A 72,089-nucleotide genomic window follows, 5' to 3' on the forward strand; every position below is an offset into this window, starting at 1 on the left:
GAAATTTTGATTCAAAGGATGGCTGACATAAGCATTACGTCAGCGGGAGTACGGGATAGATGACGTGGCGGTAACATCAACAGAAGGTGACGTCAGCAGGGGGCGGTGGTAAGCGGTTTTGCCCGCACTGCTTTTGGTGTTGGGTAGTTTCGGGCGAGGAGGGAGCGATCAACACGGGAGCATGACATGTGTCCATGGTAAAGGAGTAATACCACCGTTTCCCCAGGATTTAAACGGCGGCAAATGGGGGGGTCGCGAAATGATTTTGGAACGTCAGATGGTGGAGCAAAGATCAGATAGTGGGCGCTACACGGAGTTGGCGGAGGGTTTAATGTACTGGACTGGCATAATAAATAATGGTTTTCAACAATATCGAGGTAGATTTTCATTGGTTCGGAGTTAGGTTATTAATCAACGTGGGGTTAATTAATCCCATTTGCGCGGCGGAGGCTATTAACAGGTTTCAAATAAACATTTAATCCCTTTTAAACAGCGATATGGTCGTAATCAACCGGGGTGGGAAAATATTAATACATCGGGGTTTTGTATATATTAATATAATACGGGAAAGGGGAATGGATTATATGGGATTTAAATAATAAAAGTTAATTTGTTAATATGAAAGAAATGAATCGAGCGCTAAGTTATAGTGTTGAAAACTTAGGCTTAAAGGGCAAAAAGAGCTTATATAAGAAATATAGCTAATCCTTAAGTAAAACAGATTCTTACTTAGGCAAACGTTATGGAAATTAGTAAGTGATTGGGGAAACATTATGAAGGGGAGTTAGTCATGCCTCGCTTGAGCTGCTCCAAGAGTAATGTCTGCCATAGTATTTGTGATGGGAGTGTAAGTTAACACATTTCTTAAGAGACAAAAACCTATCACAAGTCTCATTCTGCAACAGCAATCTACCTGCCCAGCCTACTTTGCCTAGCATTTTTTCTTCTTTCTTGGGTGCAGTTGGACTACCAAACCCTTATCAACTTTTCTTTTCTTTGCATGGTAAGCCTACCTAAATCTGCATTTATTGCTTCCAAGGGCTCAAATTAAACTGTTGAGCTCCTTTACTTCTCTACCTATCTACTTATCTGCCAAGATTAAACAATTTGGTCAGATTTTATTCTCTATCTCTAAAACAGGAAATTCAAACATGAACTGGCCAAGATTAAGCTGTTTGGCCATTCATCAATTGTGGCAAAAGTTCAACAAGCTGCACACATTGTTTATTATAAAAAGTGAAATAGTAGTGGAATTTTGGACTTGCACACTTTCCTGGTCTTTGTTTGTTTGGGGTTCATTTTTTCTCATTTTTTCTTTGACCATTTTATTCTTTTTACCCTTTGATTTTTCCTTTAGGGCATACTCTCTTTACATTTTTTGACATTTTTTTATTTTTGGATAATATGGAAAAACTTTGCAACAAGGAAAGGGATGAACATATTACAGAGCTCAACCAGTCAATCATGAAATATGACACCTATTACTATAAGAGTATAACACTGGCTCCACTTGGGGATGGCTTTCCCTAGTGGAAAGTCAAGAACAACAGGTCAGACGGCCTTATGAATACCTTTTGTTGTGCTCCGAAATCTTCCTTTGCTGAATGTTTTACTTGTATATATGACAGCACACTTGTGAAGCTTAGGGCCTTCTCTCCGGGCTTCAACTGCAGCAAGTTACTATCCAATCCACACTGTGACATTATCAAGGATATAGTATGTACATTTTAGCTTCAAAATTCATCAAAAAACTGGATCACAGTAATGTTTCAGCATTCGACCATTCACTGGTCCTTCTTCTATTTCTGTACCATCCATGCTCTTCAGAAAGTAAGTATTGTTCCCTTGCAATGCCTGGATGATAAATGGTCCTTTCCACAGGAATTCAAACTTCACATGTTTTCCTTTGTCTTCTCTCATGGAATCTCACTTCAATACTTTGTTTCCAATGTAGAAATCTTCTGCTTTGGTTCTTTTATCAAATATCTTCTTGAGTTTTTCCTGTAACACTTGGGATCTTTGATGCACTTCTTCTCTGGTCTGATTTATTCTCCTTTGGATGGCATTGGGTTCCACCTGAGCTCCTTGCAGTAGTTTCATTATAGGAACTCCCAAAGATGAAGGGAACACAGCCTCCATGCCATAAACTAGCTCATAAGGGCTAGTTCAAATATATCTCTTTGTACTAAGTCTGTCTGCCCACAGTGCATTTGTAAGCTTCTTATGCCAGTTTTTCTTGTTTTCTTCCAATAGTTTCTTAATAATATTGATCAGACTTTTATTGGAAGACTCAGCTAGACCATTACCTTGAGGGTAATAGGCTATGGAATGGCCTAAAGTGATGTGGTATTTGTTGCAAAAATTTATCAGTTTCTTAGACTTGAAGGCAGCAACATTATCGGTTATGATCTTTTCAGGACAACCAAATCTAGACAATATGTTGGTTTTTAAGAACCCTATGATCACTGTATCATTGGCTTGTCTAAAAGGAATGGCTTCTATCCATTTGGTGAAATAGTCTGTGGAAGTAAGAATCCATTTATGTTGGCCAGAAGAGGCAGGATGGATTTCTCCAATGAAGTCCAAACCCCATTGTTGAAAGGGCCTTTCAGTGGAAATTAGTCTCAAGGGTAAGGGTAACAGTTTCCTTTTGCCTTCAAAAATTTGGCATTTATGGCAAGCAGTGACAAACTTCTTTGCATCAGCGAACAAGGTTGGCCAGTAGAATCCAGCCCTTAGGATTTTGTCTACAGTTGATTTCCAGTCAACGTGTCCACCGCAGTCCCCTGCATGAAATTCTTTGAGAATGTTGTCAGCTTCTTCTTTTATTAAAAAATTCAGTAGAATACCTTCATGATTTTTCCAAAAAAGAGCACCAACTAAAATACAAAATTTTGAAGCTTTCATTTTTAAAAACTTTTTCTTTGTTTTGGATAACCCTGTAGGAGCCTGCAGGTTTAATAATACATGAATTATATCAGCATACCAAGGTGATTCTAAGAAGGCCTCGTTGATTTGTGGAGTCGCCATCCCCTGTTCATTATCCAGTTCATTGATGTCCAGGGCCTGAAAATTTGCTTCAGTGATGAGTTTAGCCAATCCCTGTCCTTTTATAAGCTTTGTAGGTTTTATCTCAATATCATATTCCAATATATTAGCTATCCATTTACCTCGTTTGCCTTCAATTCCATCCTGAGTTAGGATGTCTTTGACAACATCATTTGGTACATAAGCTACTACGTGGGAGTACAATATATAGACTCTGAAGTCTTGAATAGCTTTCACAAGTGCATAAGCCTATTTTTCTATGATTTTGTATTTCATAGGTGCATCTCTAAGTGCTTTACTAAAAAAGGCTATGGGTTTTTCACATCCTTGATCATCTTTTTGCAGTAAAACAGTTATTATGGTGTGTTCTGATGCAAATGAGAAAATTATGAAGTCTCTGTCGAACTTTGGACTTGTGAGGACTGGTGTTCTAGTTAAAGCCATTTTAATTTCTTCAAATACTTGCTTGACTTCTACTATCCATTTAATATTTGAATCCTTTTTTAACATGTTGTTCAGCAATCTAATTAATTCCGTGAAGTTAGGTATAAATCTTCTCAAAACGTTGATCTTCCCTAGGAAAGCTTGAAGTTCTTTGACGTTTCTGGGGTGTGGTATTTGCAGAATAGTTTGTATTCTAGTAGGATCAATTCTGATACCATATTTAGAGATGATGTGGCCTAACAGTTTGCCTTCTTCTAGACCAAACAAAGACTTTTTAGGATTTAATGAAATACCATACTGTCTGTATTTTAAAAACACTTGTCTCAAATGATCTAAATGTTGCTGGTCTAATTTGGAAAACACAGTGAGGTCATCTAGATATACAACCAGAACATCATAAATTTCTTTTGCAAAAACTATGTCCATTGCTCATTGAAAGGTTGCCCCTGCATTCTTAAGTCCGAATGGCATTTTAACATATTTGAATGTACCCCATGGTGTTGTAAATGCAGTCTTTTCTTTGTCATCAGGATGAACCAGAATCTGATTAAAACCTGAAAACCCATCCAAAAGTGAAATCCTAGAAGCACCAACTACCCTCTGTAAAATATGATCCATCTTAGGTAAAGGGTAATTGTCTTTCAAAGAAACCTTGTTTACATTCCTTAAGTCAACACATAATCTGATCTCTCCTGTTTTCTTCCTGCTAGGCACTAAATTAGACACCCACTCTGAAAATCGGATTGGAGCAATTATCCCTGCATCATGCATTCATTTGATTTCTTTTTCAATTAAAGGAAGCAGTACAGGGTTGACTCTTCTGAGCTTTAGTTTGAATGGTTTTTGATTTTCCTTGAGGGGTATTGTATGTTGAATTACAGAGGTATCATAAGATTTTAGGTCTTCATAGCTCCAGGCAAAAACATCCTGGAATTCTTTGATCAGTTCAACATATTTAAGCTTTTGATCAAGGGGAAAAGTTTTGGAAAATTTTATCATTTTCGGATTATGTTCAGTTCCTATGTTGTAGTCTTCAATGTCTGCTTTTGGAGGTTCCATCTGAGGTTTCTTTGGAATATCGTTGAAATCAAAGAGATCTTCCAAAGGAGTTAATTCTTTGGGCAAATGATTGTCTTTTAAATTGATATTTTCAGATTGTTCTTCAGTAATCTCATCAACATCTATTTGTTTTAGATCCTGTATTTCCTCTTTGGTGAATTTCGTTGGATGAAGCATTTGAGAAGCGTTTTCTGCTGAAATGTCTGTTTCTATCTGATTTGCTGGATCAAAATCCCCCACCGTATCTCCATCTGCGTTAGTGCTGGAAAATTCCTCTTCTAGGGTCAAAAAATTGTTGATCTGATTATCACTGTCAAACACTTGCCAGTTCTTTACGTTATCAGGTATGACTGGCCTGTGTCTAATTTCTGCTGTGAATTGATGATTCGTTTCAAATGGAAATTTACAGGTGCTGACAAACATTGCTAGGCTATGAGCCTGCAAGTTATGTTTTTTTGGGATTTTGGCAAGCTGAGTTTCAAAAAATGTATTGAGGATCGCTACGGCTTTCCCTCTGTACTCTCTCAATCTGGGATCATTTGTCAAGAACTTCCCTTTTATTTGTTGAATTATTAAATCAGAATCTCCTAGGACTGACACTTTAGTTGCTCCCAATTTCTTGACCAGTTTAAGACCTAGCAATAGAGCTTCATATTCAGCCATGTTATTAGTGCATTTAAAGTTTAACCTGTATGCATGGCCTTCAGCATGATTGTTTTCAAGATTGTACACCCAGACTCCTGCTCCTGCTCCTAATTTGTTCACAGAACCATCAAATTCTAAGTACCAAAGGATTTCATGTTTGTAATTAGTATCTGGATTTTCAGGGGCCTGTTCAATAGGGAGATCTGGTTTTTCAGTTTCTTCGAGTTTATCTGTTGTTTCATGATTTTCAGCAATTTCTTGGATTCGAACACTAGACTTTTAATTTGCAATTTTTTCTGTTTCATCAGCTAAAACTTTCATTTCACGTCGGGGATCATTTTCAGCATTGTAAAGGATAAAAGAATCCATATCTGAATGTACTGAGTAGATAGGGAAATTTTGAGGTTTCTCTTGACTACTTGCTACATACTTCATTAAGGTTTCTCTGTATAGTCTCTTGGGTTGACCAAACACTGAAATAGTAGTGTAAGACATGTCCAACTGTAGAGATCCTTGAAGCTTTGCACCCCAAGATCTAGACAGTAACATGCCATACTTTGGTGGAATATCAGCTACTACTATGTCCATTAGGATGGTTTTAGCAGGATATTGGACTAGTAACACACATAAGTCTTTGATTAAACCTAGACATTTGACTTGACTTGAATCAAAAGTGAAAAGGTCTTTATATGGCCTGGTGATGTCAATGTCAAGTCTCTCCATTACAGATTTAGGCATTAAGTTATGGGAGGCACCTGAATCAAACATGGCATTATGAAGTACTTTATCATGTATGTTTAAACCCACATAGAAATGAGGAATTTCTCCCTCTATTGTTTTTCCATTTACTCCAGGGCCAAATATCAATTCAGGCTGGTCATCAAAAACATTTATTGAATCTTCACTCACAAAAATTTTGAGTGATCTGCTAATTTGGCTTCTATAGACATCATGTTTAGCTAATTCTGATAATGGAACAGCTATCTTTAGTTTGCCTACTTCTGTCTTGAGATTGAAAGGATTTTCGGTCTAAGTTTTTGTATTTCGGACAGCTAGATTTTCTTCGTTCTTCTCCTCTTCAGGAGTGGAATTATGGGCTGAAATTCTTTCAAAATCATGTTCTAGAGGCTCTCCTACTTTTCCCGTAGAAGGAATAGAAGTGGAAGGTTGTCTATTAGGTGGTTGATTATCTGATACCTCTTCAACAATTGGATTATTAGGGTTAGGATCTGCTATAGAAAGAATATTTACAGGGAGGTTACTGACCTTACCTTTGTTAGGCTGTTTGGTATCTTTCTGTTTACTGCTTTCAGGGATATCTATCTTTCTGCTCCTCAGATTGTATTGTTTGTGGACTTCATAAATGGCTATATCATATCCTTCCCTAAAGTCAAATGATTCACCTGACTGAGTTTGGAATTGTTTAACAATGTGAGCTTCTTGATCCTCTTGGGTCAAGAAAACTTGTTGTTCATTGTTGAGTCGTATCAAATTAATTTGAGTTTCTTCTGTTGGTTCATCAGAAGTTGAGGCTTCAGCATAATTTTCTTGAAATGGGGGCCTAATATTTTGGTCAGGCCCTGTCTTTCCAGTGTTCGGATTTTGGTTTTTCCTGAAATTTGGATTTCTCCCAGCATTGCTTGGTTGACCATCCCAAGGGGATTTTCTCTCGATTGTTTCTACTCTATCTCCCAGCCTATCCATTCCTTTAAAAATTGCATCTAATTTTTGTTCAAAAGCAAAAGGCTCTTCTTTGAAAGGTGTCCTCCTTTCAGCTCTGGCTCTAGACCGTTTAGATATCAGGTTGGCCTCAACACTGACAGCTATACTCTGCATCTCTTCTAAGTTTTGAGGAGCTCTTTCCCTGATTTGGTATGCCATATCAGAATCAAATGCATCAGGGAATTTGATCAAGGCCAAATCTGGAGGAGGTCTAAGATTCTGAGGAATAGCATTACAGACATTATTAAATCTGGTACAATAGTCTTGGATAGTTTCTTGTGTGCCTCTTCTTAGGTTTTCATACTCTGATAAAATGTGGAGGGGATCTTTCTTCTTTTCCCATCTGTTCAAAAAGGTATGATAAAGAGCTTGTGGGTCATTGATACTGTTAGTAGGGAGGGCTCTAAACTAGGTTCTAACATCTCCAGTTAAACTTTGAACAAATACTTTCATTCTAACGTCATCAGCATCAATCTCATAACTTTCAAAATTGTCGGTCATTTTCTCGGTATGTTGTTGAGCTGTGTAAGTGCCAGTACCTTCAAAATAAGTGATTTTACTTTGATAGTCTTGAGGCATAGCCCCTAGATTGGCAGGTAAGTTTAGGGGAGAATATCGGTTAGCCATGGTTACAGAAATAGGTACAACAACTGGAAGAGTAGGGATAGCAATGGGAATGTGTGTTGTAGATGGAGGAGTGAAAAGAGTGTTTTGAAGTGCTGATGGTGAACTTGGAGAAGCTGCAGTAATCACAGAAAGGTTTGGTGTTCTTTCAGAGGTAAGCTCAGATTGAATGGAGTTCTGCAAGTGTCTGTCAAGGTGTGAAGTAATAACTTCAATCTGCAAATTTTCAATGAATATTGGATTTTGAACTATGTGGGTTAACCCAGATTTTGACAAGGTTTCAAAAAAAAAGTTTTCAACATAATTATCAACAGGCTCGTCCTCAGGGTAGACCCACTTCACAGGACAGGATTTTGATCTGTATAAAGGCCGAGAACTAGCAGAATATTCTTGGCTCCCTTGGCTTCTAAGAATCTTAAGAATCAGATTAGGATTTTTAAATACAGGTGGTGGGTTTGGGTCAGGATTTGATCTGGTGTAAGGAATCCATTCCAAAGCCAGGCTTCTAAGTGTGTTTTTGGTTTTTTCTTGAAATAGTTTATCAATACAACTTTAACAGTTTCTTCTAGGAATTTTGGATGTGGGAATTTTGAACTTTCCTAAAGATTTATTTGAGAAGAGGAACTAATCAAGTATTTGAACTCAAATGTCCAATACATAAATTAGACCAGAGATAGACTGAAGTAGCATTTATTTACTTCTGCAATTTCAAAGCAAAAGCAGTTTCAAAGGCTCCCTGGCTAACTTCAGGCTCCATCTGTAGCTTATGAAATAAAAAATAGTAATAAACAATTATTTCAGGTCCCCAGTGGAGTCACCAATGATGTTATCACTCAGGTTGTTCCTAAAAGTTGTAAGAAAGGGAATACGGCCGAGGTAACCACAGACCAATCTTTTAGATACAGAATCTAGTCAATCTGTATCCAGAGAGGGCTCTCTCTTTATGATTTAGCTTTGTTTTTTAATGGTGTTAGGCTAGCTATGAAGTTCAAGGGTTTTGTTTTGAGTTTGGGTGGTGAGATTCAATAGAACATTGAGGTAAAACTGAACAGTTCAGTCCATTGGGCATGATAGAGTCAAAAGAAGATGGCTTTTTGGATTTAGTGTCTTACAGAGAATGGTATCACAGAGCAAGGTAGTCAAACATGGAACAATTAAAGGCTAGAATTAAATGGAATGAACTCAAATGGATGAAGGGAAATTAAGAATCCTTCAACATATTGAAAAGAGGGAAAGTGAATGATTACTGATAAGGAACAGTTAAGAATTCCTTAGCAAATAAACAATATGAGAGAATCAGGAAACAGGAGCAATTAAGAGTTCACTGTTTATACCAATTCTGAAGAAAACACAAAGAATAATAAAAACTGAAAACATAGTGGAGTCAAGCAAATTCTGAAATATTCTTTCTTTTTATCATTCAGATCATGAAACATAGATGACATAATAACTGAGAAAACTATAAAACACAAGATATAAGGGTACTTATTGATCCATAGTTTGATTCAAGAATTCTGTGACAAGTCTTTTGCATCAATTCTTCATCCAGTAGGCCAGAAAACAGTTGGTTCCAACAGCTTTTTATTCCAAAAGTTCAATGTTTACAGCAAAGTCTCAGAAATCTACACAACACCCAACCTCTTTAAAACTCTAATGAAGGGGGTATTTATACAACAAAATATGTACAACAGATATCTCATAAAAGCTATGAGATAGTATATGAGTTTAACCTAAAATAATTTACAAGCAACATAGAAGCGGCTCAAGAAAGATAACTGATGTTGTGCTGGAGGCAGGCCTTTAGGGTTCGGCTTGCAGCTGTCTTCTGTAGTAACTCTGCACCGACTACCTGTCTTAACTGTTACATTTAATTCTGATTTGCTTTCTTTAATTCTTCTCTGACACTCTTCAATGCTCATCTGATACACTTTAATGCTTGAACTGATACTCTTTGACTTGTTTTGACGCTCTTTAATACTGAGATGACCCCTGTTCACCGCTTTTCCTTTGGCCTTTTATGTTTCTGAAGGTAGGCTGGCTAGGGTAACAAAATATCCCTATATATCTCTGTTTCTTTCTTCTGCGAGTTTGGAAGTCCCTTGGTTTGCTTTCAACTATGTTTGAGGAGGAAGAAGCTGTAAGATGTCGGGTTGGCAGAGTCTGCAAGCTCGTTGATGGAGCCTTTTTCTGGTCCGGAGGCAGTCGAGAATGAACTATGAACATCGGTCGATTTTGTACCTGGAGCGCGCATGGCGCTGTATGCAAAAACATAACAAAATGACACTTTTTCCCTTTTATTGGACAAAATGGAATTTTGGTGGGAAATTTTGATTCAAAGGACAGCTGACGTAAGCATTATGTCAGCGGTAGTAAGGGATAGATGAAGTGGTGGTAACATCAGCAGAAGGTGACGTCAGTAGATGACGTCAGTAGGGGGGGCGGTGGTAAGCGGTTTTTGCCCGCACTGCTTTTGGTGCTGGGTAGTTTCGGGCGAGGAGGGAGCGATCAACGCGGGAGCACGACGCGTGTCCATGGTATGGGAGTAATACCACCATTTCCATGGGATTTAAACGGCGGCAGATGGGGGGGGTCGCAAAATGATTTTGGAACATTAGATGGTGGAGCAGAGATCGGACGGTGGGCGCTACACGGAGATGGTGGAGGGTCTAATGTATGAGACTGGCATAATAAATAATGGTTTTCAACAGTATCGGGGCAGATTTTCATTAGTTCGGAGTTAGGTTATTAATCAACGTGGGGTTAATTAATCCCATTTGTTTGGCAGAGGCTATTAACAGGTTTTAAATAAACCTTTAATCCCTTTTAAACAACAATATGGTCGTAATCGACTGGGGCGGGAAAATATTAATACATCGGGGTTTTTTATATATTAATATAATACGGGAAAAGGGAATGGATTATATGGGATTTAAATAATAAAGATTAATTTGTTAATATGAAAGAAATGAATCGAGCACTAAGTTATAGTGTTGAAAACTTAGGCTTAAAGGGCATAAGAAATATGGCTAATCCCTAAGTAAAACAGATTCTTACTTAGGCAAACGTTATGGAATGAGATGAATGATTCAGTGATATTAAGCAGATATCAATGTCATTGGGGGAAATTGGTAAGTAATTGGGGAAACAGTATGAAGGGGAGTTAGTCATGCCTCGCTTGAGCTGCTCCAAGAGTAATGTCTGCCATATTACTTGTGATGGGAGTGTAAGTTAACACATTTCTTAAGAGACAAAAACCTATCACAAGTCTCATTCTGCAACAGCAATCTACCTAGCCAGCCTACTTCGCCTAGCATTTTTTCTCCTTTCTTGGGTGCAGTTGGACTAGCAAACCCTTATCAACTTTTCTTTTCTTTGCATGGTAAGCCTACCTAAATCTGCACTTATTACTTCCAAGGGCTCAGATTAAACTGTTGAGCTCCTTTGCTTTTCTACCTATCTACTTATCTGCCAAGATTAAATAGTTTGGTCAGATTTTATTCTCTATCTCTAAAATAGGAAATTCAAACATGAACTGGCCAAGATTAAGCTGTTTGGCCATTCATCAATTGTGGCAAAAGTTCAACAAGTTGTACACAATGTTTATTATAAAAAGTGAAATAGTAGTGGCATTTTGGACTTGCACACTTTCCTGGTCTTTGTTTGTTTGGGGTTCATTTTTTCTCATTTTTTCTTTGGCCATTTTATTCTTTTTACTCTTTGAGTTTTCTTTTAGGGCATACCCTATTTACATTTTTTGACATTTTTGATTTTTTGATAATATGGAAAAACTTTGCAACAAGGAAAGGGATGAACATATTACAGAGCTCAACCAGTCAATCATGAAATATGACACCTATTACTATAGGAGTATAACACTGGCTCCACTTGGGGATGGCTTTCCCTGGTGGAAAGTCAAGAACAGCAGGTCAGAGGGCCTTATGAATACTTTTTGCTCTGCTCCGAAATCTTCCTTTGCCGAATGCTTTATTTGTATATATGACAACACACTTGTTAAGCTTAGGTCCTTCTCTCCGGGCTTCAACTACAGCAAGTTACTATCCAATCCACACTGTGACATTATCAAGGATATAGTATGTACATGTTAGATTCAAAATTCATCAAAAAACTTGATCACAATAATGTTTCAGCATTCGACCATTCACTGGTCCTTCTTTTGTTTCTATACCATCTAGGCTCTTCAGAAAGTAAGTATTGTTCCCTTGCAATGCCTGAATGATAAATGGTCCTTTCCACAGGAATTCAAACTTCCCATGTTTTCCTTTGTCTTCTCTCTTGGAATCCCACTACAGTACTTTGTTTCCAATATAGAAATCTTCTGCTTTGGTCCTTTTATCAAATATCTTCTTGAGTTTTTCCTGTAACACTTGGGATCTTATATGCACTTCTTCTCTGGTCTGCTGCAAATGGATGCTCTGATTTATTCTCCTTTAGATGGCATTGGGTTCCACCTGAGCTTCTTGCAGTGGTTTCATTACAGAAACTCCCAAAGATGAAGGGAACACAACCTCCATGCCATAAACTAGCTCATAAGGACTAGTTCCAATAGATCTCTTTGTACTAAGTTTGTCTATTCACAGTGCATTTGTAAGCTTCTTGTGCCAGTTTTTCTTGTTTTCTTCCAATAGTTTCTTAATAATATTGATTAGGATTTTATTGGAAGACTCAGCTAGACGATTACCTTGAGGGTAATAGGTTGTGGAATGGCCTAAAGTGATGTGGTATTTGTTGCAGAAATTTATCGGTTTCTTGGACTTGAAGGCAGCAGCATTATCAGTTATGATCTTTTTAGGACAGCCAAATCTAGACAATATGTTGATTTCTAAGAACCCTATGATCACTGTATCATTGGCTTGTCTAGAAGGAATGGCTTCTATCCATTTGGTGAAATAGTCTGTGGTAGTAAGAATCCATTTATGTTGGCCAGAAGAGGGAGGATGAATTTCTCCAATAAAGTCCAAACCCCATTGTTGAAAGGGCCTTTCAGTGGAAATTGGTCTCAAGGGTAAGGGTAACAGTTTCCTTTTGCCTTCAAAAATTTGGCATTTATGGCAAGTAGTGACAAACTTCTTTGCATCAACGAACAAGGTTGGCCAGTAGAATCCAGCCCTTAGGATTTTGTCTGCAGTTGATTTCCAGTAAACATGTCCACCGCAGTCCCCTGCATGAAATTCTTTGAGAATTTTGTCAGCTTCTTCTTTTATTAAACAATTCAGTAGAATACCTTCATGATTTTTCCAAAAAAGAGCACCATTTAAAATACAAAATTTTGAAGCTTTCATTTTTAAAAACCTTTTCTTTGTTCTGGATAACCCTGTAGGAGCCTGCAGGTTTAATAATACATGAATTATATCAGCATACCAAGGTGATTCTAAGAAGGCCTCTTTGATTTGTGGAGTCGCCATCTCCTATTCGTTATCCAGTTCATTGATGTCCATGGCTTGAAAAATTGCTTCAGTCATGAGTTTAGCCAATCCCTGTCCTTTTATAAGCTTTGTAGGTTTTATCTCAATATCATATTCCAATATATTAGCTATCCATTTACCTCGTTTGCCTTCAATTCCATCCTGAGTCAGGATGTCTTTGACAATAGCATTTGGTACATAAGCTACTACGTGGGAGTACAATATATAGACTCTGAAGTCTTGAATAGCTTTCACAAGCGCATAAGCCTGTTTTTCCATGATTTTGTATTTCATAGGTGCATCTCTAAGTGCTTTACTGAAAAAGGCTATGGGTTTTTCACATCCTTGATCATCTTTTTGCAGTAAAACAACTGCTATTATGTGTTCTGATGCAAATGAGAAAATTATGAAGTCTCTGTCGAACTTTGGATTTGTGAGAACTGGTGTTTTAGTTAAAGCCATTTTAATTTCTTCAAATACTTGCTTGGCTTCTACTTTCCATTTAATCTTTGAATCCTTTTTCAACATGTTGTTTAGCAATCTAATTAATTCCGCGAAGTTAGGTATAAATCTTCTCAAAAAGTTGATCTTCCCTAGGAAAGCTTGAAGTTCTTTGACGTTTTTGGGGTGTGGTATTTGCATAATAGCTTGTATTCTAGTAGGATCAATTCTGATGCCATCTTTGGAGATGATGTGGCCTAACAGTTTGCCTTCTTCTAGACCAAACAAAGACTTTTTAGGATTTAATGAAATACCATACTGTCTGTATTTTAAAAACACTTGTCTCAAATAATCTAAATGTTGCTGGTCTGATTTGGAAAACACAGTGAGGTCATCTAGATATACAACCAGAAAATCATGAATTTCTTTTGCAAAAGCTATGTCCATTGCTCGTTGAAAGGTTTCCCCTGCATTCTTAAGTCCGAATGGCATTTTAATATATTTGAATGTACCCCATGGCATTGTAAATGCAGTCTTTTCTTGGTCATCAGGATGAACCAAAATCTGATTAAAACCTAAAAACCCATCCAAAAGTGAAATCCTAGAAGCACCAACTACCCTCTGTAAAATATGATCCATCTTAGGTAAAGGGTAATTGTTTTTCAAAGAAACCTTGTTTACATTCCTTAAGTCAACACATAATATGATCTCTCCTGTTTTCTTCCTGGTAGGCACTAAATTAGACACCCACTCTGAAAATCGGATTGGTGCAATTATCCCTGCATCATGCATTCGTTTGATTTCTTTTTCAATTAAATGAAGCAGTGCATGGTTGACTCTTCTGAGCTTTTGTTTGAATGGTTTTTTATTATCCTTGAGGGGTATTGTATGTTTAATTACAGAGGTGTCATAAGATTTCAGGGCTTCATAGATCTAGGTAAAAACATCCTAGAATTATTTGATCAGTTCAACATATTTAAGCTTTTGATCAAGGGGCAAAGTTTTGAACAATTTTATCATTTTCGGATTCTATTCAGTTTCTATGTTGTAGTCTTCAATGTCTGCTTTTGGAGGTTCCGTCTGAGGTTTCTTGGGAATATCGTTGAAATCAAAGAGATCTTCCAAAGGAGTTAATCCTTTGGGCAAATGATTGTCTTTTAAATTGATAATTTCAGATTGTTCTTCAGTAATCTCATCAACATCTATTTGTTTTAGATCATGTATTTCCTCTTTGGTGAATTTCGTTGGACAGAGCATTTGAGTCGCGTTTTCTGCTGAAATGTCTATTTCTATCTAATTTGCTGGATCAAATTCCCCCATCGTATCTCCATCTGCGTTAGTGCTAGAAAATTCCTCTTCTAGAGTCAAAAAATTGTTGATCTGATTATCACTGTCAAACACTTGTCAGTTCTTTATGTTATCAGGTATGGCTAGCCTGTGTCTAATTTCTGCTGTGAATTGATGGTTCGGTTCAAATGGCAATTTACAGGTGCTGGCAAACATTGCTAGGCTATGAGCCTGCAAGTTATGTTTTCTTGGGATTTTGGCAAGCTAAGTTTCCAAAAATGTATTGAGGATCTCTACGGCTGTCCCTATGTACTCTCTCAATCTAGGATCATTTGTCAAGAACTTCCCTTTTATTTGTTGAATGATTAAATCAGAATCTCCTAGCACTGACACTTTAGTTGCTCCCAATTTCTTGACCAGTTTAAGACTTAGCAATAGAGCTTCATATTCAGCCATGTTATTAGTGCATTTAAAGTTTAACCTATATGCATGGCCTTGAGCATGATTGTTTTCAAGATTATACACCCAAACTCCTGCTCTTGCTCCTAATTTGTTCACAAAACCATCAAATTCTATGTACCAAAGGATTTCATGTTTGTAATTAGTATCTGGATTTTCAGGGGCCTGTTCAATAGGGAGATCTGGGTTTTCAGTTTCTTCGGGTTTATCTGTTGTTTCATGATTTTCAGCGATTTCTTGGATTCAGACACTAGACTTTTCATTTGAAATTTTTTCTGTTTCATCAGCTAAAACTTTCATTTCACATGGGGGATCATTTTTAACATTGTAAAGGATAAAAGAATCCATATTTGAATGTACTGAGTAGATAGGGAAATTTTGAGGTTTCTCTTGACTACTTACTACGTACTTCATTAAGGTTTCTCTGTATAGTCTCTTGGGTTGACCAAACACTGAAATAGTAGCGTAAGACATGTCCAATTGTAGAGATACTTGAAGCTTTGCACCCCAAGATATAGATAGTAACATACCATACTTTGGTGGAATATCAGCTACTACTATGTCCATTAGGATGGTTTTAGCAGGACATTGGACTAGTGACACACATAAGTCTTTGATTAAACCTAGACATTTGTCTTGACTTGAATCAAAAGTGAAAAGGTCTTTATATGGCCTGGTGATGTCAAGGTCAAGTCTCTCCATTACAGATTTAGGCATTAAGTTATGGGAGGCACCTGAATCAAACATGGCATTATGAAGTATTCTATCATGTATGTTTAAATCCACATAGAAAGGAGGAATTTCTCCCTCTACTGTTTTTCCATTTACTCCAGGGCCAAATATCAATTCAGGCTTGTCATCAAAAACATTTACTGAATCTTCACTCACAGAAATTTTGAGTGATCTACTGATTTGGCTTTTGTAGACATCATGTTTAGCTAATTCTAATACTGCATAACAGCTTACAAGAATTCGGTCAAAACCATCTAAGAAGAAGGAAGTTTTCAGATTACAGCAACTGTTGTAGATCTAACCCGGAATGTAAGAGAAATAACAAATATTACCAATAACAAGATCAAAATATAGATAAATGCTTCTTTATTATCAAAACCCTTAAGGTAGGGCAACACCATACATTCACTCCTTAAGGAAGGAGAACACTCCACAAGCCATATGCCTGTTCATACAATAATACTTCACTTTCATATCTCTCCATGTGGAGTCTCTAGCCTCTATATAGGCCTCATACATACAATACCATGCATCATTACCATGGTTTCCTCATACCGTCCACTAATACCATGGGCCCATTACATTATTATTAACTACTTGTGGTCCCTTACATGACATGGGTTAACCACCTTATTTATTACTATGGCCCATCCCATTATTACATTATTACCTTGGGTACCTCCCTTGGTACCCCATATTACCCCCCCTTGGTACATAACATTCCACCCCCCTAAGTATGTTTCGTCCCCGAAACATGGGAAGAACATAAATAATAAGATCTACTCAAAAGAGTAGTCCACTGATACCATGCACGTGCATCTATCCATCCAAGAGAAAGGTGAACCCTCGATCTCGCTGGTGCCTCGCTCGCTTGAGATGGAAGTTGCCTGTGGTAGCTCTTCTGTTTGGATGTGTAGTAGGTGGATCTTTGTTCCTCTCGATCTGTCCTGCGGGGTTTGTTGTCCATGTGGCTAATTGGTTGCCATCTTGATGGTTGTCTTGCGGGGTGATGTGGGTGATGATATGTTGAAGTTTTAACCCACAATTGCTTTGTCTTTACTTCACCCTGTTGTGGTGCCTGTTGTGGTGGCTTCTTTTTCAATATGACTTCAACCACTGAACCGTCATCAGATGTATCAGCACCTGTAACCTTTTCTGCTTCAGCCTCTGTTTGTGTTTGATTGTCGACCATCAACTGCTCATCATCTGATATGTCAGTCCCTGTAACATCTTGTACGTCAACCTCCGTGGACTCTACCTGTTTATGGATGGAAATATCCTGTAATGTAATTTTCTTCTTTTTATACCATAGCTTCAGGAATTTCTTCTGCACATTAATATTGATAGTACCCACAGATTCCATCCAAGGATATCCCAAAACAACATCGATATTATCCATCTCTGAAGCATAAAAATCACCATGAAACACATACTTATCCATAGAAAGCTTCAAATCCTTATAGATTTGAACATCCTTATCATCAACCTGTGTATTTTCAATTTGTTTTGCTGGGACTTGCAATTTCTTTGTCAAGTTGATATTTATGAGATTTTGCTTGCAACTCGGATTTATATACACAATGATTTTCTCCTTCTGAATCAATCCATGAACCTGCAATAAGGAGACACCCGTAGCAATTAAACCCTTATGTGTCTCATTCTCCTTTTTTCTAGCCCGAGACCATTTGTCCAAAAAGACTTTTTCAAATTCTGCATCTGAAAGTTTGATCAACTGCTGGTAGTCAAGTGATGAATGCCATTTTAGAGCCTCATCTCTCAAATTAAACCGTACTACAGTTTTCCAACATATCCCATATTCGGACTTTATTCTTTGTATGAATTCTCCAATAGTAGGACCATTATCTTTCCCTGTAAAATATAGCTTCTCCATGAAGAGGGTTTGAGAAAAATTCACTTACTTGGCGAAAATTTGAAATTGTCACAGTTTCGTCAATATTGCTCAGAATCTCTATTATAACCTGTTTTTGGAAATGGAACAACCATTCTACATCTGCCCATGTGATGGAAATCCTGATTCAGACACTAGAATTTCAGATCTGCGCTGCTACTCTCCCGCCGTCACCCAAAATTTCTGCAAAAAGAGCTGATTTTAAATCAGCGATATCTCCCTCATCCGGACTCCGATTCGACTGATTGTTTTTTGAAATCATGTGTTTTTTCACAAAGATTCCAGATCTACAATTAGATTTTGTAGATCTGGTGCCAAGTGTTCTAGATCTACGCCGCAAATTCGCTGCCCTGAAAATTGTCTGCAACCCCACTGATTTTTTAAATCAGCGATATCTCCTTCATCCAGACTCCGATTCAACTGATTTTTTTTTTGAATTTGGGTATTTTTTCACAAGGAATACATATCTGCAATTAGATTCTGTAGATCTGGCACTAAAACGTACATATCTGATCTGCAAATTTGCCACCCAAAAATCCCTGCAAAAAATAAAAAACATTCTCCACTTTGGTGCCCAAGAAAGTGCTCTGATACCACTTGTTGTACTGATACCACTTGTTGTAGATCTAACCCGGAATGTAAGAGAAATAACAAATATAACCAATAACAAGATCAAAATATAGATAAATGCTTCTTTATTATCAAAACCCTTAAGGTAGGGCAACACCATACATTCAATCCTTAAGGAAGGAGAACACTCCACAAGCCATATGCATGTTCATACAATAATACTTCACTTTCATATATCTCCATGCGGAGTCTCTAGCCTCTATATAGGCCTCATATATGCAATACCATGCATCATTACCATGGTTTCCTCATACCGTCCACTAATACCATGGGCCCATTACATTATTATTAACTACTTGTGGTCCCTTACATGACATGGGTTAACCACCTTATTTATTACTATGGCCCATCCCATTATTACATTATTACCTTGGGTACCTCCCTTGGTACCCCATATTACCCCCCCTTGGTACATAACATAAAAACTAGTGTGCAGGTTGAAGAAGAGCTTATATGGCTTAAAACAGGCTCCAAGGCAGTGGTATCTAAAATTTGACAGGTTTATGTCTAAACAAGGTTATACTAGATGTCACTTTGATCATTGTGTTTATATCAAAAGGCAAAACGATGGCAGCTATATTATATTGTTATTGTATGTAGATGACATGCTTGTTGCAGGTTCTAGCATGCAGGAAATAAATGTGCTCAAAAGGAAATTGGCAAATTCATTTGCATTGAAGGATTTGGGTGCTGCAAACCAAATCCTTGGTATGAGAATAACTAGAGATAGGAAGAATCACAAATTAACATTGTCTCAAAGTGAGTACATAGAAAAGGTTTTGAAAAGGTTTAATATGCAGAATGCAAAACCAATTAGTATACCTTTGGCTAGCCATTTCAAAGGTGTGTCCCAAGACTCACGAAGAAATGGCTCATATGTCTAAAGTTCCATATGCATCAGCAGTTGGAAGCCTAATGTATGCAATGGTCTGCACAAGGCCTGATATTGCACATGCAGTGGGAGTTGTAAGTAGGTACATGAACAATCCAGGAAAAGAACATTGGATGGCGGTGAAGTGGATTCTCAAGTATTTGAGAGGTACCACGAATCAAGCATTATGCTTTGGTGGTTCAAACATTGCTCTACAGGGATATGTTGATGCAGATATGGCAGGTAATAAAGATAACAGGATGAGCACTATAGGATATGTATTTACTGTAGGTGGAACAATTGTCAGTTGGGTTTCAAAAATCCAAAGTGTTGTTGCACTTTCAACAACAGAAGCAGAGTATGTTGCTGCTACAGAGGTCAGTAAAGAAATGATTTGGTTACAAAGGTTTCTGGATGAATTGGGTAAGAAGCAGGAGTTGGGCAGGTTATACAGTGACAGCCAGAGTGCCATACATCTTGCAAATAACTTTGCATTTCATTCCAAGACTAAACATATACAACTCAAGTACCATTTCATACGGTCAGCATTGGAAGATGGACAGTTGAAGCTGGAAAAGATACACATTAGCTAGAATCCTGTAGATATGTTAACAAAAGTTGTAACCAAGGAGAAATTGAGAATCTGCTCAGTTTCAGTTGGTCTTCAAGTATGATGAAGAAGATGAGAAATAGCCAGGTCCAAAGTGGAGCCATTGTTTAGCAAAAGAAGCAGCGGTGGAGTTTCTATAATCAGTCTCCAAGTGGGAGATTTTTGGGCGTGGAGCCTGATTATCTTCTGTATTCAAAGGTTTCAGCCGAATGTATACCCCAGGAAGACTGTACACCCCTCCACGCAGGGGGGTGCGGGGGGGGGACTTGTCTCCCATATGGGGGTGCAGGGGGGTCCGAGGGCCAGCGGTCCCCGGGCGAGGGTTCGGGGGCAGCGCCCTTGAAGCTAAAAGTAGATGTAAAATTGCCTTGTAAAAGTCTAGTAACTTCTAGTCAATCTGGGCCGTTCATTAGGCAGATGATCTGACAGTAGAAGTTATGTTTAATTTTTGTTTTTTGCCCTAGAAGGAAACCCCTCACTAGATATGAGGGAATTGTATTGCGTCTATATCACATCTCTATTCTGAGTGAGGAAGAGAGAGGAGATTGAGAGTGAAGAGAGTGTTACAATGGATCTGTTGTAGGTTGTATCTTTTCAGTTTGCTGGATAATATAATAAAAGAAGGACTGGCAGTTTCTCCGTGGATGTAGCCCAAACTGGGTGAACCACGTATATCTGTGTCTTTCTTGTTTTATGCATTTTCTGTGTTTATATTTCTGCAACATTTTATGTGTTCCATTGCTCCGTAATATATATTATTTTCTAACAGAAGAATAATGGTTGATTCCCATCTCACATCTTCTAGGGAGGTGTCTTTCCACTTGATGAGGACTTCCTTGATTGTGCAGTTACATAGATGTATTTCACGAGGATCGAGGACCTGTTCAGGTTGGAGCCAAAGTGAACCTTCCTCATCCAATTCTGGAAGAATTGTTTGAACCATGAAATTGTTCCCCACAACTTTCTTGAGGCAAGATACATCAAATACTGGGTCGATTTTTGAAGTATTCGGTAGGGCTAGTTTATAAGCGACTACTCCTATACACTAAAGTACCTGATAAGGCCCATAGAATTTTGGGGCTAGTTTGTGGCATCCCTTTCTTTTAGAGAGTTTGCTTATAAAGTTGGTGTCACAGGAACACCTGATCTCCGACTTGAAATGAACTCTTTGAACGATGTTGGTCAGCCTATTACATCAATTGATTTTGAGCTTGATGTAGCTTATCTTTGAGATGAACGATCATGGCGGCACGGTTTTGCAGGAGCTAATCAAATGCCTATACTTTAGAAGATCCTATGATATAAGAAGTTGGTGAAGGTGGGAATTGGCCATACACTACCTCATATGGCATCATCTTGGTGGCTTCATGATAGTTATTTTTATACCACCATTCAGCTAAAGGAATCCATTGTACCCATTGATGTTACTTGTCTGAAGTGAAGTACTACAGATAGGTCTACAAACATTTGTTGACTACTTTTGTTTGACCATTGGTTTGGGGATGATAAGTTGTACTCAGTTGGATTTGTGTGAATTGTAGCTTTAAAATTTCCTGCCAAAAATTGTTGGTAAAAGTGGGGTCTTGATCATACATAATGGAAGTCAGCATGCCAAGCAGTTTAAATATTTGGTCCTTGAAAACCTAATCCACCAATGTTGGGGTAAATGGGTGCAGTAGAGTGCAAAAATGAGAATATTTTCAAAGTATATCAACAACCACCATGATGAATGATTTGTTTCTTGATTTTGGGAGACCTGTATTGAAATCCATGGAAATATTTGTCCAGACGGAAGCAGGGAGTGACAAGGGTTGTAAGGTTCCTGGTAGCTTGATCATTTCCCATTTTTTTCTTTGGCATACTTTGCATTTAGATACAAAATTAAGAATATCATGATTCACTTCAGTCCAAAAGAGAGAGTGGCATGATCGTGCATAAGTATTTTGAAAGCCTAAATGTCCTACAATCGGAGAGGAGTACAACTCATCCGAGATGCAGGTTTTGAGGGTGTATGTTGGGGATAGAACTACCCGATCCTTATAGCAAATAATCTCAGCCATCCATGAGTATTCCTATAAGGAATTAGGATCTATTTATAATTTGTTAACGAGTTGGGACAGAGAGGGTTGGGAGAACTATTCATGACGAGTTGCTTCAATCCAATATGGTACGGGTAGAGAGAGGGATAAACGGGTTCCCACTTCCTCAAATTAGTGTGATAAGGCATCAAACACTACATTGTCATGCCTCTTCTTGTAAATTATCTCATAATCATATCCCAACATTTTTGTGAGCCATTTCTTTTTCTGTGGCGACGATAGATGCTACTATAGGAAATATTTTAGGCTATGATGGTCAGCGTGGATTTGGAAACAATGCCCCAATAAGTATGATCGCCAAGTGTCTACTGCATCTAATATGGCTATCATTTCTTTCTCATATGGAGGTTGACCTAGATTTTTGTCATTGAGATGTTGACTGGTGAAAGCCAATGGTCTACCTTCCTACATTAATATTGTACCAATGCTCGTACCTGAAGCATCACATTCAATCACAAAAGGTTTTTTGAAGTATGGTAAGGTGAATCCTGGAGTGGAGCACATGGCATGTTTGAGAGCCAAGAAGGCATGTTAAGTTGTGTCAATTCGGAGAAATGATTTTTTTTTAAGAATATTAGTGAGGGGTCCAGAAATGCGTCCATAATTGATGACACATTTGTGATAGTATCGCGTGAGACCCAATAATCACCTCAAACCCTTCAATTTTTTTGGTTGGGGCCAATCTTGCATTTCCTGAATCTTTTTCAGATCAACACTCACTCCTTCATGGGCCACAGTGTGTCCCAAATACTCTATTATCTTCCATGCCGAAGTAACACTTGGATAATTTGACAAGTATTTTGTGATCTTGGAGTAGTTGCAGTACCTAGTTAACATGTTGAAGGTGTGTGTCCCATGTTAGATTGTAGATGATAATGTCATAAAAAAATACAAGGACGAATTTTATGAGATATGGTTTCATAAGGTGGTTCATGAGGCTATAAAAAGTGGACGGGGCATTACAGAGACCAAACAGCATGACCAAGAATTCATAATGGCCTTCATGAGTTCAGAAGGTTGTCTTGGGAATGTCAACTTCCTTCATCCGTATTTTGTGATAGCCTGAGCAGAGGTTTAACTTGGTAAACAAATTTGCACCATGCAATTCATCAAGCAGATAATCAACTATTGGAATGGGAAATTTGTCCTTGATAGTGATCTTTTTAAGGGCCCTAAAGTTGGGACACGTGCGCCATTCACCATATTTCTTTAAAACCATTACCACTAGAGATGAATAAGGGTTGGTGTTGAGATGAATAACACTAGCTTCAAGGAGTTCCTTGATGATTTTTTCAATTTCATTATTTTGTGCAAAAGGATATCAATAGGGGCGGAAATTTGGCGGTTGGGTACCTGGGAGCAAAGATGATCATGTTCACCCCTAGAGGGTGGGAGATCCTTAGGTTTTTCAAATACCCGCTAGTAGTGATCCAATACCTATTGCATATCAGGATGAGTGTTAGGAGGAGTGCATTCAATGGCATGGATATAATTAAATTTTGCTACTATCCCATTATGACCCTTTTTAAAAGCTTCCCCATTTGATGTGAGTTGATGATAGTAGGATCACTTGTATGGAGTCCTCGCAATGTATGAATGTGGTTTTTCTTCTTAAAGATAATATATAACTCCTGGAAGTCCATTGTAATAGGGCCCAGTGTGTAGAGCCATTCAACACCAAGGATGAAGACACAACCACCCATTTCAATGGAAAACATGTGGGTTTTGAGGTGATAATCCCCCAATTGAAGCTTAATATTTTCATAGCATTATTCAAGTTTCATTGTCCCCCCATCATTGATAAGGACTTGGAAATTAGATACTTCCTTGACAAAACAATGAATGGATTATGCTACTCTCTTATGGACAAAGTTATGCATGCTTCCACTATCAATCAACACCACTACTAGTCGATGTTTAATAAAAACTCATATTTTTAGAGTTTGGGTAGAAGAAATGATGGCCAAGGCATGGAGTGAGATAATTGACTCATCTAGCATAGCTATAGTATCAATGTCTTGGGTTGTTTTCGGTTCACCCTCTTCCTCCTTAGGCACTTCAGTGGATGGAGCTTCACCGGGGGAGCTTTTTTCAGTAGCTTTGATTTGAAAGAATTTTGGTTCCTTACATTTATGTCACGGGGAGTATTTATCATCATAGTAGTAGCAGAGTCCTTGTTTCCTTATTTCGGCCATTTTTGTCGGTGACACCTTTTGAACTTTAAGTGTTTTGGTGGGGCCTATAGCCAGAGTGGGACGTGCCCGTGTGACGAAATTTGAACGATTGGATTGGGCATTTAAAGTGACTTCTACCTCTAAGGTCTTGTTGCATGCTTCCATCCAAGTATTTGGGTGATGCATTCAAACATGGGCTTAGATGGCTTCCTTTAGGCCACTAATGAAACATTCAAAGTAAAAGGAATCTCCTAGTCCTTCAGTCTAGATGACCAATTATTTAAAGGCTGGAATGTAGTCTCGTATTGTACCCATTTTCCTGAGCTTAGTGAGACGACCCAAAAAGTGAGATTACCAATCAAGGCAGTCACAAAGGGATTTTGAGAACATGTTCCAAGTTGGCCTCCCTGGATAACATTTCTAATGGCACTTCCACCATTGCCATATCTCTTGGTCCAAGTAAAGAGATCCCACATGTATTTTAGTGTCATCATCCCATATAATATTAAGGTGGAAATATTGTTCCATTTGTGCCACCCATATTGTCGGGTTAGAGCCATCAAATTTGTACATGTCCAGCTTGGGTGTCTAGTGGCTCGAATAATGGTGACCTCCATAGAAATGAATGTGATGGCTCGATTCTCCTTCGACGTGTGCATCAAAACTATGTTCTTCCCCCATGGGTTCGCGAGACTTACTCAGGGCTAGTAATAATGTTGTGTTTTTTTCTTCAAACTCGCCTCGAATTCATTGAAATTTTTCTCAATGGTTTCAATTTTATCCGCAATCATAACTTGAGATCTCGTACCATACATACACTAGCCCTGGTCAAATTTTGAGCTAATTTAAGAGTAGTATGGTTGGAAAGAGGGAAAGCTCAGTAGTTTAGTGATGTTTGTCACTTGAGGTCGCTTCAGGAAAAATTTGGGACCACATGAAAATTGGGGGGCTTACAGGTGAATGGTACCACATAATCAGCTCTTTGTCCTAAATCTTATGGATTAGGTCTCTTGCAAGAATCCCATGATGGTCCCAAACTTTTTTTTAACTTTGAAAGGAGTTTTACTCCCATATGATTAATATTGCGGTGACTGAAATCCAAAAATCCTTGATACTACCAAATATCTTGAGAAAATGAAGGTTGGATTGTAGTAGCCAAAACCCCAATGTCTCGGCACAAAAAAATGTGTTATGACAATCTAATCTAGAATATGGCAGCGAAAAACCTCGCTGCACAAAGAGTCTGATCTGCGCTGTGAAAACCCCAATTGTTGAATTTTATCTATACAACGGTGACATAACCCCAACTACTAGATCTGATCGATATAGTGGCAGCCAAACCCCAATTGCTAGAACCAATCTAGATGAAAAGGTAGGGGGAAATCTTCATATAGCTGAGGGAACAACGGTCACAAAGGAGTGTCAGGTATTACAGAGCACGATATACACAGGGTTCCTATAATAGTACTTGGCCTAATCTTTCATAGCACTAACTAAGGAGTACCGACAGTACCCTTAGTCGTATTGCCTGACTACCCTATTGTATGTGCAAGTAATCTCCCCGAGTGTTGTTCTCAGTGTACTATAGCGGCAAGACGTCCAATGAATTGTGTAAGGTCAGGTTTCAGGTTACCCTACAGGGGGCTTTAGATATACCTAAGGGTACGTGGAAGTGTAGTCCATGCACAGTTCTGTCTAATGCGCTACTACTTGGACGGGTATCCACAGGGATTGCAAGGGAGTCCAACAAGAGTGACCACCTCTTATAGTTCCTGCATGTGTGCCCCCCGTCCCCCCAAATCTGCAATTTTATGTGCTCAATGACAGATCCCATGGTTTAAAGATGCCATAACACGTCTCTAGCCTAATAAAAAAATTTCGCCAAAATTGAAATTACAACTGGCCCTGGAAAGTGCTCTGATACGACTTGTTATGCTCTTGACCTGTAAGAATAATAGAATACTAAAAATACGAAACAAAATTTCTAGAAACACAGGAAATATCACATGAATTGAGACAAGCTACAAAGATAGTTTATTATTCATAAGCATAATACAATATTCACTTTCCTCTTCAAGGGGGAAACCTCCAACAGAGCAAAGCTCAATTACAATAAAACTCGATGTCTCTTCCCTTGTTAACTAAGACTATTTTTAGCTTTATGACATCCAAAACCCTAACTACTAGAGGTCACATGCATAATATGGGTTAACCACTTTATTTATTAACTATGGCTCGTTTATAACTAATTGTGATCTATTTTCTATAATATAGATCAACCACTTACAATTATTATTAATGTGAATAACTGCTTATGGGCTTTATTGTCTCAACTAACAAACTATTAATCTGACGAGACCCCCTTCAGCTTATTCCATAAATAAAGGGGTTAGGGTTGGACCCTAACATTAGCGCCTTGGAACATCTTTGAAACTAATATGAATACTCTTTTATATTTGTTGTTGTAACTTGCAATAAATTGTATGGACATCAATAAGATATTTATTGTGCTTCTCGATGATTTAAATAGATTTGTTAATAATTAAAATTAATAGATTAAATAATTGGAAACAATTACATGAGTAAATAATTTATCATGGTGTTGTTGTTGTTTAATCGGTTAAATTATGGTTATTTTTTCGTTATGTTGTCCTTGTTTTCAATCATATTAAATTTATGTCTCTTTGTTTTTTATGTGAATTCATGTTTGTTATTTTATCTTCCAATTATGGATATATACATATATCTCTGTGTGTGTGTGTGTGTGTACTAATTTTAATTTTTTCCTTTTCTCATTGAAATGCAAATATGGAAAATAATGATGTCTCGTATTATGCCTCAGCGGCTTGTGCTATCGTTGAAGCAATAAAGTTTCTTGCATATATTCAGAAAAGGCTTGATAGAAAACTTAGGTTTCATCCTCATTTTGTTGACGAACATGTCCGCGTCTTAGATGAAATGAAATCAGATGTGAAATACTTGTTGCATGTGCACCAGAGAAAATCTGGAGGAAAATAAAGAAGGGACTGAATAGAAAGGGTGAAGGGTCACGATCATTACTTCGTTAATTTGAATTGCTACTGCTTCTTTCATCGATTTGGCTATGTTTTGGAAGGGGCTATTTAATAAATGCCTTCTAATGAATTATTTAAAGTTCATTTTTCTAGAAGAATTCTTTGATGTGAAGAGAAAAAAAAAATAGTTCTTAATTTAAACTCTCTTTTTTGGTTTTAGTATCAGTAAAATCGATTGTTTGTCATTAGTGTTATTATGTAAAAAGTTGTATATGAACGGTCTTCAAATTTTGTATGGTTTTGTTTTTATTATATTCAAATTTTTACAATTTAGATGTTCTTTTTTTTCTTTCATTTTGTGAAGTTGTGTTGTGTAACAATACAAATTGTTCAATTATTCCAATTGTGTTCCTATGCTTTAATAACAATGCTTCAGTTTAATGTTATTCTCTTGATTGGGTTTTTAATATCAACCCCTTCAATTTATTGATGCCTTTGGTTTATAAAAATATTCTTAAGGTTTATAGTATTAATGTTAGGGCTTAATGTTTATTTAGTGGTTTACAATATTTATCTTTCTCTTTATATGCTTTGGGTTTAAAATGTTGATGTCATGGGTTTGTGACTATTGTTGAAAAACAACCATGGTGAGCTGTCCTTAATCATGGTTGATGATAGTGAACCTTGGTTAACCATGGTGAATCATGGTGGCGAATGGTTGAGTGTGGGGTTTTTATGAAGATTGTTACAATACGGAAGGACAAGCATCATTTGTCACGATGGTTATTCATGGCCATCTTGGTTTATAGTTGTGGTGTTAAATGGTCAAACATGTTTGTATTAAAGTTTTTAATATTTATATTTGGGTTTATATACCTTGGATTTATAATATTAATCCCTTGGGTTTAATATTCTTCCATTGGATTCATAATTCCTTGGTGTTTTAATATTGATCCCCTGGTTTTTTTTATTCCCTTTGGTTTATGGTATTAATCCCTTTCGTTTGTTAATGTCAAGGTTCAACCATGGTTGAGTATGGTCCAACATCGCATTGTGACAAAGATTGTATCAAAATGAAAATCAACCATGGCCAAACATGGATAGGCATGTTTATTAGACAATCTATAATATTTATCTTGGTTTTTATATATGTTGGGTTTATATTATTCGATTGGGTATAATATTGTTCCCTTGGGATTTTAGTATTGATTTCTTGGGTTTATTATTCGCTTGGGTTTATAATATCAATCATCGTCGACCATGGTCAATAATTGTCAACCAAGGTCGACGTTCAATCGTGCTTAACCATGGTCTGTCATTGTGACAAATATTGTCTTAATATGAAAATCAATCATGGCCAACTAGGTTTATTTAAGGGTTTATAATATTTATGTTAGGATTTATATAGCTTGGGTTTATATTATTCCCTTGGGTTTATAATAACAATCATGGCCATCCATGATGAATCATGGTCAATTATGGTTAACCATGGTCAACCATGTTTTACAAAATCAAACGTGGTCAACCATGGTACAATGTCACATTGTGACAAAGATTGTCTCAATATGAAAATCAACCATGGTCTACCATGGTCCAACATTGCATTGTGGCAAATATTGTGATGATATCAAAACCAATCATGGTCAAGCATGGTCACAAGTAACCTACATCGCATTGTGACAAGGATTGTCTCAATGTGAAAATCAACCATGGTCAATCATGTTTATTTTAGGGTTTATAATATTTATCTTAGGGTTTATATACATTGGGTTTATAATATTCATCCCTTGGGTTCATAATCCCTTGGTGTTTTAGTATTAATCCCTTGGGTATATAATATCAATCCCTTCAAATTATTGATTTAAGGGTTCAACTATGGCCGAGCATGATCGAATGTCAGATTGTGACAAAGATTGTCTCAATATGAAAATCAAGCATGGTCAACCATGTGTATTTAAGGTTTTATAACATTTATCTTAAGTTTTATATACCTTGGTTTATGTTATTCCCTTGGGTTTATAATCCCTTGGTTTTTTAGTATTGGTCCTTAGGTTTATTACTCCCTTTTGTTTATAATATCTATCATGGTCAACCATGATCAATCATGGTAAATCATGGTCAACTATGGTCAACCATGGTCAGTCGTGTTTTATAAATTCAATTGGGTTTAACCATTGTCAATCATGTTCAACCATGGTCCAATGTCGCATTGTGACAAAGATTGTCTCAATATGAAAATCAACCATGGTCCAACATCGCATTGTGACAACTATTGTCTTGATATGAAAATCAATCAAGGTCAAGCATGATCCTATGTCACAATGCGACAAATATTGTCTTAATATGACAATCAACCATGGTCAACCATGTTTATTTTAAGGTTCATAATATTTATCTTTAGGTTTATATATGTTGGGTTTATAATATTAATCCATTGGGTTTAATATTATTCCATTGGGTTCATAATACCTTGGGGATTTAGTATAATTCCTTGGGTTTATTATTCCATTGGGGTTATAATATCAATCCCTTGGGTTTATTAATCCAAGGGTTCATTTTCCTAGGGTTTAATATTATTCCCTTGGATTCATAATCCCTTGGGGTTTTAGTATTAATCCCTTGAGTTTATTATTCCCTTGGGTTTATAATATCAATCCCTTGTGTTTTTTAATCCAATGGTTCATATTCATAGGTTTTAATATTATTCCCTTGGATTTATAATATCAATTCCTTGGGTCTATTAATCTAAGGGTTCATATTCCTAGCGTTAAATATTATTCCCTTAGGTTTAATATTATTCACTTGAGTTTATAATACCTTGGTTTTTTAGTATTGTTCCCATGGGTTTATTATTCCCTTGGGCTTATAATATAATCAAGGTCAATAATTGTCAACCATGGTTCAATGTCGCATTCTAACAAAGATTGTCTCAATATGAAAAACAACCATGGTCAACCTTGGTTTACCGCCACATTATGAAAAAGATTGTCTTGATATAAAATTCAATCATGGTAAAGCATGGTCAACCTTGGTCTATCGCCACATTATGAAAAAGATTGTCTCGATATAAAATTCAATCATGGCAAAGCATGGTCAACCATGGTCCAACGTCATACTGTGACAAGGATTGTCTCAATATGAAAAACAGCCTTGGTCTATCATGGTCAACCATGTTTATTTAAGGGTTTATAATATTTATGTTAGGGTTTATATGCCTTTGGTTTGTAATATTATTCCCTTAGGTTCATAATCCTTTTGGGTTTTAGTATTAATCCCTTGGGTTTATTATTTTGTTGGTTTTATAAGACCAATCCGTTGGGTTAACTAATTTAAGGGTTCATATTCCTAGGGTTTAATCTTATTCCCTTGTGTTTATTATTCCCTTGGGTTTATAATATCAATCCCTTGGATTTAGTAATCTAAGAGTTCATATTCATGGGGTTTAATATTATTCCCTTAGGTTTTTAGTATTAATCCCTTGGGTTTATAATGATAATAATAATTTATAATATAATTAATATTATTGTATTATTATTATATTTATATATTTATTCCCATGCGGTTATAATGATAATAATATTTTATAATATAATTATTACTATTGTTTTATTATTATATTTATATATTTATTCTGTTAGGTCTATAATCCCTTGGGTTTATAATGATAATAATAATTTATAATATAATTATTATTATTGTATTATTATTATATTTATATATTTATTCCCATGGGTTATAATGATAATAATATTTTATAATATGATTATTATTATTGTTTTATTATTATATTTATATATTTATTATGTTGGGTCTATAATCCCTTGGGTTTATAATGATAATAATAATTTATAATATAATTATTCTTATTGTATTCTTATTATATTTTTATATTTATTCTTTAGGTTATAATGATAATAATATTTTATAATATAATTTTTATTATTGTATTATTATTATATTTATATATTTATCAATATCGATATTAATATTAATTGTCAGTATGAAAATTATTGGTGTGTGTACGAAAAATACTCCACTTAAGTCATTGCTAACAAGTGACCCTAACAACAATATGTGGTTCTTTACGCTTCAGATCTGCAATAATAAAATGAGAAAACCCTGCAGTAAAATGATTGTATGCGATCCAAAACAGAAACCAACAAGAAATATCTGATGTAATAACCCAATAGAATAAGACTTGTATATGAATAATATTTTATTAAAACACCTCGTGAATGGGATCTAAAACAAGGGTCTACAAATCGACCTCTGTGGGATGGGTCCTTCGATGTCCTTGTGCCTCAGTGATCTATTCTCTCTCTCAATGTGTGAAAAAACCCAAAACAAATAATAGAACTCAAGTGGGAGTTTAGATGTGAGAAAACAATAATGGTGACGATGATAATGATCATGGTGAAGAATGAATGGAAAACCCTCTTATTTATAACAAAGTATTGGGTTGATCTCGAAAATGGAAAATAATAAAATAATATTAACCAAATCAAGATCTAATCGTTAGGAATACTTTATTATATTTTTTGGAGAGGGAAAATATATTCAAAATGGTCAAATATCTTTATTTAGAAATAACTAACTAATAAAATGATTTATTAATTATTTTGTGAGGATTAAGAAACGCATGAAATTGAAATAATTATTAAATAGTGATTTAATAATTATTCCAAAAACAGAATTAAGGAATAATAAATAAATAGTGATTAATTTCATTATTCTTAAGAGATTTAGTCAGATGTGACAATGAATGATTATCAAATAATGATTTAATAATTATTCCTAGAGAAAATTAAATAAATAATTATTTATTCAATATTTTTCATGGGGTTTTTAAATTTTAATCAAAATTAATTTAATAAAAATGGTTTACTAAATTATTTCTCATGTTAAAAGTGATTTTAATATGGTAAAATTAATCCTACATGGTGTATTTCGATCCAACTAGTTATAAATGGCTAGGTGATCATTTTTTAGGTGATAACAGATTTCCCTCCGACGTATGAGTGTTAGGAGCAAATCGTGTGACCAAAATACGTTGTAGGATACACTTCCACGATATTAGTGTCAGTGCTTTCAAACTGCTATCAGTGATCAAAATTTATCTTTTGCATTTCATATTAGGTGTCCCATTCTGATGAGCTGCACTTCATTAGGTCATGGATCAACTGATGGTAGGGTTTCATTTCACTTGTCCCTCATGCTATATACCTGCTGGCCTATTTCACATATTTTTTCAATCATTCATAGTCATTCCTGTTCACATCATTTATAAAAATCAGTCTTAGACTTTAGTTTCACTAGGTCTTAGGGTTTTTCACCATGGTCATTCAAAAGAGTAATAAATGTCAGCAGACACATGAGGGGGTAAATAAAGTTCAACAAATCATAAATTTCCTTTTTGTAAGCTAAATAAGTAAAACAGAGCATTTGTATTTTATTGTTTTATTTCCATGTAATTTGATGTAATTTTATGGTTCCTATATGTAATAAGTACTATTCAACTATTCCTGGTCATCTTACCAATTTCTGCCACTGCAAAAGCAAAACATCAAAGCATCATTTCATCACATTTCCAGGGGAAAAGGGTCAAGCTTCAAAGCATAAAAATAGAGCATTTGAAAGAAGTCATTGTAAACTTTATAAAAGTGGGTTTTGAATAGACAAAAATTAAAGTGAGAAGGTATATAAAGTTATTTCATTGTTATGTATCATTTTACTTTGAAAATTAGAAGTGTGGAGAAAAAAATGTGATTTGGAGCAGTCATTGGGCAAAAGAGAGAAAAATCAAGTATTATGTGAGAAATTTGGTGGCGCTGCGCATATAGATGGTTTGGCAAAAGAGAGAAAAATCAAGTATTCTGTGAGAAATTTGGTGGCTATAGCTGATTTTGCCAATTTTGCCCAGAACTCCGAAATTTTTCTAGTTTGACTGCCCGTTGACTTTTTCTCTCATCCTTGGTGAATTTATGATTGTAAATGATGTAATGCAATGTAAATATGAATTTAAGATGACTTGAGGGGGTATATACATCAGTTACAAGTGGTTTGGAAGTGAATGTATCAGTTTCCTTGGTTTTAGAGGCATGTTGTTCCACTGCCTATTTTCTTGTTCCTAGTTTAGATGTGGTTGAAACAGCACATGATCTCTTGGATTCGACCCCTAATGGCTAGCTCAGGTGGTTTTCTTGCCTATATTATGTACTTTCTTATTCATTTGTCAAGGTTGGATTCTTTTGGAAGTGGTGCACACATTGTATACTTGTATCAGCAAATTGGCAAGGAATAAAACTAGGTTTTGCAGCTATTTTTGTGGGATTCTTGTGATACTGTGTTTTTGTATTGTTTCTTCTTCTGTAATAAGTTATTCTTATGTGTTATATGTTTCAAAACCTTTTCCATTCTTCTTAACTAAATGAATCAAGAGAAATAGGCAAAATACATTGATAACAGTGCTTTGCCTTGGGAATGCATTTAGTTCTTAATGTTTTCAGCAGTTTGAAGAGGATTCATGGTCTCTACATGCCCTCCTCAACCCCTCAGTAGTCTTAAACCAACCATCTCACTCGATTACTAGTGCATAAACACTTATCTATCTCGCCCCATAGAACATGTCTGCATCCCTGATTTGATTTCCTGAACCTAAGTTGCCTGCTCCATTTGATCCAACAACCAAACCTTCAAAATCAAACAAAAAACCTAGAGCTACTATACCTAGCCTAAAATCTATTCTTATTTCAGTCATCTCCACTGAGATTGACAAGGAGAGAGCCCTCTCCTGACCTGGTAGGGCTAGCTACCAGGTTAAGCGTGGTTTGTGGTTATCCTAAGATTGCCTCTCTTCAGCCTGAGGTTGATCTAGGCTCTAACACACGAGACACCAAAGGGGAGTCAAAGAGAAAGAGAGAGAGACAACTAAAGTAATGCAAGGAAGGCCAGAGGAATGGAGGGGGCAAGACCTACTAATTTGATAGAAGTCTCCTTTTTATTTTGGAGTACATGATCTCAAATGAGGCAGGAGAGGCATACCCATACCCACTGAGATAACTAAGTACAAATAATAATGGTGAGCCCAACAATGTGGGACTGAATTACAAAGTACATGATACATGATACATGATATGTTGGCATCAATGGTCCGAAATGTAATACAATGATACAATGATTCCCATATACATAATGTGTTTGGAAAAACATAGGTCAAGACTGAATACAATAACATCTGAGTACAGGAGATATAAAGCCCCTAGAGATGACATGGTGATGGGGGATCACAACCAAAGAAGCCTTTTTGAATAGGAAAGTGTTTTGAAGACCTGAATGGAGCATCTGAAGGAGACATGCATGTTGTGGGCAATGCAAGCGGTTGAAAATGAACTCATCAAATCTGCGGAACTGCATCTAAGGCTGGATCATAATCTGCTGACATCAGGGCATGTGGGGGGCTACCTGAAGGGCCACCCCCTCATGAGGTCTGAAACATCTCACACACACCTGAGAAACACTAGTACAATCTGTTGGATCACTAGACCATCAAGTGTATGATTCTCGATCATGCAATAATGAGTTGGGGTCAAGCACGTGAAAAATAACCAAGTCAAAGGGCAATCATGATTCCCTTCACTTGATCGGAGACACCGAAAAAAGATGAAATCTAGAACCAAGGTACACCACCCTGTAAAACACACTTTTGGAATAAATGTGTTGAATTCGACAGAAGAGGGCTAGCCAGAGTTAAGGCAATGAGGAATCCTCAACAAAGGCACGGGGGATCATAGTAAAGTGACAAATAGAATGAAACCGAGGATGATGATGGAAAGAAACAAGATGATAGGTGGACTGACGACATCCCTTGTCAGAGAATGATATGCATGGATGACCTAGGAGTGACTGACTCGATTCCAGAGGGGACGTCAATTATTCAGAAGGGGGCTTTTCAAAGATGGAGTAGTGTAGCTGGAAACCAAATATGAGTTTGATGGGATGAATGCAACACAAATATGTATGAAACATTGTAACTAGACTCAAGGGGACTTAGAATAGACTCCATAGATACAAGGGTGACTCATCTATGATGCTTTGAACAAGGGTGACTCGATGACGCTGCCACATGGGGGAGGCCAGGAGGGGACCATAAGAACATCTCATGACGAAAATTGAAATGTGAGTCAACCAGTGCAAAGGTAAAGTGGTACTAGAGTACAGGTGGCTCAAATGAACAAATTAGGTTTTAATAAGCAACAAGGTGAGACCTCATGGGAAAAATGGGTTCTTGGTGAAGTGTCAAATTACTAAAAGCAAAGGGAGGCCCATTAGAGGAATCGGTGATATATTTCCAATGGTGTTGACAGTTCGTCAAACAGAGCTACGATTTGGTCGCAATGGGTGATGAAAAAACAAGGTTTTCCCTATAAAAGGCCTTCTTGCCCCCAAATGCAATTCATTTGAATAATGAGTTGTTGGATAATTTGGAGAGGAGGAGAAGGCCCTAAATCTTTTGGAGATTGTAGTAGACAAACCAATTGTCGGAATATGGATCTGGGAGTTGGAGGTAGGTGGCCTTACTTATCTAAAAATGGCCTTAATGCTTCTTGGAAGGATGGTTCCTGGTGAAGAATTAAGGAAAGAGGAACACGGGAATGAACTACTAGAGAAGGTCTAGGATCACCCTCGTCCACCAAGTCAAACATGGGGACTGAGTGGTAAGTGTGGCATCACATATAGTATAATGTTTCAATGTATGGTATGAATCATCTACGATATGTGATGTGTATATGGCTCGTCAGAGAGGCCAGTAGGACAAACTATACAAGGAATGAGAGGACAATCAACCATACCTAGATCGTTGGGGTCTAGGCCAAGACTTATGTTAATCAAGTGAGAAGGTGGCCAAGGGCCATCATGCCCCCAAGCATGAGATATTCCCCCCCATCATATGATGATGGAAGGGAGTGATCAGGTATGCAAAGGTGGGGATGATGCCCCCAACAGGAGGAGTTTGTGGAATGTCATTGTGTTCCAAGTGCTCAAATAAGGGTTATATGGTCATACTAGCACAAGATCCTCTAAAGGATGATGAGTAGATGTAGGGGCATATGTGCCCCCTAATTTTGTGTGGATGGATGTAACATGTTATGGGCATACCATATGTATTTAGAGTAGTGGATTCCAAATACATCGTAATGATGTGGTTCTCCATTTCTTTATGTTATGGGTGTCTTCTTTCATGAAGAATTAATGGATTCAATATGAGAAAGGAAATGATGGATTAGCAATATTGCTTGGTATTACATATATGAATCAAATGGACTGAATTTCTAGGTTTGCATACATGGTGTCAGTATACCAAAGAGTGGCTTCGGATATAATGAACTAATGCTCACTTAAACGACACAGAGCTTTACCAACAATAATGTCTAAGGGACTGGGTTGTTGGTATAATATGGAGGAATGATTAAGTAGATCATCCCTAGAGTGATCTGAAGTGATATTAGACTCTAGAAGTTCTTCTAAATGGGGAAGAATAATGGTACTAGAGGTGACACTATCAGATGCACTAGGAGGGTTGGGGGAATTTCTTCTCCTGGACTCTAAAAAGTGGATATCTCCTTACCCAAACATTGTGTAGTAATGTAATAGTGACAAGGTGGATGTGGTTTGAATTCATGGGTTCAAAGTAAGGGGTTATTGAACCAATTGACCTCATCATGGGTGAAGTATTTGGACTCCACGACATATTTCTCATGGGTTTGTTGTGGAAGGAAGTACACACGATGGTGCATATCATCCCAAGGATAATCAAGGGTGGTCATGGCTTCCATGATGTCTTCATCAGAATGGAATATGGGAGGATGGGAGGAAGAGAGACCACATGATGAAGAGGAGCTACATGAGGCATCTTCATGAGAGATAAGGTTCACATGCGCATCATCAAAAAGGGGAGACAGATGACTAGTAGATGTGACATCCACCGATGTTGAGACTGAAGTGTTCGTTGAAGAAGGTTCGATAGAATCACAATAGGAAACATCAAGAGAGTCCCAATAGATCAATCCTGTGGATACCAATAGGTAGAGAATTGGGTCGGTACTATCAGGCATCTCGACATCGAGAGGAAGGAACATGATGGGTGGTTGAGAGACCTCTTGTTCTGGTACAATAGCGGAACCAGAACCCACAAGTACAGGGGATATGGACTCACTACGAGCGACATCTAAATTGTGAAGCACTTGAAGTGTATTATGAAAGTCTTTGAGACAAGGATAGTGATGAGAATAATGGCCATAGTTATCACACAAAGCACAAGGGTGATTCATGCGTAAGGATCTGTTCTTCTTGGCTGACTTGGGTAAGGTGACATGGAGCTTAGGAATGTTAGAGTCTGGAAAGGTTTCAAAGACCACATTGTTCATATGGAGGAGCTCAGGACAATTATTGGTGGCATGACCAATAACACCACATAAAGCGCATGGAGGAGTAGGCTCTGGCGGCTTAGGAGGAGTTGGAGTTGGTCGGGGTGCCTTGTCTTTAGTTCCATTTTTCTGGGGTTTTCCCCCCTCACCAGATGCTTTCGCAATAGGATTGGCTTCCTATTGAGGTTTTTGTGCAACTAAAGAAAAGGAATGGATAGGAACAATGGGTTAAATTGGGGTCAAAGCAGTGTAAGGTTTGAGTTAACCAGGAGGAGTTTTTGCAGGAGGATCAATATACCAGGCTAGGATCCCTAAGGTGATGTTAGGTAAACTCAATGTAACCATGATAGGTGTAGAAAATATTCCTAGTGGCGGGAATAAGAAGGGTATCTGACCAGAAGGGTAATGACCTGGGGGAACTTCTCCTGGATGGTTAAGACCCAGGGGAATGGTTCTGGGTTGGAAAGGACTAGGAGAGAAACTAGTACAAGGAAAAGGACCTTGAGGAATAATACCTGAAGGCTGGGTTGAGTTGGGAGCAACAGGTTTCAGAGCTGAAGGCAGCTGTGACGGCATACCATACCACTTATGGGTAGCTCATGACACTTGAAGCATGCAAACACTGGAAGAGCTAGGCTCCGAGGGGGTAGGTGGTGGACCATAATAGGCACCAAAGAAATGTGTAATCTTTGTAGACTCCAGGTGAAACATTTTTGAGGGACGAGATAGTCGTAATTCTAGTTATTGATGAGATAGTGGACTGAGGGGAATTTTGAGACTTAGGATCATAGTAAGTCAATTGATCAATAGTGACGATATTTCCATTATGAGGAAATCAAATCTTATGAAATATTGCATATGCGACAGTGGACATGGCATAGGTGTAACTATGACCAAAGAGGATGTTATAATCTAATGGGGCATCAATGAACTCAATGTCAAGGCAGACTGTCTTACCAACAACATTAATTGGACAGTTGGGATATAAGTCGAGGGGCTACGAGGGATGACCATCCTAAGCACAGAGAGTGATGGTGGATGGGGATAGGTCAGGTGAACCAAGTTTCTTCCAAACACTAGCATCCATCACACATGTTGAGGTTCCTTCATCTATGATACATCGTTGAAGAGTCGAATTTCTTATGGCGACTGGTATTTGAAAGGAAATGGATTAAGGAAGGGGGGGATGTTCTACTTTCTCAACACCAAAGACAATCATACAATTGTCGAAAGGATCCACAACACCCAAGGCAAATAGTAAAGCTTTTCGTTGAGATGGGCACGTCTAGAGGACTTCCATCATTGACATGGCAACAAGAGACTACACCAAGTCATCAATTATGTTATATGTATGGGCGACTTTAGAATAAGAAGCATTTTAATGTAATGGACCTTTGGGGATATTAGAGACAAACTCTACCTTAGGCGGAGGGATCTATAAGGTACCATTTGATGTTGATAGAGGCTCAGTGCAAACTTGAGGTTGGGAATCGGTTGCTAACTTTACAGAAGGCTTATCATATTGGTGTGACCGAGTCTGAAGGTTGACTTTTTCGGTATCAACTTCATCATAATTCATCATAAGGATCTGCTAATCATTGTGACCAGATTGTGAAGGTTAGGGAGATACATGACCTTATGTAGGTTAAGCAACAATATATCCTTGATGAGAAAAATGATTTCCAAGCACAGTTGGTGGAGATGAAGCAAGAGTGTTGAATATAGCAACAAGAAATGATAAAAATAGAATCCAAAATATTCCAATTTTAATTTGTCCTTGAATTAAAATTGTGAATTAAATTTGAATTTAGTCTCACCAACTGCTTGGAAATAATTAATTAATTCATTATGGATTAATTAGTTGGAGAAATTCAAGTTAGAAGTCTTTATGCAGTCATGCAACAGTTATCCCTTAAATTAAGGAGATTATCCCTTAATTAAGGAGATAAGATTGAGTTATATTTGAGTTGTAATTAGTTAGCTCAGTTTACTGAGTTAAGTCCAGTTAAATTAGTTCCAAACTGTTTGAGGAACTAATTGTGAGTTATCAGTCAGTTGATGCATGCATGCACTCAACTAGTGTACTCCAAATAACTGAAGATTCCCTCATCAGAAACTCATGCATGTCTATTCTAATAAAGACCCAGTTGAGATTAAAGTCAAAGACAGTGTACTATTAGTTACATGTTTTCTCCTATAAAGGAAAATCATGCATGCAGTCAAGGTAAGGTTCCTTGAGGATTGCGTAGTTCTGACAGTGTGTTAGAGCAGTGTGTGAGAGTAGTGTTCCACTGGGTGAAGGAGAATCATCCCAGAGGAACTGTGCAAGGAAATAGGAGCTCGGAGGGCAGAGGAGAAGGCTTGTGAGAAGCTTTGATTGCCTGTGAGCATCTAGGAGGACTATACTAAGAGATGGCTAGCTATGAGAGCTAAGGCTTTGCATAATTCTGATGTATTTCCACCTTGTATGATAATATAAATAGTGGGGTTTTTAGCTGAGGCTTTCCCCAAAGTATTTTCATGTGTATTTTTCATTGATTCTTCTTCTTTTGGTTATATGTGTTCAGCTCGATCTTGCTCAATCTTTAAGCTTCCGCAAATTGATAGTAGAAGTAGGTTATAGTATTTTTCTTTGGTTATATTGCATTATCGGGTTAATCTACAGGCAGATTTTCTACATGGTCTGAGAGAGAGATTTGTAGAGAATTTCTGCATGGTATCAGAGCTAGCTGATCTATAGAGAAATTTCTACAAAGAGGAGGAGGAGGTGGAGAGCAATGGGATGAGGTCCTCTAGAAGTAGCTCCTTGATCTTCCCATACTTGGTGCATTTGAGGTAAAAGGGGAAACTCATGAGTATAATGGCCAAATACACCACAATAAGCACAAGGTTTATTTGTATGAAGACCCTGAGGGGTATTAAGTGGTGGACCCTAATTACCTTGACTACCTTGAGATGGCTAGTTCTAGTTACCTTTCCCCTTGTTTCGTTTCTTGGGGTTGGGGGGATTGGTTGTGCTCTTCTCTACATACACTTAACCTTGAGGAGGAGGTTGATGTTGTGGCAGAGGTGGAGGCATGGGGGGCTAGGGCACTCGTGCCAGAGGGGCTGGAGAACTAGGCGGTATATACAGATAGTAAGGAGAGGGAGAAAAATTAGGATAAACAGGTGGAGTAAGATCTTTCCCTAGAATCGACTATTGCGGATGGGGATATGTGTATGACGTGCTGGGACCTGGATAAGCATTGCCATGAGAAGTATTGGGAGGGGGATAGGTGTAAGAGGAACTGGTCCCCCTGGGGTTGACCATAACTCATCAGAGGTGGAGTGTACGGTGGAGGTTAAGGGTGTGAAATGGATCCAACAATACCATCAGCAGCATGAGATTCCCCCGACACATTAGTAGCATCAGGTTGAGGTAGATCAAGAATGACAGTATAAACATATCATGATTGTGCATAAATCAGGTCATATTTCAAAGCTACTTGGAGTGCATCTTCCTCAGACTAGGGGAAGTGGGAGGTGACATATTTACCAATGGGGGCCAAAAGTGATCTAAGGAACCAATCCATGTAGACACGATCTTCGAATCCAAGAGCTTTACATATGTTCTTCCTTCTATGCCATTCTTGAATATGGTCAGATAGGTGTGTGGCAGAAGTTTGACGAAAAGAGCTCAAGAGTTCAGTACTAGTGTCATAGCGGAGGGGTAATGAGAAGTATGATAGAAAAGGTTTGGCTAGAGTCCCGAAGGTGGAATGTGAGGCATTCGATTGGTTAGCATACCACTTACCAGTAACTCCAATAAGGGTGCATTGGAACAAACAAAGATGAATGAAGTCTTCAATGATGGAATTGGATGAACACCACATATGAAATGAACAAACATGATTTGTGGGATCTTCTCTAGGATTACCTTCAAACTTGGGTATCGGAAGGAAGCTTGGTAGGCATAGCGGGCCAACTAGGGCCATGAAGAAGCGGGTCATTGATGAGTTGGATCAAATCAGGGAGGCTCAAACCAGTCATAAAAGGAAGCAATGGAGTAGGAGTGACCATACCGGTAGAGGTTCTACTTATGGGGTTACTGAGGTTACCACTTGGGTTTCCCACACCCATGTTGGTGCCTGACATGGTGCCAATACGGGGTTGGGAAGATGCGAAATGAAAGGAAGAACTAGAAGAATAAACTAAACCAAAGTCAAAATGAGGACTCAATGGAGGACTAGGAGGATGAACTCTAACTTGAAGGGGAGGAGTAAGATGTCCTAAAAGAAACTTAGGGCGAAGGCCACAAAGTCTCTGCGACAAACGCCTAGGGAGCGCATTGATGTCAAGACAAATATGGATCAACAGACTAAAAGGGGATGATAGGAGAAAAAGAGCAATAAACAACAAGCAAACACCTAGTGTAGTGGTGCCAAGTGTAAACTAACTATATTAAGATGTTGCTCTAATTCAAGCAAACACATCATATCAAACAAAAATGATCTCTAGCCTATAGGTGATCTAAATCCTCAAACAATTCCTAAATCTATTGTTTTAGATGACCTTCCAAAAGACTTCTTACTTGACAGAATCTGATCCTCGCAAGTAGAGTTTTCCAGAGAAAGGTGGGGTAGAGAACCCACTGCTACCCACAACTAGTCCTATAGGGTTTTTTCCTAAGATTGGTCACTACGGTTACCTTCGTCCCATGGGGGTGGTCGAGTCTTGAGCTTCTTGGTGATCAACCACCGCATGAGATTCTCTGCCTAGGTTGGGTAGCCCCGAGGAGAACCTCTCGCATGATGACCTAGCCTAACTGTGGCCTAACCCCCTCTGAATCAAGTTTCTGACGCACTCTGGCTTTGGACCATGGGATGGTGAAGGATTTTAACCTCCCTAATATGCCAAATTTTATGTCTCAATGTAAGTGATCGATGGGTGTTATTGGAAGCTTGTCCTACTGATCCTACACCTAAACTACACAGATTGTTTGGCCCTAGTGCCCAAGTGGGCTTAATCTATGTTTGTTGAATTATTAAGGTGTAGTGTTTCAAGTCTTGGCTTGGCGGTGTTAACCAAGCTCACATTCACTTAGGGTGTGAGTGTTTGAAAATGATGTGTCAAGTGGATGAATTAATTGAGCATGTTTTATTATTCCATGTGCTACTGAAAATAAAGTGTTGAAATACTGTAAATAATGTTGAAAATGTATAGAAAAATAAATAATAAATAAAGCACACAAAACCCCACCTAAACAGGCTATTAAGTAGCTAAGTAAGAGAAGGAAAACAAGCTACTCAAAGACAATAAATGACCAAAAAATATAATGTCTAAGGGACTAGGATCTAAAGGCATTAACCTGCTACAAATGGTGTAGACAAAAAACAAAAATCAGAAGTGAAAAATGTTGAAAAGGATAGGCAAGAAGCTCCAAAACCTACTCAAGGGGATCCTCTGGGGGAAAGGAAAAACCCAAAATCTAAAGGGAGTAAAAGGGTGAATAAACCTGTCCAATAGGGATGTAAAATAGTGGAAAAATCCCTAGAAATCATAAGTTGAAAGCGTTGTACCCTAGACTCCTCAACTCAACAAATCTGCATCTAAATGATGGAAGTGTACTCTAAACCCTAGGGGTTTTTTTCTTTCTCAATGAGAAATTTCTAAGAGAATATATACCTAGGGGTGACTCTGGAAATAACAGTAACTCTTCCAAGTACACACACAACACAATTGACAAATCTGAAAAAAAATTCTGAATTTTTTTATTAAAAAGTGCAAAACACAGTTTCTGACCTGGAAAGAGCATTGGAATGCAGAAAATTGACCAAAAAGTGTGTTCTAGAACACAGGTATGGGGCCAAAGAGTGTGTTTTTCTCTCAGAGTCTCGGTCAACGGATCTCACCCAAATTTTGTCGTCTCTTGCTTGGTTGGTACCTGGAACCTGCGGAAAGATGTGGGAAACCAACAAAAACCAAAAAATTGACAAAAAAATAAAGGAGGGCTAAAAATAGAAATTGAGAGGCTAAAAATAGCTGAAGAAAATACTGAAAACCACTTAAATGATAGTCACCAAGGATCTGAATTACTACACCAATGGAGTCGCCATTAGTTGTCGACAAATGTAGTTAAAGGCCCAGTGGAGTCGCCATTTTTTAGTATGAAAATTCTTTGCCTGTGTACCAAAGATAATTCACTTAAATAACTAATGACAAGTGATCCTAACAACAATATGTGGTTGTTTACGCTTCAAATATGCAATAATAAAACGAGAAAACCCTTCAGCAAAAAGATTGCATGCGATCCAAAAGAGAAAACAACAAGAAATATCTGATGTAATAACCAATGTTGCTAGGAAACGTGGGTTCGGGGACGGGGACGACATTTTTGGAAACAGGGTGCGTGGGTTCGTCGGGTAATATAATAATATTAAATTTTAATAATTAAATTTTATAAATTATAATTAATAACATATATGAAATTTCAAAATGCCTATCCACATATTTCCAAAGTGGATATTGTGGACTTGTTGAAGACATTTTTTATTTTGCAAATTTTGGAAGACAATTTGAATCTGTTTAACAAAATTCAAAGTAAAAGTTATGTTAATAGATGTTAATAATAAATATTAATGAGAGACTAAGCTATATTTTATGACAGCATAACATTCTTTTGAATCTTTTCTGTGTAACCATGACAGCTATGTGAGAGAGCTCAAGGCAACTACTAAAACTGAAAATTCAAAATGCACCTGGAAGTTACCGTGCCCACTGCCTACATATCTCTCAAAGTAAGCTTCATAGGTTCATGATTTAAAAATTGTTTTAGCTCTACTGTAGGTTCAAAAGGCATTCAAAATGCCTCAATCTATTTCTCTCATTGGCCATGGTAGTGGCTATCGAACTAATTGGATGAAGTAATGTTTATTTTTCTGCTATCCCTTCCTATGGCTAGCTGTGAAGATTTTCATGAAGGAACTGTTTTAGTTGTGAATAACTGAATAACTTTGAACTTTGAATTATCCTGCCATTAATCTATGCTCTGTCATTTACCTGCACACTGCAGCATGGCGCTGCTGGTCAGGAGCACATTACTTCATTATGCATAAGTTGTAGAGCTTGCAAAGGACGTTGATCGTCTGCAAGATACAGCTTTAGTTGAAGAAACCTGTTCACATCGCCAAGGATGGAGCCACTTTCTCCAACTTTGAAACTCTTCCATGCAGTGAAGGCAGAGTTATAATTACCATTCCCATTCCTTTTTAACAATGTAAAATCTAACACGTGAGGTATCAAGCCAGTACCTATCTGGTTAAGTAAAATCGGCACAATGAATAATACCGCTCAGTAATTTCATTAAGGCCAACTTACTCGGTGCCATAGTTACACTTAACATGGGAGTTAACCAAACTCAAAGTCCATGCACCCAGTAAATTTATATGCTGATCCTTATGCAGGAATATTTACGTATCTTTATATTTCTCAGTTTATGTCAGTCACTTGGTTTTTATCTCCTCCATCTAGACAGGTATTTATATCATATCTATATTTATGTAACCCTTAGTCACTCATTCTGAGCCCTATTCCTACCAACCTTTTAGATTAGGACGTTATATATCATGGTATTGATAACCACACACACTACATATGTCATATACATAGTTAGGGGCAGTAATACGCTCTTGAGGCTCCCATTCCACCACAGCGAGCTTGTAAAACGGTCTACTATCCTAAGTTCAGTAATTTCAGCAATTTAAGAATGCTTATTCAATGAATGTCTGAGTTATAGATGTAGTATTAAGGTCACTGATCTTATTTTAACAGTGCTATGGTTCGATTTAACAATGAGGCACTAAAGGTACTCAAGAAGAGTATAGTTGGATTCATTTGAATGTGGTTTCCTGTAGCTGAAATGTGCATATATTTGTTTCTAGGGCAATCAAATAACTGAGCTATGCCCTGTCTGATGTTGCAAGTTATAAATCATTAAATTAAGAATTTAGTTTTTTTTATGAAGAACCCAAAGAACCCGAAGAACCCAAAGAACCCAACCCGAAGAACCCAAAGAACCCAAGAACCCGAAGAACCCAAGAACCCATTAAAGGAAAAGAACCCAATTTTTTTTTTTGAAGAACCCGGTTCTTTTGGGTTCTTCTAAGAAGAATCCGTACCCGAATCCGGTACTTGGGTGCGGGAACCCGGGACGGGTTCGAGAACCCCACCCCCGGGTGCGAGAACCCGTGCAACATAGGTAATAACCCAATAGAATAAGACTTGTATATGAATAATCTTTTATTAAAACACCAGGTAAATGCTATCTACAACAAGGGTTTGCATATCCCCCTCTCTGGGATGGGTCCTTTGATGTCCTTGTGCTTTAGCAATCTATTCTCTCTCTCAATGTGTGAAAAACACAAAATAAAGAATGGAACTCAAGTGGGAGCTCAGATGTGAGGAGGCGATAATGGTGACGATGATAATGATCATAGTGAAGAATGAATGAAAAACCCTCTTATTTATAACAAAGTATTGGGTTGATTTCAAAAATAGAAAATAATAAAATAATGTTGACCAAATCAAGATCTGACCATTAGGAATACTTTATTATATTTTTTGGAGAGGGAAAAATTATTCTAAATGGTCAAATGTCTTTATTTATAAATAATCAACAAATAAAATGTGCTATTAATTATTTCGCAAGGATTAAGAAAGATGTGAAATTGAAATAATTATTAAATAGTGATTTAACAATTATTCCAAAAATAAAATTAAGGAATAATAAATAAATAGTGATTTATTTAACTACTCCTAAGAGATTTAGTCAAACGTGACTAGGAACAACTATCAAATAATGATTTAATAATTATTCTTAGAGAAAATTAAATAAATAATGATTTATTCAATTATTCTCATAAGGTTTTTTAATTTTAATCAAAAATTATTTAATAAAAATGGTTTACTAAATTATTTCCCATGGTGGAAGTAATTTTACTATAGTAAAATTAATCCTTTATGGTGTATTTCGATCCATCTAGTTATAAATGATTTTTATGTGATAACATTAAGATTAAATCCATATCAATTGATGCTTATCAACATATATCAACCACATTTATTAATATATTTGTGGTAGTTTATAATCTATAGAGTTATTTTGATATAAGAAAAATTAAAATTTAAAAATTATTTTAGTTAAAAATATTGAAAAATATAAATAAATTTAAAAATCTATAATTATTTATGTTAATTTAATTTAAATTAATTTAACATAAAAAAAAATAAGAAAAACAAATCAAATATGTATAACTTAATTAACCTTAATGACCCTAATTTTCTTTTGAAAAGTAATATTACTATTAAAAAAAAGTGATTACTAATATATTCAATTTAGTTATAACTTATTTATAACGCTTTTTTCCAAACTTTCCAGCTAGCTTTGGCTCTTTGTCTTCGTACCACTTGTACCAGCCTTGCTTACAACGCCTTTTGCATTATACAACCAAAAGTCTTTCTAGTTGGCGATGGCTCTTTGCCTTCGTACCATTTGTGCTTGCTTATTTTTCCATGGTACGTGTTTTACAGAAATTTTGATACTCTTCGACTTCTCATGGTATTTCTTTATATAAAAACCGCACAAAAGAAACAATTTTTGTTTTAGGTAAATAATTTTTTATGTACATGTTTTAAAGTTGTGTCTGTAGATTTAGGAAATCTGACAGGCTGCTATTTGTTTAGTTAAAGGAAATAAAAAAACATAAAATAAAAAAACATAAATAAAAAGGAGAGTTCGAACAGGGTTGGAATTTGGATTTTTCTTTTGCCCTTCACTAATGATGTTTTGATAATAAATTAACCATTCACCAATAAAATTTTGAGTAAAAATTTACCCTTCAATAACACAAATTAATATATTTATTAGAAGAAAAAATACAAAATGACCATAACACACAAATGACTTATTGAATCTTGTTATTTATTTATAATTAATAATGATTACATATTTTCTATTTTAATTTTTTTTTAATATCAAAATTTTTGAATAACCAAATTGAAAATCAAATTAATTGTCAAAAATTAAAATAAAAGTACTTCATTGTAAGTCTTGTACAAAAAATTATATAGTCCCTCATAGGTGAATTTTTTGTATTTTAGACATTTCTAGAGAATCATTTATGTTTTATTTAATTTATACACCATATTATTTTTTATTTTTGTACACATCCACATTATTATTTGTGCACAATTGTTATTATTAATTCCAATTAGACTCAATTAAGTATCATTCTTTACCTAAGTCATGAGGGCTACTATGAGGACTCCACCCAACTAAAGAAAGCAACCCTTTTAAAAATAAAGTTTTATCCTATTACATAACCTTTTGAAAATAAGTTTTATCCCATTACAGAGCTTTCCAAATAACCCGTGGTGAAATTGTTAACATAGATATACAAATACAAATGACTTATACATCATCAACTTGTAGCAAAAACTAGTTTAGTGAAATCAACCCAAAAATGTTGTATAAGACAATATTGATTAAATCACATTTTCCATTTCTACCCAAAAATGCTGGTATAAGGCAACGTTGATTAAATTACATTTTCCATTTCCATCCTACATTAAAAGTTTGTAGATTCTCTAATAATTTGTGGTCCTCTTTCCCATATATGTAATAGTAAATCTATAGTCAATAACTACTATATCTCCTTCGTCATCTTTTAAAGTACCCTTACCCTTTACCTTGAGCATGGCTATCATGTCACCTCCATATAATTTCACTCATCTCATGGTGCACATATTCTAATTTTCATGTGAAATTATAGGGTTTGCCTCCACTCCACTCCTAATGTCTCATCCTCAAACTAACTTCCCTTTTTTTCTTTGTTTTGTGTGCTAATTTCTTATCATTTAAAACTAATTTCCCTTTCTTTCTTTGTTTTATGTGTTCATTTCTCATCATTTTAGAGCACAAATTGATATACTTCCTCTAAAATGCAGCTTATGTAAATTTATCTCATTTTACATTGTAAATTTTAGCATATTTGGAAGGTTGGAATTCTTTTTTCCTCCTCATTTTTATGTAAAATTACATCTCATAAAATTCTACCATATACTCTTTATATTCTATTCCTCAAACACATTTTGACTATTTTCCCTTCTCTTACATTTGAATAACAACTCCTTTCTTTCACTTGATTCTTTCGTGGCCATAATTATAACTCATATCAAATTGAGGCTAAATTTAATTGAGAATTTCTTGAGAGAGTAATATTAATTAAAACTAAAATTATTTTTAATTTTTTTCCAAAATTTATTATGAAATATTTAGTAAATTTTAAATTAAACAATTAACATAAAAATAAAAACTAAAGGCTACAAGAAAGTGAAATTTATCACCTCAATTAGGATTTAATAATGACATTATAATAAACCAAGTGAAGTTAATCATCTCATAATTGGCACTTCATGACAACGTTATAATAAACCAGGTGAAGTTAATTATCTCACAATTGGCACTTCATGACAACGTTATAATAAACCATACCTTCATTTCAACACAATTAAAAAAATGTTAATCATCTCATAATTGGCACTTCATGACAACGTTATAATAAACCATACCTTCATTTCAACACAATTAAAAAGATGTTACTTCACCTGGTAGTTGGCACTCCAAAGCTACTTTATAATAAACCATACTTACTTTTCACGTAAAACAATTAAAAGAAAACAAAAGTTATCAAAAATTTAATTTAGAAACAAGAATGTAAAAAATAAAAATAAATAAATAGCTTTCATTGCAGTGTTAAAAGATGAAAGAATTGGCCATTAGTGATGAATAAACACCATCTTGTAATTAAATGCAACTAGTACGATTTTTTATTTTATTTTTAATAATAAGAAATAAATAACCATTTGTAAAGTATTTATAATAAAAATACATTTCAACAATAATAAGAATTGACAAAATATTACTTACCCATAAAAAAACACAAAAATCTATATAAAAGTATAATTCACTCTTTATAAAATTTCCTAACCTAAACATAATCCAAAGATATCATTTAACTGTTATAAAGTTTTCTAAGATAAACCATTTCCTAACCTAAACACAATCCAAAGATATCAATTAACTGCTATAAAGTTTTTCCAACATAAACTTAACCCATCTTTTCTAGTTTCCTAGTTTTAGTTTATTTTTCATTGCTACTGGATTTTGATATTTTTATTAGTTAATTTTTCTGTTAAATGACCGATAACTCCACTACCTTTAGTCTATCCGTTGAAATAATGATTTGCCCGAGTTGTTGAAATTTGATAATAAATACACATACAATAACCCAAAGAATTGTTAGACATGTAATTTATGGTGGAATTGAATGTAGATCGGTGGATCTCATAAATTACATCGAAGAGTTGGAGCGTGCCTGCGTGAGAGGGCAGCTGTTGGAAAATAATTAATTATGTATAAAGATATTAATGACGGTTTTGAAAGAAAATAAACCGTCAAAAAAACGTTCTTGAAGTTTCAAAACACATCGTGTCAAACGGCAATATAAAATTATTAAACGTAGTTTACGGTTAAAATGCCCTCTGACGAGCATTTTGGCTGTCAAATTCCAACCCTGGTCTCGAATGACTAGATAATATATGCGTGTGATTTGACTATTGTAAATCTCATTTGAATAATAAGAATACCGATTATCATTGCCTCATGAATGTTTCTTTCACAAGAAAGTTTTTGTCACATAAAACATTATGTCAAAATGTGTATTTGATTATTTTGTTATCTTGTTTATTTGCAATTATTTTTGTAATTAAATCCTTTTACAAATTATGTTTTCATTGTTCAACTCAAAATCTCACTTCCCCTATCAAAATTTGATATCTTCCCTAAGAAAAATGAAATGTTCCCTATCCCCATAAAAAGAATAGGTAAATAATATATATTAATGAAATTATATATATATATATATATATATAAGAGATATCATATATATATAGATAGATAAGAGAGATATTTATATATATCAAATATATATAACAATTCAATTTTATTTTAAATATATAATAATTTAAAATTTAGAAAAAAAAAAAATTCAAAATTCATTTTACATAAATTTAAATATATAAGAAATTAACTTATAAAAGCTTTAAAATAAAATAAGAAATTTTATTTCAAATTTTAAATGGTTTATTAAAACATAATTATCACCATTTATCAAGATTTATTAGAACATAATTATCACAATTTATCAAGTATTTATTAGAACATAATTATCACCATTTATCAAGTATTTTACCACTAGAACAATTTATAGCTTATATTAGTTTACATTATTTTGATTCACTATTATTAAGTATTTTATCACTAGCACAATCATATTTATTAATGTGGTTAATGTATATTGATCTACATATTTTCATACACCAATTGATTGACTTTTATTAATGACATTAGTAGATTTATTGACCATGGTTGATAAATATTAAGGAATTTGATCATAATATTAATGTTAAAAATATTAATATTTAATCTGATTTCAATTGTTTTTAAAATTACAATATAAATAACTAATGCTAATAATGTAAAACAATTTAAACTTTAAAATAAAATATAAAAATTTCATTTCAAATTTACTAAAAAATAATTATCACCCTCTATTGAGTATTTTATTAGAAAGTCCACTTCAATCAAATAAATTTATGAAGCATGTTTCAACTCTTATCTAAAGAGAAAAAAACTACACAACAACAATGATAATATAAATAACAATCCTAAGCAAGTAACACTTTATATTAACAAAACTTTATATTCTTAAATCTATTTCATGAAGAAAGAGACAAACTTCATTCCACCAAAATTTATCATAAAACCTCTCATAAACTCCTAACCTAGTAATGGCTTTGGACAGCTACTATGTCTTCTCTAGATTGTGCTACCACTTCAATATTGGTATTGGTTTTTTTCATTTTCTCTAGATTCTCCCATACCATTGGACAACCATACACTCTTATTGTTTTGAAGTTTTACTAGATCTAAATAACTTTTTAGCAACCCTTCTAACACTTCACAATTCATCATTGTCAATGCTTTCAATGAAAACATTGTACCCTCTTCTAGCATTGGCCAATTTTTTAATCTACACAACCCAACCAAACCAATGAAATTATTTCCAACAAAGGAAATGATCCCCTCCCACCAAATTCCTTGGGAATTGTCTTAATCTTAAAACAATTTAATATATCTAGTTGCCTTAGGTTCTTTAAGTCATGCAAGTGAGGGACTTCCTCTAAATTGGAACAACTGTTAAGTCTTAGACGAGTCAGATATTGAAATTGGCAAAAGTTACTCCCCATTTCAACCACATTAGAGTAGGTTAAAGAGAATTTTCTCAACGTTGCCATATTGGTGATGTCATGGGGTAAACATGTCATCGTTGTGAGCTTCAATTCAAGTGTCTCTACGTGAGCAAGATTCCCGAAGGTCCCTTCACTAATTGCTTGTCCGTTATTGCTTAAATATAAGCCTTTGAGTTACCTTAGCTTGCCCAAATCATTAATGGAAGCCACTCTTTTGCACCCATGGTTTGCAGGATGTTCTGTCCAGCTAAGGGAGCAAAAGAAGTACTGCACCGACGCAAGGCGTGATATACCACAAGGAAGATACAACAAATTTGGACACGACTCGAGCAATAAGATTCTGAGAGATATCAACTTGTGAATGTCATATGGAAATTTCATGATTTTAGTTCCATCCAGATAGAGGATTTGGAGATTTACAAGATTTGTGAAAGATGGAGGCAGCATGGTAATGGGCACCTCTGTTAGGTTCAGGAATACCAGCGGTTTCAAACGACCAACACTATCTGGTAATGATGAGAGTGGTGTGAAACTCAAATATAGAACCGTAAGAGAGCTCATACCGCCCACCAGTCTTCTTGGCAGCTCTGTAATTTTATTGTTTCGAACCATCAAAGAGCAAATTTCTGGAGAGCCCAGTGATTCTGAAAGAGCAGTTAAATTGCAGTTGTTCAACAAAATCTAGGTGTGTCCCGAATAATTTTTTTCTTTTAACGTTATCAAACCTCGTCACATGGCACACAGGCGACAATTTTCTTATGTAAAGGGAAAGGCTGGCGGTCTACCAGGTATTCGGACGACTAGCAGTAGAATGACACATCATTTAGATGACGCAATAAACACAACAGGTACTCCTCATTACAACCTTCTTTTCCCAGCCACTGATTTTCATCCTTCGATTTGTGCTGAGTCCGCTCCTATACTGGTTCAAACTTCCTCATGGACTTCAGATGATTCTGGCACCTGTGGGATACCTCCCCATCCCTGTCGAATAGAGTCCCTCTCCTTACTTGCCCCGACCCGCTCCCTCCACTTACTATACCAACCCTTATGACACCTCATGACGCACCCTCCACATCTCATACTTCATATATCCCTACATCTAATCCTCATACCACCACACACCCTGTATAGCCATCCATAGACTGGCCTATTTTGCCCATGTCACCCGTTGTCTCGCCTACTAACTCGGTGGACAGTGACCTAGAATTCCTTTTACAAAAAAAGACTTTGGACCTGCATATTCTTAGGATTCGCAAGCCACCTGGCTCCACGTCCCCTACCATTAGCCCCCCATCGGCCGAAAATATTACTGTCGGGCAGAAAAAGAACTAGGATAGTCGATATTTTAGGGGTCACTCTCGGCATATTCCTTTTACTATTTTCGATCCACGTTCCCCGACTGATGTCCCCATTGCTTTGTCCACCTCACCCGGGGCCCTTAGAGAAAAGATGCCCATTGTCGGGTCGCCATGAACTTCATTCTTTCCATGAACATTCGGGTATTAGGGCCTTCCCACAAATTTTTGGCCCTAAAAGATATTTTGCACTCGACTCGCCCATATATCATTCTACTACAAGAGACCATGCATCCGGCTCACCAGGTGATTAGATACTTTAGGGAGATGCTCCCTGATTGGCATATGGCATCTACTGATGTTGTTGGCCTTTCAGGGGGTTTGGTTGCTTTATGGGATCCACGATGGGTCAAGATGGAGGCTTTCTCATGTTTTGCGAGTATACTATTAGCTGGATATATCAAAGATTTGTCGGGGCGTATCCACATCCTGAATATTTATGCCCTGTATAGGGACAGGGACTATTTTTGGTGAAAGTTAGAGGCGTCGGAGATATTGGGAATGGCCACTTTGGTCATGGCAGGGGATATGAACTGCACCACTGCATCGGATGAGGTGTGGGGCGGGAATAGAAGGGTAGATGCAGTAAGTGCACTGATAAAAGATATCATCATTGACTATACTTTCATTGACATTTGCCCAAGCAAGATTGCTCCAACCTAGGACAATGGGAGATCGGGCAATGGTTATGTAGCTAAAAGACTAGATCATTTTCTGTTACATGAACAAGTTGTTGAACGACTTGGTGTTGTCCAATCAGACATTGTGGATAATTATACATCTGACCATCAGCCCATTATCCTCAGTTGGCGCCGCGGTAATATTAGAGTTGGGATGTCATTTAAATTCAATCGGGTGTGGCTGGAGGACCCTGATTTTGATAAGCTGGTGCAGGACACTTGGTCCAAGGATAAAGATCGTTTCCTTTCTCCCATGATGCATATGCTAGAGAAACTTCGGATCCTTAAGGATGTGGTAAAAGCATGGGAGCGGAAGAGGATCGCATAACATAAAATAGAACTAAATGATATAACTGTGGCTTTGTCTTCCCTCTGGCCACTTCTATTATCGCATCAACTCTCAGAGGTGATTCGAGAGAAAATACATTCTCTTGAGCATAAGAGAAAGGAGATCCTTCATAACAAGGAGGTGACATGCCACCTTAACAGTAGGGCCATATGGATTCGAGAAGGGGATAAAAACACACAAAAAATTCACTGATATGTAAATCATCGAAGGAAGGTAAACTCTATTTGGGAGATTGTAGATGTAGAGGGTAACAGACATCAGACATAGCAAGAGATATGCAGTGCAACTGTAATCACTTTCAATGGGCATACCGACGTAAGGAACTCGACTGTGCAGAGGATCAAATGTGGGGAGTGGATGTTTATCCACTGATGTTTGATGAGGCTGATAATAATGCTCTATACAAGGTGGTCACGGGGGATGAAATTTTGGGGGTGATCAAGTCTATGAAATGTGATAAGAGTTTGGGTCCGGACGACTGGACGGTGGAACTTTTCGCTCATTTCTTCGACATTTTCCAGAGGGATCTTCTGGATATCGTGGAGGAATCGAGAATCAGGGGCTTTATACATCCTCATATCAATTCAACATACATTTCTCTTATTTCGAAGAAGGATTCATTTGCTTCATTATTAGATTATAGACCCATATCACTGTGTGATCTTATATTTAAGATCATTTCCAAATGATAGCAAACAAGATTAAAAACACATTATCAAAGTTTATATCCCCAGAAAAATTTGGGTTCTTACAGGACAGACAAATACATGACGCGGTGGTGATTGAACATGAGAGCATACATACAATCCACGAAAAAAAATTAAATGTGGTTGTTCTGAAGGTGGATTTACAGAAGGCATATGATTGGCTAGATTGGGGATATCTGAGAATGGTACTACACAAAATTGGTACACAAGCCAGAGGCGCTGAATGGATTATGGCCTGTGTCAGGAATGTTAGATATGATGTTGTTATTAATGGCTATCTAACTCGCTATTTTGGTGCTGGGAGGGGGCTCAGGCAAGGGTGCTCTCTTTCACCCTTACTATTTATACTAGCGATGGATGGCTTCAGCTTACAAATTAAAAAGGCGGTGATGACGGGTAATTTTGGGGCACTGGCCCTGAGTCGAGACATCAAAATTTCTCATAGCTTCCTTGTTGACGATGTGTTGATTATGGGGATGATTAATCGTACTTCCTAGCTTGTTTTATGTCATATTTTTACAAGATTTGGAAATGCTATGGGTCTTATCATGAATTTACTAAAATCTTCCATATTATATGGCTCTTACAAGATGGACGACATTGCATACATCCAAAATCTTTTTGGGATTGGAGCTATTTCTTTAGAAGGTGGCATAAAATATTTAGGATTTCATATCAAACCCTATCGATATCGAAATCAGGACTGGATGTGGCTGGTTGATAAATTTTACAAGAAGATCGCCGAATGGGAATTCATATGTATTTCTTTGGGAGGGCATATCACCCTTACCCACTCTGTCATCACATAACTGGGTGTTTACTAGGCCCATTTATATCATCTCCCCCATGCCATTATCAATCATCTGAATTGTATAATGGCACAATTTGAATGGTCGGGTGCGTCACTTACAAATAAATACTATCTGGCTAGGCTGGACCATATTTCTATGTCAAAATGAATGGGTGGATGGGTTATTTTGAACCTGAGACGCTTTGGATGGGTGTTGCTGCTAAAGAAGTTGTGGAGGGCCATTTTTGGGGATGGCATATGGGGTAGCATTATCAAACATAAGTACCTGAAGGATAAAAATTTTACGTTTTGGATGAGCAGCGGGGCTATTGGGGCCACCTCATGTTCGGAAATATGGCGCAACATGAGAAAAATTAAAAATGTATTTTTGCACAACCTGTACTGGAGACTGGGAATGGGACTGGATCATATCATGGGCATCGGAAGGAATAATATTATATCTAAGGATCTTATCCATAAACTCAACAAACGCGGAATATTTTTCTGGAATCAAGTGATCCGAGAATGGAATGGATATATTCCAATATGGAAAAGCTCAAGAGATTTAGGACTAGAGGACCGAATGGCCTAAGAATGGGATCATATCAAGATTGTAATGAAATTGGCTAGTATTTGCTGGGATGTTGATGGGGATCAGATTACATGAACATGCAAGATGAAGGTTGGTGGCATGGTGGTGGCGGATGCATACAATACTCTATGTTATCAAGAGGCACAAAACAATGAGGTATGTTGGTTTTATAAATTGTGGAAAATTAATATGCCCATTAAGATTATTGCATTTCTTTGGCTTGTTTGGAAAAATAAGAATCTAACATGGGGGAACCTTCAAAAGAGAAACTGATAGGGGCCGACATACTATGCATTATGCAGGAATGCAGGAGAAGATAATGTTCATCTCTTTTTGAAATGTCCAATAACTTTACAGATTTGGACAAGAACTACTAGTTATGTGGGTTTTCCTTTCATTCAGTTTGATAATATTAATGTTGCTTTGTGTTGGTGGAGCAACAAAAAATCCACATGGCATATGGTTCCCCTTGCCATTTTCTGGGAGATATGGTGTAGACGTAATAAAATTATATTTGAGGATGTTTTGGGGAACGAAGTGTTGATGCTGGACAAAATTATGAGATGGTATATGGTTGGAAGTGTACAAGACAGTCGTCCTAAAAAATCAATTGATAAGGGAACTGGACCAGAGATTTCATATCCGGCTGGCTTTTTTGATGGGGCAGCGCAAAGGGGTATTTGTAGTTCTGGATTTTGGATCCTAATATCAAAGGAACAAGAATACTGGGTACATTGGGGAGCAGGTAGTGGATCGAATATGAAGGCAGAAGTGATGGCCTTATGGGGTCTGTTATGGTTCACAACATTTCTGAACATCCCCAACAGTGACATATATGGAGATTCTGGGATTACCATTGAGCACATTCGGGGCAGTATCAAAATTGAACCACCTATGCTTCATGGATGGCTCTGCGATTGAGTTCCTATGGACCTCTTTAAGGCACTCATCACTGCAACATATTGGACAAGAATATAATCAAAATGCAAATCTCATGTCCAAGATGGGGCTAGATTGGATGCATATTGAAATAGTAATGGGAATCCACAAAGTGGACGCTGGAATCCTTCTATTGCCTAGTAAATATTAACTACAAAAAGGAACTCTTATGCAAGTAATTTTTTTTTTTGAGATACTAAATTGATAATATGCTGCATGTTTCATATGATTCAGCAAAACATGTTTTTTGTTACCTAGTAAATAGTATATATATTCTGTAAATATGGGAAAGATAGACTCTTGATTATACCTGATCTATGTTTAGTAACAGTATAGATGCTTTACCTATTACCAGGTATATATAGGCATAACAAAACTAAACGTACATAGTTTTGATGACTTGCATATGATAAGTATATATGTTAATTTTGATAACTTGCATATAGTGTATATGGGTCAATATGAGCACAGTTTAGACGAAAATGATATATATCATATCGTTTATATGTACTGTATTTTTTAAATATATAATACAGACGTATTTTTCTTACTTAAAAAAGAAAAAAAATAAAAAACAACCTCGCCTTTTGCCATGGTAGAAGTTTTCTTCCCGCTCAGCAATCTGTATTGCCAGTTCACGTACAACGTGGTGCATTGTGAACACGACCACAGTTCCATCTGTGAACTTAAGTCGATTGCAGATTTTCAAAATATTCTGAAATCCGATGGACATAAGTGTGTTCAAAAAATTGACCACACTCATGTCTATCGAATCCCCGAAATATTTCAAGAATTGCAATCACCTTAAGGATGGCCCAGTTCCATTGGCGCGTATGCTGATCGGTTCTATCAAACAACGGTCAACTAAAAGGCTGACGTAAGCTTTCCCGTCTCGAATGGGTCATCGCAACATCGATCTTGCAGCGTCTTCCTTCCAAGGAGACCTTCAGCTGTCCACAACGGAATCACCAAGAAGTCGGTCCGAATGATTTCATTTTCTGCGAAGAAAACCAAGTGTAGAAAGCACATTTGCAGATTAACGTCGTGGCTACGGGCGAGCGCATCGTAACTCAACCTCAGGCGATGAAAGACAACGTCTTTGTCTTCGCTGTTGGCGATTGGCAGTTTCTAGACTGCCCACTTCCACTCGTCTCGCCTGCCATTGCTCTCCCCACTGCTTTGATGACAAGGGGAAGCCCTCCACACTTTGAACACACAAGCTTGGCCGTTCCTTCGTGGATGTTTGTTGGCAGATTTCCATTATTATATGGAAAAGCGTGATAAGCAAACAACCGCCAGCTATAATCTTCGTCCAGATCCTCCATTCTTATTACGGATTCTCTGGAACTCCCCTCGCTAACAGTGCGCTTCGACTCCTGGAACGCACAATAACTTTGGAGTTGGAGGGGTCTATTAACCGGAGTAGGCCCACAGCACCCTTTTCCGAAACATCATCCAAGATCAACACAAACCTTTTTCCATTCAACGTCTCATTCAACCATATCTGTACAGCTTCTTGGCTCATATTTTTAGCAAGATCTACATTTGTGTACGCCAAAGAAATAACTCATCGCAAAAGAAATTCCTCACCTCTTTACAGTTGAAGAGTACCTGCAGCAGCAGTGTTTTTCCAGAACCGCCCTTCCCTAACACGCTAATGCGCGAAAAGAGCATTGTTTTGGGAGTAGTCTATACTGCGACTTTTTGAACTTGACGTGACCTCCTTATGGATGGTTATAGATGCATTCCATAACATGTGTTCAACATCACATCCAATATCGCTGACGTCTTTGCCTAATTTTCTGATAACCGCGGAAACAGGCCCATACGGTCCACGTCTCCACCGCCGCCAACATCCTGTCCAGACCGTGCATGCAATTAAAGCATGGATGGACCAGCTACCATGTGAAATCTAAATTTTGAATTTTCAACCTGCCGTGTCACTGACTTATCGTCCATTTAGTGTCTCTATTTGAAATTTGAATTTGGATTATGTGCGCGCAGCATGGATGGACCAGCTACCATGTGAAAACTAAATTTTGAATTTTCAACCTGCCGCGCCACTGGCCTATCGTCCCTCTAGTGTCTCTATTTGAAATTTGAATTTGGATTATGTGCGCGCGTACATGAATGTCCATGTCTCGGAGGTTGGCTTTCTGGTGTGTTTCTTCCTCTTTTGGGCTGGGTGCTGCTGGACAATGGCCTTGCTTTGCTTTGCTTGTGCAAATCCTCACATCTCATTGAAATTTTTAGTGAGATAGAATTGGCAAGCATCAACAGGAATGTTCTCTCTGGTCATTTCAACGACCCCTATCAACGATGGGATCGCATGAGTGGTAGGATTCATTTGGCAGGTTTCAAAACTCACAAGAATCAAACAATGAAAGAGAGTGTAAAGCTTTGTTTACTCTCCTTAATGTGCAATGAAAAAAATTGAAAATTTCTTGACTTGCAGGTTTCGAGAGACTTATATCTCACTATGTAGTGGATGAACGATCAAATCCAGGCGACAAACTTTGGCCCTTCTACAAATTGCTCATCAATTAAAACTGGTAGAAATCCAGATTTATCAAATCAGTTTTACTCATTTATTTTTTTTGGAATTATATGTTGCTAACTCTCTCTCTCATTTTCCTATAATAATCCTATTCACTAATTTTTTTGTCGTCCAGCAAGATATTTTGATAGAGCAGCAAACGCAATGAGCCGTGGATATGGGGCGCACATCGTTCTACAGGGTCACATACATCTTTTCCAAAGAGTTAAGGTCGTTTGCGATCTACAGTTCAGGCAACTGCGATGGATCCAGATCAGTGCAAGTTGTGAACCAATTCCGGTTTCCGAATCAAAGTTAGCAGGTTAGAACCCACTCGGAAGTGAAGCACCAGCAACAGATGAAACGAATTAGGCAGCATCTAAGAGGAAGCCGGAGGCAAATGGAATAAATTAATTTTTTTGGTTATTAGACTAATTAATTAATGGATAAGACGCTGGTCTATGAAACCAGAGATTCTGGGTTCCATCCGCAATATGGTCGTTTGTTCCAATTTCACCTTTCCTATTTTGTAATGGCTTCCGATCTTTCATCGATTGGAACAATGGTTTATACAAAATATCATTATGGGTAATCAATTTCAAGACTTTTGAAAGATTCTTGATGATGAGACCAGAGTCTCATTGGAGGAACAAGAAGTTGAGATAAACAAACTATGATTAGTCTTTTTTATTGTGAATTTTCTCCTCATATTTAGTCACATTTTTTTAACTTGAGTAGATGGTGAAGCTCAAATTTCCAATTAAGTATTTAATTTTTTTATTATTAAATTAAATATACCTTATTTTTTATTATTAGATTAAATATTTTTTCTCCCGTCAACTTTCTCCTAATACTTAGTTACATTATTTTTTTATTATTAGATTAAATATTTTTTCTCCCGTCAACTTTCTCCTAATACTTAGTTACATTATTTTTACTTGAGTAGATGGATCACATTGAAATTTAATTATATAGTTAATATTTAGTTACATAATTTTTATTTGAGTAGATGGTGAATCACATTGAAATTTAGTTATATAGTTATTTTTGTTTTAAGATTTTACACATTGTATATATAATTAGTTTTCTTATAAACTAGTTATAAAAGAATTTGCTACTAGAGGAAAAATCTCTCAAACAGAATGCGACTAAATTTTCTAGAAATATAACGAGTGCTACTTTGCCTCTACTCTTGTTTTGCTAGTTCAATTTTTTTTGGTAGCTTTGACAATCTCTCGTTGATCTAGTGATGGATATAGTGTGTATATTGGTTTTGAGGTAAAGAATGTATTCCATTTTCAATTAAGATAGTGATGCAAGTGCAATACACCTAAGGGGTTCATTTTTTAAATAAATAAGTGAGTATATTTTTTTGACAAAAAATATTATGAACTTTAGTAAAAATAAGTATCTGGAATAGATAATGTCAACATTATGTGCTTTCTCTTTAATGACATACAAACAGTACGGTTATTGATTTTTCTCAATAATTTCTATGTGCAAAATAATTACATTCAACAATATTGGCATCCATGGTGAGACTCAATGTTTTTTTAATTACATTCTTTGTAGGACTCAAGCAGTGAGAAGCATCAACATTTTGGTTACGGTTTTTTAATGACAGAGAAATGACAGAGAAAGGTTATTTCTTTTTCATAACGAGTGCTACTTTGCCTCTACTCTTGTTTTGCTAGTTCAATTTTTTTTTGGTAGCTTTGACAATCTCTCATTGATCTAGTGATGGATATAGTGTGTATATTGGTTTTGAGGTAAAGAATGTATTCCATTTTCAGTTAAGATAGTGATGCAAGTGCAATACACCTAAGGGGTTCATTTTTTAAATAAATAAGTGAGTATATTTTTTTGACAAAAAATATTATGTACTTTAGTAAAAATAAGTATCTGGAATAGATAATGTCAACAATATGTGCTTTCTCTTTAATGACATGCAAACAGTACGGTTATTGATTTTTCTCAGTAATTTCTATGTGCAAAATAATTACATTCAACAATATTGGCATCCATGGTGAGAGTCAATGTTTTTTTAATTACATTCTTTGTAGGACTCAAGCAGTGAGAAGCATCAACATTTTGGTTACGGTTTTTTAATGACAGAGAAAGGTTATTTCTTTTTCATAATAGCTTTTATGTGAGAAATAATTACATTCAACAATATCAACATTCAATGTGAGAGTCAATGTTTCTTTAATTACATTCTATGTATGATTCAAGTAGTGAGAAGCATCAACATTTTAATTAGAGTTTTTTGACATTGTTTTCTATTTCAACAAAGATTGAAACACATTAAGAATATAGTCAAAGAATTTCACAAATTATGAATTTAAATGATATTTACAAATATAAACCATTTAAAATTTCAACTATGGGTAACAAATTTACCTATGATATTATGTCTCCTAAATCCAACTCTTTATAAAAAAAATTAGGATTGCTTTCTTTCATGTGAATGGATTTTAAAACATGGAAATAAACTTTGTCAATGCACATGTTAAAAGTATTTACTCATTGTCCAAAAACAAATTCCATAAACATTTATTAATAGGTGTGAAATCATATTAACACACTAAAATTGTGATGATAGACACTTAATGATGTGAATGGATTTTAAAACATGGAAATGAACTTTTTCAATGCACATGTTAAAAGTATTTACTTATTGTCCAAAAAAATTTCCATAAACATCTATTAATAGGTGTGAAATTATATTAGCACACTAAAATTGTGATTATAGACACTCAATGTTGATTAAGAGAAGTATGGATTGTTTCTTCACCAATTTTTTTTCTTAAAATATAAATTAAATTAAATGTTAAATGTTAAAAATTTACAAATTGCTACAATTTTCATTAACTTTCAATATATATATTGAAATATCAAAAATCCGTCATCAAATGTAGTAATGAGTATATTCAATATTGATTTTCTTTTTCTAAATAAAAATTGTCATTCTTTTTTTCCAAAAAAAATAGTTGATGTAGAATTTCAGTCCCTAAATCCAAAATATGCATGAAGTAGCTCTTACATATAAGTTGTAGAAAATAAGATTATGATTTATTTTTTATTTTCTTTTTCTCTGAAAATAAAAATTGTCATTTTTTTTTTTTCCAAAAAAAATAGTTGATGTAGAATTTCAGTCCCTAAATCCAAAATATGCATGAAGTAGCTCTTACATATAAGTTGTAGAAAATAAGATTATGATTTATTTTTGTATGACATTAGAATGCAAAAGTATTATGATGTAATTTTTTTTTTTTAACAAATTCCAATTTATTATAAAACAATTACACTTTAGAAATTCAACCATAAAAGCACAAGGATAGTAGAGATCACAATGCACAAAGAAAACACATTTCCCTAAAAAATCTCACTTGGGAAAAACCCAACAACATTTAATGTAGTTAGTCAACTATGAGATTAAATTGTCCAACAAGTTATGGTCAAACTTGGTCAAAGAACTCTCTATAGTCAAGTCAAACTTTTGCCCTTCAATATTTGACCCCTTTATGCCTAGAATTTGGGCCTCCCTAGAATATGGCACCTGAAAACTTCCTAGAATTATTGCTTATGTGTGTTTGAATGGTGCCTTGATGAGGTCGAATGCTCTTTATATATTGTTTTGCCTTTGTGAATGGGTGTCTCTACATTGGGCCGACTTGACTTGAGGGAGGGTCAACTTGACTAGTTTGAAGCTAAAACTTCAAAATTCGAATTTTGAAATTTCCTTTTAAATCTAACATGAAGAACATGTCTCATGTTAATTCTTCAATGGACTAATCAATGAAAATGAATATTTTTAATTCAATATTCAAAATTTAAGTGCCATGGCTACACAAATTCAATATATATATAAAAAATCAATAGACTTTCATATCAATAACACCATTCTCTAGAGAAGACCTTGTGAATAATATAGTCCATGTATCCCATGTAGCATATGTTATAAAGACATTCCAAAACAATAGAAATCACATATATGTTCACTACAACTTAAAGAGAAATATGTTAGTTCTGATTATGGAAATAAAAACAAAAAGGTCCTCATTCTGCAAAAACGTACTCATGGAAATTAGATTTTCTCGGTCGCATGATAATTGTCATTGATGAAAGCAGAGTAGATGATCTTCTCAGGATGATATCTATGGCCAACTTTAGATAGAGCATCAACAATTCCATTATGTTGGAAAATATGAGTGAATGTCAACCCACCAAACAAGCCAATCATGTTTCTAATCATTTTCATCTAATAGGAAAACATAGGAGGATCAAAGGAAATCTTCTCCACATCCCATTAAATAATCTCTTTGGAGACACCAAATACATCAATCACCTTAATGGATAACCATTTAGTGCAACATAATACACCCCAGAGTGCAATGATCTCCACCTTGGTGTTGGAGCCCGCCCCACTATTCCAACAAAAATAAAAGTATTGACTAGACATTAAAATAATGTATGCCCCGCTATGACATATATTCATATTTGCAGCGCTGTCAAAAAACCCTTACGAGTATCTGCGCTAGATATCCACAAGTTTTGCAGACAAACTAGTATTCCATACTAGGCAGTTTATTGAGCCTTCCATACTAGTTTGTTTGTAAAATTCAATAAACTATCTGTAGTCCTGAAAAGGAAGAGACCCATATTGTGTTATCATTTTTATTTGGAGCTGCAACCAATGTTCTTTGAGGAAGTGAGCATAAGATTTTGATGGTTTCCTGTGTTAAAAATAACAACAAGAAATCCTAATTTAATTTGTCCTTGAATTAAATTAGGAATTAAATCGAAATTCTATTTTCATAGCAAATAGTTAACTAAGTTATTTTGACTTAGTTAGCTCAGAAAATTCAAGTTGGAAGTCTATCTAGAGTCATGTAGAGTGATTTCTAAAATTGAGGGGTCCAAGTTGAGTTCCTTTGAGTTGTAATGATTTAATTCAGATTAACTGATTTAAATTCAGTTAAACTAGTTCAAAGAGTTGAAGGAACTAGTAGGAGGTCTAGTAGTGGGGATAAAATTCAGTGCAGCTTTACAACTCCACCAATTAATAGCGCAGGCAGAGGAGGTCACCAGAGAGGAACACTAGCTACATGGCTCTGATGAGCGAGAGAGTAGAGATTGAGTCATCCTGTTTTGAGGAAGCAATGCAACAACTAGTTTGGGTTGATGACATGGCTAAGGAGTATGACTCAATTATCAACAACAATGTTTGGGAAGTGGTCCCAAGACTGACATACAAGTCATTGGTGAGTTCGACATGACTTTACAAGGTAAAACAAGCAGCTAATGGTAGTGTGGAGAAACAAAAGGCCAAGTTTGTGGTGAGATGATTCTCTTAGGTGGAGGGGATTGATTACGATGATACTTTTGCTCCAGTATCAAGGTACTCATCAATCGGATCCATTCTAGCACTGTCAGTGTAGATGGGATGGAAGATACATTAGATGGATGTAAAGACAACATTCCTCAACGACATGATTGAGGAAGAGGTGTATATTGAGCAGCATGAAGGATTTGAGACCTTCAACAGAGAGTCACATGTGTGTAGACTCAAGCGAGCGTTGTATGGACTGAAATAAGCACCTCGTCCTTGGTACACCAAGATCAATAGCTATTTCACCAGGATAGGCTTCACTAAAAGTGAAGCAGATGCGAACCTTTACCATATTGTGGTTGAAGGTAAATTGTTGATTATTGTTTTATATGTCGATGATTTGATTTTGACAGGTGATGATAAGTTGATCAAGTCTTGCAAAGAGGATCTTGCAAGAGAGTTCGAAATGAAGGACTTGGGGCTCATGCACTACTTTCTAGGGATAGAAGTATGGCAAGGAGATGAGGAAGTGTTTGTCTCTTATGGAAGGTATTCCAACGAGATACTGAAGAAGTTCCACATGGAGAGCAGTAAACCCATGGAGACTCCTCTAGCTGGTAACTGGAGGAAGGAGGATGCTACTTCAGGTGAAGTAGTGGAGGCTACTATTTATAGACAGCTTGTGGGTTCACTCATGTATTTAGTGAACACACGGGCATACATGTTTTATGCTGTTAACTAGCTTAGTCAGGCTATGGTTAAGCCTACCAAATTGTATTGGAAGGTAGCCAAACATGTGTTGAGATACCTCAAAGGCACCACTTAGTTTGGTCTTTGGTAGAGATGGATAGAGGGAGTGAAGCTTCAAGGCTTCACTGATGCAGATTGGGTAGGGAGTCCATCTGACATGAAGAGCACATCAGGGGGGATCTTGAGTATTGGGTCAACAATTGTTTCTTGGTACAAGAAGTAACAAATATCAATTGCACTCAGTTCAGCAGAAGAAAAGTACATGGATGTCAGTCAAGCATATTGTGAGGCTATCTAGATGAGGAAGATTCTAGTTGGTTTGTTTTGTCAACAGAGGGTTCCAACATTGATTTATTGTGACAATCAGAGTTGTATCAAACTCTCTAAGAATCTAGTTTTTCATGATCGGTCCAAGCATATTGATATTCAGTATCATCACCTTCGAGATTGTGTGTAGGGGAGAATCATGTTGCTGGAGTACATTCCCACAGAGGAGCGGGATGCATATATTTTGACAAAGACATTGTCAAGATGAAAATTTGAGTTTCATGGAGGCATGATCAAGGTAGCAGATACTCCCTTTCTTGTTGAGAGGGAGTGTTAAAAATAGTAACAAGAAATCCTAATTTAATTTGTCCTTGAATTAAATTAGGAATTAAATCTAAATTCTATTCTCATATCAACTTGTAATAGTTAACTATGTTTTTTTTTTTTTTTTTCTAGTTAAGACTAACCTAAGTACCCACGGGGGATTTGAACCGGTGACCTATCGCAAGGAGTGCCTTAACAGCGCACCCATTCACCGTCAATCCAAAGCCCCGTGGGCGTAATAGTTAACTATGTTAATTTGACTTAGTTGGCTCAATAAGTTCGAGTTTAAATTATATCTAGAGTCATGTAGAGTGATTCCTAAATTTTAGGGGCCTAAGTTGAGTTCTTTTGAGTTGTAATTATTTAATTTAGTTTAACTGAGTTAAATTAAGTTAAACTAGTTCAAACAGTTGGAGGAACTAGTAGGAGGTCTTGTACTGGGGATCAACTTTATTGCAGCTTCACTGATCCACCAGTTAACTGAAGATTCACTCATAAATAGCTCATGCATGTTATTTCAGAGGAAGACCTAGTTGAGATTAGAGTACAGGGAAAACAAACTATCAATTGTATAATTTTCTGAGTTGTACATATGGTTCATGCAATCAATAGAAGGCCTATGATAGATTGAAAAGTTGTGGTGAGGCATTTTCCCAATTAAATATGGGCTAGTTCTCTTGGGAATTGCACAAGGAAGCTAGGGATTGGCAGGCAGCAAAATTGGCTAAGTGTTGGCTTGAGCTGGTTTGTGAAGTAGAGAGATAGATTGTACTTGTGTAGGAATTGTTTGGGTTGAAAAAGTATTTTATTTTCTTCTCAAATCTTCTCCTTAATGCAATATATATATAGTCGAGGCTTTGAGCAGTTTCTTTCCCTAGAAAAATATTGTGTTATGTGCGATTGAAATTCTTCCTTTTCTTCTTAGTGTTTTCATCGATCAGTTTTGGTTTCCACTGATTAGTAGATTACATTATTGTCTTTTATTTTAGCATATCACATAAACTATTGAATCTACAAGTAAAAATATACATCCTACATTGCAAGACTTTCATATAGAGACTCAGCATGGTGGAAAGTTGTGTTTATTTCTCATGCAACCTCTCTCTCAACCTTGTTTTTAATGCCTGTAGCTTCTCCTTCATAACAGACTCCCTTTGTCTCAAATCACTCAATTCCTTTCTCATTTCAATGACTTTCTCCTCCATGAGGCCCACATATTCGACATTCTTGGATTTGGCAATTTGCATCCACCTATGGGTTCTGACCCCCTCTCTCTCCAGCTCATAGAGGACTGGGATTGCAAAATTTCCAGGGATAATCCTTCCTCCAATAAATTTGTAGTAGGACCCAAAGCTAGGCTGTGGATCAGGCTCTTGGAGCTCTTGGAGGTCCTTTCCAACTGACTTTGAGGTGGATTCTTCTTTTTGTAGTTCATTTTTCTCCTCCTGTAGCTTCCCATGTTCCTCCTATAGCGAACTCTTCCTCTCCTGTAGCAAACCTTATCTCTCCTATAGCTTCTCTTCTTCTGCTTGCTAAAAGGAAACCTGTATCCTGGGTTTCTTGAAGGTCACTGACCTAGTGGTGGGCCTACCCACATATGCTACACGTGACTTAGTTTTGGTTTTAGGAGAAGTGACCTCCTCAATATTTCCCTCACCGGGTCCTACATCTTCCTTTTTACTTGGTCATTCATCAATAATGATAGTGTCCCTTGTGGGAGTTTGTGATTTCCCTTGTCTAATTCTGGTGCTTGTCCTAGTTCTGAAATACAAGGGACCTTGTCTTGGTTTCCAACTATTGGGCTTGAAAGGTGTGCCCAATGTAGCCAATGTTTCAGCTTCGTCTTGTTCAGTGTCCCCTAGATATAGACTTGTTTGATGTGGTTGTTTCTCTACTTCTTGGGGTTTAGAAGTATACTTAGGGCTTACTTTTCCTTATACTTGTTTCTTCCCCTCTTCTCGTTTAATTTATGATTCTCTTTCCTCTGTCTTTGTTTCCTCCTCTTCCTCTTTTTTTCTTTCCTGTTCTTCTATTTTTGCTGCCTCTTCCTCTCTTTTTTCTCCTTCTTCTTCCTCTGTTTTTCCTTCTTTATCACCAGTGCTAGAGGCTGGGGTTTCTCAAGGTGTGATGGCTTGGGTTTTTATGAAAATTTCCCTATCTATGTCCACAAATTTAGTCCATAGAACAAGGTTCCTTAAGTGGCTCAAAACATCTATCACAATTAACTTGATGAGGCCATGGTGAGCTAAGTGTTAGTGCTTTCCTTCCCTCAATTGACTCATCTCCATGATTAGCTGTAGGACGAAATGGGGAACATTAAGTCTTTGAGGGAGAGGCGATTATGCCTTGAATCTCAACTCATGGAGCAATATGAAGTGGTAGGCATAAAGCACACTCAATCTTCCTTCACAAGATATATACGAATCAAGGGTCTTCTTTAAGATATTTGGTGCTAGAAACTCCATGTTTATTGCTTTTGGTGCTATAAACTCCATGTTTATTGCTTTGATTTCTAAAGTATCATTGGAAAAATCCTTTATGGATTATAGGCGAATTTCACTGTGCAATATTTCCTACAAAATGATCTCGGATTAGTGCAATGTCGCTAAAGGATACCCTGTCAAAATATATTGCACCAGAACAATTTGGGTTCTTAAAAAAACGAAAAATACAAGATGTAGTGGTGATTGCACATAAATCTATGCACTCCATTTAGGTGAAAAAGAAGAATGCTTTATTATTAAAATTAGACCTGATTAAAGCTTATGAATGTGTTGACTTGTGTTTTCTACAAGTGATCCTACACAAGATTAGTCTCTGGGTGGAGATAGTCAATTGGATTACGGCTTGTATCACCTTTGTAAACTTTGTAGTATTGATTAGTGGGGTGCCTTCTTGGATTTTCAAGGCCTCTAGGGGTTTGAGACAAGGATTTTCTTTATCCCCTCTTTTATTTTTACTAGTTATTGATGGGATGAGCATAATGATTTCTGAGGCTCATCTCTAGGGTTATTTCTTGGGGTTGCAGATCACCAAAAATATTTCCATCACACACTTAATTTTTGTGGATGATCTCTTATTTCTTGGGAAGGCTTCTGCTGGGGAATGGAAATATTTATACCAGATTATCTCTTCTTTTGGTCATGCCTTTGGATTTTATACAATCCATGTAAAATCTATGTTAATCGATGCAACATTGGAGCTGAACATTGTTGATATATTTGTTGTCGAGGTAGTCCCAATAGATTTGGTATTCAAATACATCGATTTCCATCTGAAATCAAATAATTATGGCAATAGAGACTGGGGTTGGCTAATTGAATTTTTTGATTGGAGATTATCAAATTGGTCTCTAAAGTGGTGGACACTAAGTGGCAAGTTGATTCCAGTTCATTCGGTCTTGTAGAGTATCATTTCTTATTAGATGCATCTATATTTATTGCCTCGCAATATCATCAAGTGGATTAATTCTATTATTTCTAATTTTATCTAGGTTGGTTCCAACATCGTAAAAAAAAATCATATGGTTCAGTTGGAAGATATATCCAAGATGAAAGAGGATGGTGGATAGGGTATAATTAATATTGAGAAGTTTAGTTGGGCTTTGGGGGTGAAGAGCATAGGGCATGCATTATGCAAAAATGGCATTTGAAAACGTATTATAAAGGAGATATATCAAAGGAATATGTCGATAACTGAGTGGATAAAGGCAGAGGCTCGAGCACCTTGCTCAGTTTCATACGTATGGAATGGTTTGATGAAAATTAAACATTGGTTGATTGGGAACTTAAGATGGGAGATTGAATCAGGCACACTGTTGGAGATTGGGCTGGAATATCCCGTTCGAGGATTCAATGCTGATCATACATTGCCTATAACACTCATTTGACATATCCATAATACGGGAATATATTATTTAAATCATATCCAAGTGGCATATGATCCTATTTTTCAATATCCATCCTGGGTATGCTCTCAAGATTTTGGTCTTTTTGGGGAAATGGTTCTGTGTTGGTACATGTACATACAGAACTTATCTATGGAGGGTATGATCATATTAAGGGATAAGGAAGACATTTTCACGTGGGATAGCAAGATTGAATAGGGGTTGATCTTTGTAAAGGAGGCTTATAGGTATATCACGCATGTTCAATAGTGTCCTATAGATTGCGGGTGGTTTAGAAAATATTGGGATTGGAAACTTCCTCTAAAGCTAAAATGTTTTGGTTGGCCAGTCAGGCGAAATAAATATTAACCTGAGATAATTTATGTCATAGGGTTTTATTGGACTGGGCAGGTGTGTATTATGTAGGGTTGCACTTGAGGGCATGACACATCTTATTGCTAAATTGTCCATTTGCGGTATCCATATGGATTGTAGTGTTGAAAATTTTAAATATATTTGTTGGTTGCAATACAACATTTGTGGATTCTTGTATTTATGACTATAAGATGGGCTACAATGACCATCTATCTCTTACTCTCTATCTTATGTCGGACATTTGGAGGTGTAGAGATGCGTTTTTAAAAATATTTCACTGGACGTAAAGTGAATATGCATTATGATTTGTTCATACTTCAATGTGAATGGATCTGTGGCCAAAAAGGGACCACTGAGATGCATCAAACTTATGGATATCTAGTGAAAATGATCAGAAGGGTTTTTCGATAGTGATGCAAATATGAATATATATCGCAGCGGGGCATACATTGTTTTAAAGTCTAGTCAATACTTTTATTTTTGTTGGAATATTGTGGCAGGCTCCAACGCTAGGGCGGAGATCATTGCACTCTAGGGTGTATTATATTGCACTAAATGGTTATCCATTAAGTTGATTGACATATTTGGTGATGCCAAAGTGATTATTGAATGGATTGCAGAGAATATTCCCTTTGATCCTCCTATGTTTTCCTATTAGATGAAAAGGATTAGGAAGATGATTGGTTTGTTTGGTGCGTTGACATTCACCCATATTTTCCAAGAACATAATGGAATTGTTGATGCTCTATCTAAAGTTGGCCATAGATAACATCCTGAGAAGATCATCTACTCTACTTTCATCAATGACAATTATCATGTGACTGGGAAAATCCACTTTCCATGAGTACGTTTTTGCAAAATGAGGACCTTTTTGTTTTTATTTCCATAATCAGAACTAACTATTTCACTTTAAGTTGTAGTGAACATATATGTAATTTCTATTATTTTGGAATGTCTTTATAACATATGCTACATGGGATACGTGGACTATATTATTAACAAGGTCTTCTCTAGAGAATGGTGTTATTGATATGAAAGTCTATTGGTTTTTTTTATATATATATTGAATTTGTGTAGCTATGGTCACCTAAATTTTGAATATTGAATTAAAAATATTCATTTTCATTGATTAGTTCTTGGAAGAATTAATATGAGACATGTTCTTCATGTTAGATTTGACAGAGAATTTCAAAATTCTAATTTTGAATTTTTAGCTTCAAACTAGTCAAGTCGACCGTCC

This window comes from Pinus tabuliformis, chromosome 6 (genome assembly GCF_031772625.1).
Source record: "Pinus tabuliformis cultivar Carrire ecotype Pingquan chromosome 6, CPIR1, whole genome shotgun sequence".
In the NCBI taxonomy this organism is placed as follows: domain Eukaryota; kingdom Viridiplantae; phylum Streptophyta; class Pinopsida; order Pinales; family Pinaceae; genus Pinus; species Pinus tabuliformis.